Below are 72,089 nucleotides of genomic sequence, written 5' to 3' on the forward strand. Positions count from 1 at the left end.
GCCTTCCCAGAGCAGGGCCAGGTCACAAAGCAGTAAAAATGGCTGGTCTGTGTTAGTGCTCCCACTGTTGTGGAGCTACCCGCATGACAGCCCAACAGTGAACGAACTGTCTACAATTCTCAGTGTAGACGTGGTTCTAACCTGCAGTAATGCTGGAAAGGACCTGCTCAGGAGCTAGTGGACTGAAATTATGCTGATCACACTTAATTTATCATCACTTAGTGGATAAAACTGACCGTGGCCTTTTCTTCATTGTTAAGAAAAGGTGTGTTTTTACCTCAGGGTTACTAATGTGCACAAGCTGTCCTGAGGTAAAAACACAGCGGAGACCACATACTTCAGTTTTATTGTGAGGTAAATTAGGTGAGGACAACCCTAGGCAGAGGTGATCTCGCCTAGTTTACCTCACACTAAAACTAAAGTACCTTGTCTTCCCTGTGTTTTTACCTTGGAATAGCTCATTTGTATCAGTTATACCAAAATACCCACCACCATCACCGCACACACTCTTTTTTTTTTTTTACCAGTAAAGACAAGGCCTGTGTGACAGGACTGGACTCCTTTGGAACTTCTGTTGTCCGGTCTCTTTGCAGCTTTTGTGACATCACTGGAACCAAGACTTTGGTGAATCTAGTTATTTGTATGGGTCTAATGTGCTCTCTCCCCCTCGAAAGGCTCCAGCTTGGGAGACTTGGGTAGGGGCTTCAGTTTAGAACCACACCCATTTGGATGAAGGATTGCTTAATAAAGGTAATGTTGCATCATGTGGCTTAAGTGTGGGGGAGCTGATTAATGTAAAATAGCAAATCTGAAGTTGTGGAAATAGTAAAAAAAAAATAGAGCAGGGAACCCAAATGACCACTATAAGCTCAGTAAAATGGAGAGCATGAAATATGGAAGCCATACAAACATATATAAGGGTATTCGTATTAGTAGCAAGTGAAAAACATTTTTAATGCTGTCCAGACCTGAGCCTTTCTGTGTTGAAGCTGTTCTCCCCTGTGCGGACTGGTCCAGATAGGAAAGAAGTAGTGAACGTGAAACAAGTGAGAATAAAATGAACCAGAAGGCTTGCTTTCGTAGGCACCTAAAGGAACAACAGTAGAAAATCCCAGACTGCAATCTTGGGACTGTCTTGTTAACTCCAGCAGTTGTATTCATTAGAATTATGCCTATTGATTCTTCGACTCATTCATTGCTATAGCTACCAAACAGTGGTAACTTAGGTAACTGCCACTTTGAAACCTCTGCATTGGCTTTTCCAGTGAGAGTCCAGCTGAGTGAGGTGGCTGTCCAGAGACTGGAAGAATTCTGCATGCAGAGGGACAGAGGCAGGTAGAATGCGTCTGGGGTGCTATGTGAGCATGCTCAGAAGTGTCCCATAGTCCTTTATAGAGCAGCAGTCCAAGATCCCTTTACTACTGGCCTCTGAGGAGCCTTATCCCCTGCATAAGAGAGAGGGGATTTGGATTGTGGCTGCACCTCTGCCATTCCCAGCCCAGCCATGCCCCCTTGAGGTGTGGAGTGCTTCTTCCCCCTGATTCACCTCATAGATGTGCAAAAAGGCACCTTAGTTCATCCAGACCATGTGCTTGGCATTGCACGCTTGTTCCCTGCATAGTACACTTTCTAGTGTTTGGTTCAGTCTAGTTTTATATAGCCCAACCGAAGGGGCTTCCATCACTTTCCTCAGCCTCTTCCACAGTTCCCATTGTCACAAGATTTCCCGCTTACTAGAGGTTTAAGTCCCCACCCCCTTCTTCTATCCAAAATAATTCCTCTCCCTGCTTGGTGAATTTGCTCATCAAATACAGTAGTATACTGTATGTAGGTTGTTATCATGTCCCTGCCCTTTGTCATTTCTTAGCCACAATAGACTTGTGTAGGTCCTCTAGTCTTTCCATTTAATTCACTGTCTTCAGAGTCCTGTATCTTTTCTCTGGCTCTTCTCTAAACTCCCTTCAATTTGTCACTATCTTTTTGGTACCAAGAGCAGAAGGCAGCATTAATGGTATGCTTGCACGAGAGCCATGCAAAGAGAGGCTATTATTACCTTTCTGCTTTCCTGATGGGATCCCTCTGCATGTGTCCCAAAGTTACACTGGCCCTTTGTCCCGGCCATACAGGAAGAGAGAGAAGGTGTAATTTAATTAGGCTGCAACTTTGTTAACGCATCTAGAAACTACTCCTCAATAAATTGTACTGGACAGGTCTTCTCTTTCCTTAATCATTTAACACAGGTGTAGAAAATTATTTTTTGTCACGATCCAAATTTCTTGGTCAAGGTATAGTCCAGGTTCAGACTCCAGAGAAAATAATAAGAAAAAAAAACAATAATGACAATAATAAGTAAATAAGAAGATTTTGGGTCTGTTCAAAAGTGCCTGGCGGTCCGGATTTGGACCGCTATCCATCTATTGACTACCCCTGGTTTAGCCCTATTTGGGGAGAGCTCCATCAGTTCTGCCCAATCTAACACTGGCTCCCACCCATTGCTGCAATCCACTGCCCTCTGAATGTTGGTTAAGGAGAACCTGGGGAAAAGGGGGTTGTGTCCCTGATGTACCATATGTTAGGAACCCCAGCTTCCTTAGACATGCCTTCTGCCAAGTCCACTTCCAATTCCAGGGAACTGGGCCGTCTGTGGACAGTAGACTTGCTCTGAAAACCTGCCACCTGCTAAGTTGTGACATCTTGAACCTTATCTCCTGATCTGCCCTCATAAAGTTCCTGACCTGCTGTGGAGAAGGCAACTCCCCTCCCAATCTGGTGATGAGGGGAACATTCCTTCCCAGCCCCCGCCCTGCAATATGACTAGTGCAGTGCCCATAGCAGACCATAAAATAGGGTGACCAGACGTCCCGATTTTATCGGGACTGTCCCGATATTTCCTTGTTTGTCCTGCGTCCCGACCTGGACAAACAAGGAAATGCCCCGGAGCCTAGAGCCCGGAAGTGCTCGCACCCCCCCCCCGCTCCGACTCCGCCCCCTCCTCCCCCGATTGGCTCCCTCCCCGAATCCCCGCCTCTTCCCCGGGCTCACCATTCCCCCTCCCTCCGCAAGCGCTGGAGGGAGGCCCGGGAGACGCAGGGGAAGTGCGGGGCCGGGGTGAGTAACAGTCCGGCCTGGTCCCGAGCAGGCAGGACTCAGTCGGGTGGTTGGGAGAGGAGGGGGGCAGCCCGCGGGGCCAGGCAGCGGCTGTTGTTCTCCCCCCCCCCCGGGCAGCGGGACACGGGAGCAGCCGCTGCTGCAGCTCCCACTGCCGCGGGGGAGGAAGCGGCCATGGCGCTCCGCGGCTGCAGCTCTGGCGCCCCCGAACCCCCCGAGCCGGGGCCTGCTGCGGGGACCCAGCAGCGTGTACGCTGGGCCCAGCCCCTGGCCAGTCACGTCTGGGCTGCTGCCCAGCTGGTGCTATCCCGCGGCGGCCCCGGGGCGGAGGCATCGGCAGCCCAGCCCCGTTCGTTCCCCTGCGGGACCCGAGCGGGACGGGGGGGCTGGGGCCTGCTGCCCCCACTCCGGGGCCGCCGCGGAATAGCACCAGCCTGGCAGCAGCCCAGACGTGCCTGGCCAGGGGCTGGGCCCAGCGTACGCGCTGCTGGGTCCCTGCAGCAGGCCCCGGCTCGGGGGGTTCGGAGGTGCCGCAGCCACGGAGCGCCATGGCCGCTTCCTCCCCCGCAGCAGTGGGAGCTGCAGCAGCGGCTGCTCCCGAGTCCCGCTGCCCGGGGGTGAGAACAGCCACTGCCTGGCCCCGCGGGCCGCCCCCTCCTCTCCCAACCACCCAACTGAGTCCTGCTCGCGGCCAGGCCGGACTGTTACTCACCCCGGCCCCGCGCTTCCCCTGCGTCTCCCGGGCCTCCCTCCAGCGCTTGCAGAGGAAGGTTTTTTTTTTTTTTTTTTTGGCCACGCCCCCCCCTGCGTCACTCCCCCCTCCCCCCGCGTCCCGATATTTGCCTTGGGTGATCTGGTCACCCTACCATAAAACTTGATCCTATTCTGACCCCAAATGTGGGAGAGTGGGTACTGCTGCTCCAAGATGAAAGCGGGCACTGTTTGGTGAGAATGGGGTATAAAACTCCCTTCCCCAGGTGCCCCATGTGCGAGTGGCCAACCTGAGCCCCTTCTGGTCCACATCAGGTCAGGTGATATTTTCCCTCCCCCAATGCCCATCCCTCTTAACTGAAAGGAAGGTGGTATTTTAAAGGACCCTTTTTCTCTTCCCTGGCCAGACGGCCCCCACACATTCAACCAGTTCTTCCCCCCCACAAGGAACACATTTTGTTGCTATACCTCATTGCAAACTCACGTCTGATTTGCTATTATCATCAGGCCTCTCTTTCATTAGTGCTTCCTGGGTTTCTCCCTCACACTGAATTGAGTATCTGTGTTCCAGATTGTTTTCCCTGATGTATGAGCTCGCATCTTACCAGAGTGAATTGCGGGCTGCTGTTTTCTGCCATAGGTTCACTTGTGCTACTTCTGTTTCTGCTCCACTGTTTCCAGCTCCTGCTCATTTAGTGATATCTGCAGGTTTCATACATATACTATTTACGCCACTCTCCAGATCACCGGTGAAGTTGTTCACATGTAGCATGTTATTCTCACATGATAAGCATGTTTTTTCTTCCTCAATGGAACTCCATATCCTTACCCTCTGAATATTGCTGTCATCTTTATACCCACTCCTTCAAACAGAGCCCCAGGCCCATCAGCTGGAGCATGACAGGACCTATTAAGAGGCTGCTATAGTTTGAGATAAACGTCAGACTTCCCACATATGTCTGTTGAATTATAATGCTGTTGATTGCCATAGTTTACATACACACACTTTTAGAAAAGGTCACATCAGTATGGTAATGGCTTAAATGAGAATTGCTTTATTATTACAGTTATGTCTGTAACTGCAGCCAGCTGATTAGCCAGCCAGCTGTGGCCAGATACCTCTTGCAGATCCTGATAAATGCATCTTTAAAAGATTTTGGGATGAACTTTAGCTGTGCTTGTTTGTTGGTTCAGTTTGACTTGGATTACTTTTTAATACACTGATAGGGAGCATTTATCAATAACGCCACTAGGATGAATGCTTGTCATGCAGACCTTATCTGGTTGAGCACCAAATGGAAAGAAACTACCTTCGTGTTTCATTTGTCGGAGTGCCACAGTGTATGGGCTGTGGGAAATGCTCAAGAAATGGTGTCTTTTGATAGACTTTTATCTTTCCTTCTGTGCATATGTCAGCAACAAGATCCTACTGTGTATGAGACACTCGGCCTACTTTGATTCTGCTTTACTTGATTTTTATCAATTCTATCGTTAATGGATCAAAGTTTGAGCTATAAAGCAGCTTGTTCTGCTACCAAAAAGCAGCATTACTTTTTTTTCAAGTGACCAGCATTTTATATAAATTAATACATGTAATAAATAATAATGAATACCACTTTGAGAGACTATTTGATTGGAAAGATGCAGATGAGAGGATTTTTTCTGGCAATAGAAGCTCCAGTGAGATGACATTTCACTGCCATATAACTCCAATAAAAAGTTAGCATTTCCTGTTTTGGTTCGTTTCTGCTGAGTCAGCAATTCCTCTGGGATTTTTGTTTGGGGTTTTGAGATTATAATTTCAAGGAACTCCCCCTCCCCCAGCATCCCACCAATCTGTTAGGATTCCTCAACGTTTTGAAAAGGATGCATTTAGAAAAACATCAACTCCCTCCTATGAGCTGCTGAGCACTCTTAACTTTCATTGATGGGATGGGAATCCCAGACAGGCCAGCTCCAGTGGACATTATGATGATGATGTACTATTTGTAACTGTAACACGCAGAAGCCCCAGGCTAGGTACTGTACAAACACACAGGAAGGAACAGTCTCTCCTCCCAGATTGCCTACCGTCTAAAAAGGCAACAAACAAACAAACGGGATGGAGGGTGGGAAGGATACAGCTTATGACCAAGAAGTCAGGGTGAGGAGTGGCAGATATATTGTTCATTCCAAGGGACTTTTTTGGTGGGGGGGGAGACGGGGGAGTTGAAAAGTGGGGTAGAAAGGGGATGAGGTTGATGAGGTACAAAGGGGAGATAGGAGAATAGGCATTATGAGGAGGAAATGGGGGGCTGGGCACAAGGGCCAGGCATCTGGTTGGAACAGAGTTTGTAGTTCAAAGAAATCCCAGGGTAGATGGTCATTGTGGTATGTAGAGGCTGCTCCTCCCTTACACCTGGTGGTACTATGTTCTTTGTGTTACAGAACAAAAGCACAATGTGGGGTCAATCCTCGGCTTCATCTATGCCATGATTAGCAGTGAAAACATTAGCAGCCATGTGCTGTTGGTGTGATGTGGTAGCATTGGGCTAAGGTTTCTCAGCCAGTGTGGAGGGGCCTTGTGTGCTGCAGATAGGAAAGAGATTCCAGTGGAGGAGTTGCTGGTGAAAGGGAAGCAATGCAAATGTTCCAGCTGGACTGGAAAGTGGAAAGCTGCGTTTGTCATTCCTGTCCCCCGTGAACAGGACTTACTCACCCTGGGCCTGATTCTCTAGCACCCTGCACCTCATGCAGTCATTTACACCAGTGCAAAGTGGCTGTGAAATGCTGCCCAATCAGAATGGTGGCACTTGCGCTTACTGTGCATTGGGGTAAGTGACTGCACCAGAGGCAGGGCAATGGAGAACCAAGCCTAGAATAGCCTGCTTCTCTGCACCACTTGTTTATCTTCCAATGGGGGAACAACTGCCTTAAGATCCCCAGCGGAAGGGACAGGAATATATTTCAGCTGAGCCACCTACTGATATAATCCAAAATGGGGGAGATCTGAGCACTCTCTTTCTTTGGCTAATTATACATTGTTCAGCTTAATTGTCTGTCTCTAGAAACAGCCTTCAATTCAATTAGACGAAGACTTTTGTTGAAATGCTCTGTACTAAAAAAACTGGGGAAGAAAAAAGACATTAGACAATTCGGTTCTTACTTTTTTTTTTATCCAGCTGTACATAGTGGAGGAAGGTGCCCTTTATTAAAGGCCATTTTAAACAATATTCACTGACATATGTAATTTGCTTTGGATAAATTGTCCTTGGGCTTTGGGGGTCATTTATGTTCCTAAATATCTGTAACCGTTTTTGATTTGCAGGTAAATTTGTGGCAATCAGTCAAAGTTTCTGATAGTTCCCTGTACACTCAGTGCCTCGGCTTGCGTTTCATATATTTTCTATCTTAGAAACAGAACAGCACTGCTGAAGAGTAATACCACTGGGATATTATAAAGTCATGATTACCTAGTTCAGTTGCATTAATTAAAAAAAAAAGATTGAATTTAATGGTGGGCTAAGTGCTGCTGAAATCTACTATCTACACGATCTATTTGCACACACTCTCTTGCAGCTACTTTTAAAATTCTAGAGCCTGGGTTCCCTTAATTCCCATTGGAATCACTGGGAATTCCGGACTTTCAGCCAGCCCAAGAACAGACTGCAACGTCAGACTAGCTGGACTCTGCAAACTTGTTACCAGTTTGTAATGGGTGAGGAAAAACAAATCTGTGGGTTGTTTTGTTTTTGTTTTAAATCTCTGCAGAACTAAAGCCCTTCCTGAAAGGGATTAATTTGGTCTTTATCAGTGGAATGAACACAACATACAGGTGCCAAGTTATCAGTCCTTTAAATTTAGTAAACAAAATCCGGAATGAAATAAGAAAGGGGAAGCAGCACACAATAATCCACTCCCATGACTGTAAAAGGATTAAAATCTTGCTGTCCCCCGGCAGTTGACAACTTGTTTTGATGACACTGTGGTGACAAGCTGCCTCTGGAGTACAAGCACGTACCATAGATTGTATTATTTGTATTGTGATAGCTCCCAGAATCACCAGGCAGGACCAGGGCCCCATTGTGCTAGGAGTTTGTATCACCAGTCCTCTTAGCCTTGTGTCTGGTAGGAACAGTCCTTGCCCCAAAGTTGAGTCCTAATTGCCCTTTTAGCAATGAACATACAGCTGGATGGTGAAATTTTCAAGGTGGACAGTGGGGAAGCAAATTCCTCCCCAAGGCTTCCTTCACGGAGTTTCTTCCTTCCTTATTGGTGTGTAGGAAGAGTTGCCTCTCCCATGGCACAATCCACACAGGATTGCCCCAGGGGTGGTTCCTTTCCCCGGGGATGGGGTGGGAGGCCCTGGAGTGATTGCAGAATCCACTCCCTGTACTCACCCCACAGTGGCAGCTCCTGCGACTTCAGTCCCATAGGGGTGTCTGGGCTCAGCTCCCTGATTTGGGTATTGTGATCTCCGGGGTCATTGGGTGAATCAGTTAATCACCCTGTGCCTTTGTTTCCCATATGTAAAATGGAAATAATACTTCCTTTCTGCCATCCTCTGTCTGTCTTGGCTGCTTGGACAGTAAAGTCCTAAGAACAGGGACTGTGACTTACTATGTGTTTGTATAGTGTCTGGCACCATGGGCTCCAACCTCAGTTAGGGCTTTTAGGTGCTACTGTGCCACACTGAATTAATCTTGTGACTATAATTAATAACATGCTTTTCTGAACACTGTGGAGAGGGCCTAGCTGAGTAAATGAAAAGGAAGAACTTCAGGTGTCAGAAAGCAAATTAAATTGTCTGGTACAAATATACACAGTGGATTCTCTCTTCTGTCTACAAGGCAGAAACTCAAAAGCCTGCACCTTTAATTTTGCACCATAAATTTTTCTGATTATAATAACTATTTATTTGATCAATAATGACAGTCTAATTGTAAATTCATTTGCAATATACAATGGACTGGAGCTTTTGAACCTCCTTGTTGTGTCTGGCAACTACAGGGGATTAATTGCATGTTGTCATAATGGCAGAGCTGTCAAATTCAGCCGGAGTGCTAATAGCAGGATTATTATTTAACAGATCAGTCTCTGTGAGGTCGCGTTTTATTCTGCTTCACTTGGTGGGTTTAAAGTGTTTTTAAGAATTCAACACCTAAAACAAAAGTCATTGTGAGTTCAACATGGAATGCATTAGAGGTGCACTCTTCCACCCCAGCCCCGTCTGCAATTTGAAATAATTGTTTCCAAATTAATAGTGGAAGATGCTGAATGCATGAATCATTTTCACAATAAACAGCTAATGGATTTATAAACTCTTTGTGGTATCTTGCCTGATGCCAGTCCAAGACTGGTGATCAAAATTGGAACCCGCCTAGCATAGCTGAGTTGTGACCTGCACTGTGTGGTCTAGATGGAACCTTAACCCATATTGTGTAACTAGGAAAAAGTGCTGCATAGTCTAGCTCAATTCCTGTCTATGCTACACACTGGTGGAAGCAAGCTATAAATGGGTCATTGGACAACTGTTTTTGGGTCTCCTAAGCCAGCAGAGGCTTTATAGTGCTGCATAAATGGGCACAGACCCATTGACTTCAATGAAGTTTTGCACATTTAAAGCAGCTGAGAATTTGGTCCACAAGGTAGTGGAGAATCAGGTCCATGTCCATATGTACATGATGGATGTTTTGAAGATTCATTATTTACTGAATGGGGCTGATTCCACCACTTATACTCAATGGGCAGTCACTTGACTATGGATTGCAAGGATGGCCCTACACACTAACTGTCATAAATATCTACAAAATAAACATCATGACTCCAAACATTACAATAAAAGAGTTTTTATGCACCAGCTCAGAATTTATTATAATACAAACAAGTTTGTCAAACACAATATATTCTCTAGTTATGAAAATATCAATGTTTACAATTCAAATAGGTGATAGGTCTCATTATTATAATTGTATATACTCAGCGTTGTGTTTAAAAATGACTTTGTTCATAGCTGTGATTTTTCAAGGACATACGCCTGCAAGTAATTGTCAGACTCTCTCTTCACAGCTTTTTTTTTTTCTTTTTTTTCTAATTGTAGGTATTTGAAATATAAGTTAAATCAAGTAGGAAATCCCCTCTCTGCAACCAAGATACTTCTGTCTCCAGAATATTTTATTTTCCTAAACAGTGAGACAGCAAGTGCTTGGTTAAGTTTTTACTATAGGAAAATTAGGAGGTACAAAGAATACAGCAAGACATTGGCTAGTTAACAACAGTCATTGCAAGATGCTTCACAAAACCAAAAAAGGCAAGGATCATCAACAGCAGCTCTCATATGGTGGACTAAAAAGTCAAGGCTTTATTTCCCAAACTGTCCCCCCCCACAAAAAAGGCTTCAGAATGTTTATTATTAATAAGTTATGACCTAATCAAAACCCCATTGAAGCCAGTGGGAGGTTTTTTGTTGACTTCAATGGGGCTTTGAATCAAGCCCTTAAAGCCCCAAAATCATTGGAAATGAACTGGTTGATTAAATACCTATGAAAATAATACCATGTTATTTCAAAGACTGATATGAAAAAGGTAGTGAGGTTTTTTTTTAAAAGAAGATTACAGTAACCTGGTGGAATATCTTTAGTTCAGAAATGACATCTTCACACTAAGAGTTTTAAAATTTTAAATATGGCCATTTATTAAAATTAAAAATATAAGTAGGAAAAAAAAGAGAGATTACACTGCTAGTTTGCAGGACCAACATCATGTAAGAAAAGTTAACAAATCACACAATGTATATGGCAGATTATTCCATATACTGAATTGAAATATATGCATTTTTTTAAAAAACCTAAACATTCAGTTACTTATGTAAGGTTATTAATATATTAAGTAGAATAGTGAAATGTTCATATAAATACATTTTGTTTTCAATATTAGATACGTTCTCAAAAATGAACAGCTTACTCTATATAGGTATATTGCACTTTGACTTATTCACATGTAACTCAGACTAGCATTCTTCATAACAAATTTAAAATAAAAAAGAGATCAATACAGTGTCTTTCCCAAAATTAAATAGCTAGTACCTTTTTTAAAAAGGTAAACTTTGGTTAATATCAATTTACACAGAAGGAGAATAAAGAGAGAGCTTGGGGAATGGAGGGGGAAAGGACAAAGACTAATAAATAAATAAGTAAATCAGTAGTAAAGAAGCTAATAATTTTACCCTTATTTAGTTGTCGATAATGGCACATTTAGAGGCCTAGCGTTTCCTTATGCTTTATTATTGCAATTACTGTTTTGCATACATCATGTTTTGTCAAGATTACTGTGAAAAGATCACAAGGTAGGTTTTAGTACTGAGCAACCTGGACTCACACTGAAGTCAGTGGAGCTGAGGATCTGACCATAAGGGACCCAATTCTACAAATCCTTACTTGCTTGAGTAGTCTCATTCTTTCCCAAATAAGCCCTACTCCCATGTAAGTAAAGATCTGTCGGACCAGATAGATTGGACTTCATCCTTTACTGCTTTGTACCTTGTGTGCTCAAAAACTTGTCTCTCTCACCAACAGATGTTGGTCCAATAAAATATGTGACCTCACCCACCTGATCTCTCATGTGCCTTGTGCTGTCATTTATGCCTGTGCACAGTGCATTCTTATTTGGTTGCTGTATACATCCACTTTGCACTCACTTTACACAGGAGTAAATGGCTACACGAGGAGCAAGGCAGTGGGGAATCATGCCCTTGGGACTCATGGGTACTCAGCATTTCTTAAAACATAGTAAGACCTCAAAGTATGGCAGACTGTTCAATATCTACAGATTTTTATTGAGCCTCGTTCTAGGAGGTGCTGAGTGCCCTCTATTCCCCCTCTAGGAGGATCTCAGGATGTCACAGCATTGGGTCTTTTGTGAGCTTCCTGCTCACAATGAGGCACATACACTGACACCTTGCAAACCCTGAGCTTCTCTCTTTTTTGCAGTTATCAGTTGAGAAGCCCCTATGCTCACTGACAAAGCTGTGCCCGTGTTTACCAGGCAAGGAAACATAATCTTACACTCTTTATTAAGGCCTGTGTTAAGTGCTCCACAAGTAATTTACGTGTTATGATGCATGCTTCGTGAGACCACATACCAACAACAAAGAGGGATAATAGCAAATGAAATGCCTCTCAGTAGCCTGATGTAGCTATCTTCTTCCTGTGTCTTCTACCACTGTTGCTGATATGCTTCTTATGGGTGTGGAGGAAGAGAATTTAAATATTTATCCTAGTTAAAGTACCTTAAAATTCACTGTCCAGGTATTTTGGGTAGTCTTTGTTTTTACTGTTGTGGAGTCTTTAATATGTTGAATCCACACACAGATTTTTGACTATTAAACGAAACAACTAAATGGTAAATCTGTGATAGCATAGCCCAAACAGGTTCTAATATTTAATTTTTGTATGTATAATTTCTAAAGACCCAGTCATGTGGGGTGCTGAGTAGTTTCATTGGCTCCAAAGGGAGTTGTGGTGTCCATATTTCTCATTAAACGCATAGCCAGACTCACTAAGTCTCCTAGCATGTCAGGGAGACTCCCATTTATAACCAAAAATTCCAGCTCCTGATTTCATGGTGTTATCTCCTGCAGTGTGGGAGCGGGACGTTGGGGCTGGCAATCCAGCAGTGCAAGGGCCGTGTGTGTGTGTGTGTGTGCAACATCACAAGAGGAGGACCCCATCTACATGTTAGGGCTAGAGAGCCAACGGGTAGGAGCTGGGACTCCAGGAGCCAGGTCAGCCCCAGGAGACAGGAGTTGACACTCTGGGGTAACTGCAGAGCAGGCTCACACACCTGAGGGCCTCCCAACCCAAATCTCTCTGAAATTAATTTCAAAACGTTGGTCAGTGTACATGCAGCACCTCACAGAATTGGGCCCCATGGGATCGCTGTACCTTGCAGGATTGGGCCCCAAACTTATGAGCCTTTGGAGAGTCTAATTAAAGTCACTGGAGAAATATTCTACTTTTGTTCTTGGCTGAAGATACCTCTTTCCCCCTCCCTTCCAACCCCTCCCCTCTGGCCTCGGTCTTAGATAAAACAACTTAAAGCATATAAATATTGGCAGATAGCAGGATTGCTTTTCATGCCAAGGCTATAACAGGTGAAATATCCATCCTTGAGCCTTGAGTTGAAGCCTGGAGTTCAAGTGAGCCTGGAAGGGCGTGTCACAGTTCAAATGTCTTACAGAATGCTCACTGCAGAAAGTCCTCAATAGCAGGGACTGCATGTAGCGATATTTCATGTTAGAAATGACATATCGTTTTAGGCAAGCGCACGCAATGCAAATGATACCTTCCACAGTACATAAAGCATTCACTTTGTCAATAGTGAAGACAACTAGATGGTCACAGAAGTTCTTTTATGGTTGCAATTAAACACCTTCGGCGTGGCTTTTCCCCCAACAACTGTACTGCACCAATGCTTGCACGTGGACACATGATAGCAATTGAACATAAAGATTTGTACTCCAAAGCATATTCAAAATGCTATGTAACAGGAAAGAGGCATTTTGCCTTCTTATTCCGACTCCCAAAATGAAGTACTCCCATTCTCTGCTAACAGTCTGATCTACCTTTAGTCTGTCAGGGAAATGAAATCAGCTGACCACTTTTAAAAATAGCCACGTCAGCAGTTTACATTCTGGAGATGTAACCGCTTGAAAAGAAGATGCATCCAGAGACACTAACAATCTTCCTTTCATGGTGATATTTTTATAGGTTTTCCATTTTTATCATACTGGTAAACAAGCATTTTGATGCAGTGAGAATTGGCAGGGGAAATCCAAGGGCTGCTAGTTATTGAAAAGTTATGGTTTGTATAGAACTGAACTGGTTGTTTCTGGCACCTAAAGAAAGCCTTTAGTGTCGCAGCTGCCATTGTGCGAAATCTCTTGCTAATGAAACAGTAGAGGAAGAAATTAATTGCAGTGTTCAACAGTGCTAGCATATTGGCAATATCCGACACGATATGTACCAACCAAGTGTTGTTTAAAGGTGATACATAGAGGTGATACAGTATCATGATTATTCTTGGTGCCCAAAGTATGGCAAAAATAGAAGTTATAGTAAACAAAATGGCTGTCGTTTTCCCTGTGGAATATCCTCTCAGTCGGAAATTGCATTTTCGTCTGAGCTTGTACACAATGATTGAATTCAGAATGAAGAAAATGGAACATGGTACCAAGTAAACAGTAAAACAGTGGATCCAGATAAGGACATGATGTATAGATGTGCTTATGTAGTCTTCAATCCAAATATTGGGCCACCAGTAATAGGGGATGCTGGTCAAAAAGCAGGTGATATAAACACACACAATGACTTTTCGAGTACGAGCTGGATAGGAAACTGTGTGATATTTAAGCGGATGACATACTGCTATGTACCTATCAATTGTTAATGGCACGGTAATCCAAATGGACGTATGTATGGAAGAAAATTCCAATACCTCAATTATTTTGTCAAGTATCTGAGGCATCTGCTTATTCAAGATGAAGTCCTCCAGCAAAAAGTCAACAAAGACAATAAAAAAAAGTACCAGTATGTCAGCAGCAGCTAGTGCTAAAAGATAGTTGTACGAGGACTTCTGCCTGCGAACCACCAGCTGCGATAGGATAATGACTGTCAGGATGTTTGCTGTGGAGACAGAAAAGTTCAGTTAGTTTCATGGGAGGTAGATTTAACCTTATTTCAATGTTTGATTGAGCTGGAGCTACATTTCAGGCATGCTGTAGCAGAACTATCTTCATTAAAGTTCAAGAAATCAAAGAGTGAACTCCTATGTTGGCTGTGCCTAATTCAATCTAGTCAGTCTGTCAATTCAGTCCAGCCCTGTACCACTGTGTTTAGCCAGGTTTAGCTGTTCTGTTTAGAAGAGGCAGTGACTGTTGTTTGGAGTTGGTCAAAATATTCTGTTCAAAATTTTTTTTGATGGAAAAATGTATCTGTCCCGCCCCCCCCGCCCCCCCCCCCCGTTTTTTTTCCTTCAAAAATATATATTTTGGTGTGGAAAATATTCATTTTTTCCCCCAAAAAAATTGTTGTGTTTTTCTTTTTACTAAAAAAACCCTTTTTTGGTTTGGTTTCCAGTTTGTTCCCCTCCCCACTTTTGTTTTTCATTTTCTTTTCCCCAGCCTTTTCCTTTCCCTTTTTAGTGACAGAAAGGAAAAAAAGAAGGTATAAAAAGGACTCTGTTACAGCTCACTTGATTCCCCTGAGAGAGAGAGAGAGAGAGAGAGAGAGAGTGTTTGAAACCTAGGGAAAAGGATTGGAAATCAAACTGCCCTTGATAGGTCATCTTAATTTGACCATTTCGGGGCTCAATCCTGTGAAGTGCTGAGTGTCTCCTGAGAAATGAGTGCCTTCAATTCTCACTTGAGCAGGGTGAGGCACTCAGAACCATGCCTGAGGCTCTCAGCACTTCACAGGCCTTTTCTATCATGACAGTTTTGCTAGCTCTTCATTCAGGATCCATATCAACCTTAATGCCACCAGATTCATCTGCTCCCCAAACAGTTCCTTGCTTAACCAGAGATACTCCTTAAGAATACATCTCTGACTGTGAGGCCTTGTATCTGTTGCTGCTACTGGAGTATTCCTGAGCCATTAAAGGGAAAAATGCAGTTCAAATTAAACCTTTATACTTGAGTAAAACTCTTTGAATTATGTATGATTTTACTCAACACCACTGAAGAAATCCTGTACACTTCCTCTTTGGCTCAGACAGGATTTTGCCTGCAGCCCCATGGCCACTGTCCAGTATGCCCATCACACAACCTATGCCTAAAAGAAGGGTTACATGCTGTTTAAATAGCACAGCAATAAGTTGCCAACATATCACAGAGCTTACATTACATTAGGTCCAATCGTGCAGTCTTGTCTCAGGCAAAACTCCTATTGCTACCATTGGCAGTTTCATCAGAGGTATGCTAGATTGGTCCCATCCAAAGATTGATTAAATCGGCTAGAGTGGCCACAGTAGTGCTTTAAACAAAGATGGAGATTTGGTTTACTGACAGTATGGCTTGCCAAATATTTGTGTTTGACATTTTCATAAATGCTGTAATTACCTCTCCCTCTTCTACAGATTGCTCTCCCAAGGCAAATCAAGAGAAATTATGAGGATTTCTTGAAATCAGAAAGAGCAGAAATTATGTAAGTAAAAGTAATGATGCCCTTGTACGTGTGTCCTAAAACTGAAATGAGAATGCATATTATTTAACTATCACTTGGCAATTACGACAACTCTTGACTTTAGAAGGCCTCCCAAGCCTGCTTTCTCAAAGCAGGTTTTTAGCTAGTGGAGAAAAGGGTCACACAAATGAATGACAGGAGTAACCACCATCAACATCTCAATTCTGGAATTAACCAAAATTCAAGAGAATGATTAAAATCACATCCTGGAACAAAGCAAACTCTTGTAGAATGGCTAAACCAAACAGTACGTGATCAAGGTGCCAGAACCATATATATGAAACATAAAGTAGAATCTTGCCCAGAATATTATTTTAAGACTCTCTTTCAAATTAGTTTTTCTGTCATTAAGGACTATACCAGGCCTGACTCTCCTTCTGTTACACTAATCTTACATGGGTGTAACTCCATTGATTTAAATTTAGAGCAGCATCAGGGGGCTGTGGTAGGCAGAGTGCTCCATTGCTTTGTTTTTCAAGAAAACCTTGGTCTCTCAATAGGATCTGCTATATGGCAATCAGATATAGAATGAACAACATACAGTAACAAAAATCCTGGACTCAGAAAACTTAATGTGACTGAGAAATTACTGTTTCATGGCCTGACATCTTGTCACTTGAATATACCCAGTGTATCCATCTCCTTTGCAGGAGCATAGCTGGGGGGTTCAAGGGAAGCAGCCGCTTCACCTCAGCACATTTTTCAAAAGCGGCGCCTGCCAGGCTGGCGCTGGGCTCCTGCAGGCAAGGGGTGGGGCGGGCAGCACGGCCGGACTCCGGAGGAGCCATTTGGGGGGGGGGGGGGCGGCGGGCGCGGCCGGAGGAGCGAAGGGGCCGGCTCGTCGGCCATCGCGCCCCACGCTCAGCACGGCCCCAACATCACCGCGGCTGCCTCTAAGGCGGCTCGGGGCTCGGCGGCTGAGCGCTCTGCAGCTGGCGAGATCCCCTCTCCCCAGCAGCTTCCTGCTTCCCTCGGCCCGGGCAGCCCAGCATTAGCAAGGGGTGGGGTATTGCTAATGCTGGGCTGCCCAGGCCGAGGGAAACAGGAAGCTGCTGGGGAGAGGGGATCTGCCCACCAGCTGTGGAGCGCTCAGCCGCGGAGCCCTGAGCCGCCGCTGGAGGCGGCTGCAGCGATGTTGGGGCTGCACTGAGCGTGGGGCACGATGGCCGAGGAGTCAGCCCCTTAGCTCCTCCGGCCGCGCCCGTCGCCCTCCCCAATGGCTCTTCCTGAGTCCGGCCGTGCTGCCCGCCCCCCCCTGCCTGCAGGAGTCCAGCGGCAGCCCGGCAGGCACCGCTTTTGAAAAAAAAATGCTGGGCTGCCTGGGCCGAGGGAAGCAGGAAGCTGTGAGGGGATCTCGCCAGCTGCTGCCCGCCCCACTGCTCCGCTCCCCTCAGCCCCCGGGAGAAGCGAGCAGCGCCTGCCCGCCACCCCTTCCCCGCGTCCGGCCCGCCCCGGACCGAGCCCCTCCGAGGGGGGGGGCACAGCATGGCCGCAGCAACCAAGTGGGGGGGGGGGGAGCGCAGCGCAGCACGGCTGGAGGAGCCAGCCAAGGGAAGGGGGTGCGGAGCAGCCGGAGGAGGAGCCAAGGGGGGGGCGCCTTTTTTATGTTTGCTCCCCCTGCACTTAAAACCTAGCTACGCCACTGCTCCTTTGAGATTACTGTAAACTTGAGTCACCCGTACCCTGCTGCAGTGAGGGAGGCTGTGTCTGTGAGGCAATTTGCCCCGTCAGAGGTTCTGGTTGGAATTTCATAAGAGCTTCAACAATGAAGCTAGATATGCACATCTTCCAGGTTCTCTGGCCATGCTCCCTCCCCATCTGTTCCTCCTGCCTGCTTTGTGGGAGGTGTTGATTAGTTCTAGGCCCCCACAGTTGAATGGATTTACGGGCAGCTTCTGCCTCTCTGCTCCTCCATCACCAAGGCCAGCAGTAACAGTGTATACCAAGGTGCCAGCTAGCTTTGCCCTCTGAGCTGGATTAGAAAATTGATCTGACAAAGTACAGGGAAGCGCTATCCAATTTTTCTGCAAGGGTTACAGTATCTTGTATTGGAAAAACTTTCCTTGGAATCACATTAGTGGTTTTGCTGGCTGGGTGATATGAAATACAATAATATCATTTACTTAGTGAGAACAGATATAAACACCATTACTGAGGTTCAGCAGAAAACTGCCAGCATGATAATGCCTCAGCAGAGAGTTCAGGAATAGCCTTCACTGCTCTGTAAAGTATGGAGAGAGGCATCGGAGACTTCATGAGACTGATTCATGTGTAGTCACTTTGTCCATCTCCCTGGCAATGTAGAATTCTTCTCTGTGGTATTCCTGAGCCCTCTCCAGGACTAGTGCTTAGTGAAACCGGGGAGAATGCTGTTCAGCCAGTGGACCATACCATAATGACAATAATATATTGCCCTCTGCAATTGTCATGGTGGTTCCCAGATATCTGCTCTTTTTGCTGTATCCTGACAGGTCACTTTTATGCATTCTAGTGGTGGTAAAGATAAAAAATGTCCTCCACCACCATAGCATGTGCAGAGACTCGATTGCTGGGTCTGTTAGGTGTAGTGAGCACATAGGTGAATTCAGGTTGGCTTTACTTGGACACTGTGGTGCATGTTTCTTGCTGGACATTTTTTGGCCACTTGTGGATAAGATCATTCATAGAATATTAGCATTGGAAGAGACCTCGGGAGGTCATCTAGTCCAATCCCCTGCTCAAAGCAGGACTAACACCAACTAAATCATCCCAGCCAGGGCTTTCTCAAGCCAGGCCTTAAAAACCTCTAAGGATGGCGATTCCACCACCTCCTTAGGTAACCCATTCCAGTGCTTCACCACCCTCCTAGTGAAATAGTGTTTCCAGTGATTTGGAATTGTGGGGAAATAGAGCAGGGGGGCCTTCTTTTTAATAGCCAGAGCTGTGAATCTGAAGGCCCCAAAATAAACCCTCCAACAGAGATCTGTTATGCTAACTACCCTTACACAAAGCAGTACAGGCCAGGGCCTGAACTAGACTAGACTGCACAATTCCCTGCCAAACTCGGTCAAGGGTCATGACCAGAGGAGGCGGGGGGCAAGGAGGGAAAGAATAGAAGAAAAGCCCGAGCAGCAGCACTAATGAAATATGTTCATGACTAATGAAATATAATAACCACTTGTGTGAAGCAATAGGCAACTTTAGCTAAATGCAATTTCTTAACTCATGCAGCTTCTCTTTTGGGTGATCTGTGACCCACTCCGTGATTCCAGCTATCTGCAAAAATAGCCAATCATAGATCCTCTTTAGGCGTCCCATGGAAACCCCCCCCCCAATCTTTAACCAAAAGACCCCGGAAAATAACATGTGTCTTGAGAAATGTACCCAAACTGGTGCCAAGTACCACCCCTGGGGAAAACCACCAAGCGCCCCTCTACCCAAATAAACACCCACTTCTTGGAAAAATGAGGAAGGTACCTGGGGGGGGGGGAACTGACCCCGACCCTAATTTCTTAACTCGCGGTTTGGGAAGGGACTGACCCCAACCCTAATTTCTTAACTCGCGGTTTGGGGAGGGACTGACCCCAACCCTAATTTCTTAACTCGTGGTTTGGGGAGGGACTGACTCCAACCCTAGTTTCTTAACTCATGACGTATTGTTTGTACTTTGCTTGCGGTTTAATGAAATAAAAACCCGCCTGCGAGCGGGCCTCAGGGTGTCAGTCTTTGGACTGCACCCCAGTGCACTGGTATGTATGTCAATAAACTGGCCTCAGGCTTGAGTCTTTGACTAAAATCATTGCGTGGGTGTCTTTGACCACAACAGAATGGATTGGTCACTGCTGTGGGAGCTGATTAGGGGGTGACAAATGTGAGTTTAGGCTGGCATTGCTCACTGCAGTGCAGGACTTTGGCTTTCCTAACATCTATCAGAGACCCAAGGATGGAGGCTGCAAGAGATGAGACTAGTGGGTTGGCGCGGAGCAACTGTTCAATGTATCCCCTTCAATCGAGGGGATCTATCTGCCTCTTGCCCTAACAATATATTATCTGGGGGTCTCTAATATCCAGGTAGCAAAAGTGTCCAGGAGAGCTTTGTTCCTTCTTGCATGGCTGTTCCTTCCACCGCAGTTATCCAAACTGGAATAATGCAGTGCACTCAATAGGGAGCTGCACACAAACATCATTCAGAAACCTCAGCTAGGGCAGTACATGGCTGCCTGCTTACTCAGCCGGGCTTTATGCAAGGAGACAATTTCATCTGCCCTCCAAAGTCTGCTTGACTTTGTGTGTTTCAGTGTGCAATTCAGAGCATTGGCATTGACCTCTATAGCCCTATGTGTTTGGGGTTCTAGGCATCTAAGAGAGATCGTCTGTCAGGGAAACGCCTGAAGTGAGAGATGGTCGTTGGTTGCCTTTACTTCTGGTGTTAAATCCCAGTGGACTTTACAGCAAGGGATTGTCTACATGAACACTTAGTTTGCTGCAAGCTGGGTGTAAATCTACCCCACACTAGCCTGCTGATCACTAAATGTCTGTGAGAACCCTGCTGCTGCACACTAACAGTTCCCTTATGCATTTTAATCTACTCCTGTTCCACACCCCAGCTTGCCGTCAACTAAATATTAGTGTAAACAAGCTCCAAGTAAAAACTCTTCCAAGCTCTGCTTATCATGTCAAAGATGATCCTTTCTTACAGTGTTTCCTATAAAGCCTGAGCACATCAGGTTTAGGAATTTCAGCAACAAACATTGCGTTCAGCCCCTGTGGGGGTGCAAAAGGGGGTAGGGTCTGGGCCCATGGAGTTCAGTGCACAAGGATTGTGCAATGCAAAGCAAGCACCACTGGGACCTTGACAGATATGGAGGGAGTAGAGGGGTGCCCATCTGGTCAGGTGCACAAGCAGTTAGATTCTGTACCCTCGGAGAAGATTGTGCAGTGCTCATCCTCTCTCCCACTTCCCCAGGATTCTGGGTGATGAGGGTGTTTGTCAGGCACCTGGCCTCCTGGAGCGCTTTCTGTACCTTCCTCAAGTGTTGTCTGTGCCTGAAAGGCACAATATATCCTTTAGTTTCCTTGCTTTTCTGGATTATAGTCATACCTCAAATATTATCTGTCTTTATGGGGGAATTATAGAAATACTTCAATTGCCTATTATCACAGCTTGTGAGCTTAAAGAATAGCAGTTGAGTGTCTCTAAGCAGGAAACAGAAACACTCGTTACTTTTGAGGAATATATTCTGTACATAACAAACAGACTCTGCATGCAGTGAAATCTCCTTTATATTTTAAGTGGATAGCAGGGTTATGACACTGTGTGGTTTGGTAGTTCAGTATCATAAACTAGCTAAATAAAGTTACTATGGCTGTTGCTTACTGGGTGACAAACAATCCATAAGGTCATATAAGGATAGGGTTGCCAGGTGTCCGGTTTTTGACTGGAATGCCCAGCCGAAAAGGGACCCCAAGTGCTGGCTCTACAGCTCCTATTGGCTAGGAACCGCGGCCAATGGGAGCTGCAGGGGCGGCGCCTGCAGAAGGGGCAGTGTCCAGAGCCGCCTGGCCACACCTCCACGTAGGAGCCGGAGGGAGGACATGCTGCTGCTTCTGGGAGCTGCCTGAGATAAGCGCCGTCCAGACCCGTGACCCCTCCCGTGCCCCAACCCCTTGGTCCCAGCCCAGAGCACCTTCCTACACCCAAACCCCCTCATCCCCAGTCCCACTCCAGAGTCTGCACCCCCAGCTGAGCCCTCACACCCCCCCATACCCCAACCCCTTGCCTCAGCCCAGAGCCCCGCCCCTGCACTCCGAACCCCTAATTTCTGGCCCACCCCAGAACCCACACCCCCAGCCCAGAGCCCTCACCCCTCTCGCATCCCAACCTACTGCTTCAGCCCGGAGCCTCCTCCCGCACTCTGAACTCCTCATTTCTGGCTCCACCCCAGAGCCCACACCCCCAGCCCACACCCCTTCCTGTATCCCAACCCCTTGAGTCACCCCAGTGAAAATGAGCGAGCGAGTGACGATGGGGAGAGTGAGCGACAGAGGGAGGGGGGATGGAGTGAGCAGGGGGCGGGGCCTTGGAGAAGGAGTGGGGCAAGGGTGTTCGGTATTGTGTGAGTAGAAAGTTGGCAACCCTATATAAGGGATGCCTTTCACCGAATAAGATTGTCGCTAAAGAGAGAGAGAGAGAGAGAGTGTGCTTGTGTGTAAAATTATTCTGTAGGTCAAATATTACACCTTCCTGCATTTCACATTAATTGTTATACAATTTTAATTGTAATCTCATTTTTTTAACTTTTCAAATAATGATTTCCTTTCACTATATTGACAGGCCCTTTATATATGAAAAGAAATCCTGAATATTTAAATTCAAAGTACTAGAAAATATACAACGAGGAACAATGATGCTTGATAGAGCTAGATGATGTATTGTAAAACAGTAGACAACATTAAAAACTAGACATTTACCGTTCTCAGTAGTTAAATGTTAGTGTGATTGCCAGTACAGAATCAAATGGCAACATTTACCACATCTAAGATTACCATCGTTTTTATCTTCTACTTTGTAAGGACAGTGGTTTTCAACCTGTGGTCTGCAGACCCCCTGGGGGTCTACAGACTATGTCTAAGATTTCCAAAGGGATCTGCACTTCCATTCAAAATTCTTTGTGGTCCGCAAATGAAAAAAGGTTGAAAACCACTGGTGTGGAGATCTCGGTGGTGACTGTGTTGTAACCATTGCCAAGGGGTGACTTTTGCTACTGACTATAAAGGAGAAGCCATTTTGAAAAATAAATATTGTGGTAAACATTCATTTATTAATAGTGCCTGCTGTAGAAGGCTAGAATTTTTGTTTAATTTATATGCCCAAGAACAACTTAGATCGCATTTATCAAAAACGAAGATAAGGTGGCCCCAATATTTTCTACAAATTCAGTGCTACAGTGTAAATGATGATCTGTCCTAATGCAATATGGGCCAAATTCAGTGAAAGTACGCCTGCTTAGGGGAGCAAAATTCGCCCGTGACCATATGGTGGATTGTGGTCAAGAGCTTTGTTAAACAGTGCAGGGCTTGCCAGGTGACTCACTCATGTGATACCTTAAGGCTGCAACTGATACAGCACATCTTCCTTCCATTTCCTCAGAGGATACCTGTGAGAAGTGATTTAAAAGGCTGATTTATTTATTGTCATATTGTCTGGGAACCAAAGAATGGGACGTGCTCACCCACGCATCCCTGCGGGGAAAGACGAGTCAAGTGAAACCATTTCTCTGTGTGTCTCATCTCTCACCAGGCACAATGGTAAAGCGTGTCATTCTGCAGCGCAAGCAGTAGTGGGAGATGGCAAAGTCCAGAGCAGAACTGCAAGGGACGGTGTGAAGAGGGTCCATGTTGAAGGAGAAGCAGGGCAGCACAAAGGCTATGGTATAATTGTATGTGGAAGGGCTCCTCAAGAAAAAGCTCTAATGTGACTCATCCTTAAAAATCCTGGGTTCGTTGACTGACCATCCCCTCAAACTGGAGGATGAAAATGAAACTGGAAATAGAAAAGACTTACTAGGCTGCCTGGGAAAAATACTACCTTATTATTCAGCTGTTCAGGTCACTCAAAACTCCACTATATGTAGGTGAAACTGAATTAGTGACTGCAGACATGCACTTAAAAAATTCTGGGTGCGCTGATTGATCAATGCCTCAGACTTGAGTCTGACAATGAAAACTGGCCTTCCGCCTCCTTTTCCTGGTACATGGTACTGATTAGCCATTGCACCTTGCTCTGGTGAAGAGCACTATGTATTCTGTACCCTTCCCAAAGTGTAGTACTGGGTGTTACTGGCTAGTCAGAACCAGAGAGAGATTTTAACAAAATAGATGGTTTTGTGAGCAAATGATCCATTTCTTCAGCTCTTCAAGGGCATTTACAAGGTAACTCTGTTGAGGGCCACTGGCCAGTATTCATTTTCAGCCTAGTCAGCCAGTCAGCGCACCCAGGGTTTTTAAGTGCAGGTCTATACGGTAACTTGTCTGGCAGACAGTGAGTAATTCATTTCACTTGCACAGCATGGGCCTTTGGGTTTTCCTAGGCTGCTGGACTAGGATTTTTGTAGCCTGACTGATGGAGCAGACCTAATGGTACAACTCTAGGACTAATGCACTATACTGAAGGAAAGTGTGTGTGATATAATACAGGCCTCATTTTCCTCGCACTTACCACATCCTAATTCTCATCAGTGTCAGGCGTTTTAGGCCCCTGTGTTAACGCACCTGATCTACTGTGGGATGGATTGTGGCTTTTTATGCCGTGGCCCTAAGTAGGGGGCAGTGGGGAGCAGCACCGTAAGCCTGTACTCAGGCAGGCACAATCTCTCCAAGGCTGCTCTTTGTGCATGCAGGGTGAACGTTCTGCTCCATCCGTGCCTCCTCCCTGAGCACACAGAGCTGTCCACAGAGCACAGGAAGTGCAAGGAATGCATAGGAGCCACTGAGAATCTAGGCCCGTGTGTGTACGTCCGTACCTCTATAGATGTGTACATATATACAGTGTGAGTGCATCTTTTTATGTGTATGTTATAATAGACAGCATGGGCAGTGGATATAATAGGCAACACCTGGGCTGTGGTGCCCCCCTCCCCCACTCCCGCCTTCTCCCCTCTTTGCTCTGACCCTGACCTGAGGCTCCCAGAACTTGCTGCTGCTGCCTGGGGTGAATCTTCCTCCTCTCCTCTCCTCTCCTCCACCCCATCCCCCTGCCCCCTTAGAGGTCCCCACAGCTGCCGGCCGCGTCTCTCCTCATTCCCCACTCCCCGTGGTGTGCGTGTGAGAGACAGAGAGAGAGAAAGAGAGAGAGAGAATGCGAGTGGGGAGTCAGTGGCAGACATGAGGAGGCAAGTGGAGGTGATCCATGAGTAAGGGCAGGTCTACACTACAGCTGGGATCGACGCTCTGAGATCGATCCACCGGCAGTCGATTTAGCGGGTCTGTACTCTACCCCCGACGAGAAGAGTAAGGTAAGTCGACAGGAGAGTTTCTCCCGTCGCCCCCCCATGGTGTAGACCCGTGGTAACTCGACCTCAGGTACGTCGACTCCCGCTACATTATTCATGTAGCTGGCGTTGCATAGTAGGGTAGGTCGACTTACTGCAGTAGTGTAGACATAGCCTAACTTTACACAGTGAAAAAGCTTTGCAGAGATCACTGAAACTGTTAAAGAGCCATTGAAGTGGTAATGAAGCCCTTTAACAGGTATTTGCCAATGCCCAGGAAGCCTTTGGCCACATTCAGCTGGCTTTTATATTGTAGGAAAATGTGTTATAGGGGTTAAAAACAGTTTCCAAATGACGATTCTTCCGTTATTCTCTGTACCCAGAAGAAGTAACTGCTAACCTGGCTCAAGGAAGAGCTGACATAGCCAGTGAGTCTATTTCTCGATCTAGTCATTTTATTCAAATCCAGTTTAAGTAAACGAATCTGGCAGGGAATTCTGTATAAGAAAGGTGATTAAACTACCGCCTAAATGCAGGCTGTCACTGACAAGCACTTTTTCAAACTGAGAGATTAGGCTTCAGGTTAGCGCAGGTAGCCTGGCTTTTCGTCTCTCTCTATACAGCATACACCGAACTCCCTGCCACGCAGAGAAGAATCTATCGGGCAGTTGAGCCTGTTCAGTTCCCTTGGGGAATGTTATTAGTGCTTTAAGGTGAAAAGCGGAGAGGGTGTCACGGGGGGGGCGGGAGGGGAGGGGGAACAGCAGCAGGGTGAGCCAGCTGCACAGCAGGTGGTGGAGGGGGTCTTGTGGCAGGAGAGGAAAGGGTCTGGTGGGGGCGGGGTGAGGAGGCAAGCAGCAAATGGGCAGGGGAGGAGGTGAGCAGAGGGAGGGATCTCGGGGGGGTGTGTGAAAAGGTGAGTGGCAAGTCAGCGGTGGGTGGGGTCTGGGGCAGAGCAGAGGTGGAGTGTGGGTGGGGCTGTGGGCGGAAGAGGCAGGACAAGGAGCTTGCCTCCTCCAGGGGACGTTTCACCCACTGCCCACGATAGACAGGGAGATAAAACACTACACCTAAGTCTCCAATCTCCTTCCCCCACCTACTGGTAGTATTGTGAAGAAGGCTGCACTGCAACAACACGGGTACTGGTCCTACAAGATCCTATGTGCCCTCCGCTCCCACTGAAGGCTGATTCGCTTCTCACTTACATCAGTTTTATGCTACTGCAGCTCCATCGATTTCAATGGAGTTACTCCTGATTTACACTGGAGTAAGTGACAGGAGAATCAGGCCCAATGACTTCAGTAGCAATTGAGGGCACATTAGTACTCAGGGAGGTGCTCAGCACCTCAGAGGATCAGGCCCATTATTACAGTTGACCACACTGAAAAAGCTCAAAGCAGGTTGCAGAAACACTTTTGGGTATTGGGGAGGGCAGAGGTTAAGAATATTTATTTTTAAATCTGTAACAATAAGCACCTTTTTCATTATGCACCTCACCAATACCTCGCAAATTATATTTGTGTCCATTATTTTAATGAGCTGGGTTTTAATGTATCTTAAAAGCAAGCACACAAAAGTGGAAGGAAATGAGCCTCATAGGTGTACTGTCCTCAAGCATTTTTATGGTCTCCTGATCAAAACTGAAATAGAATGGATGGTGATACACCACTTCTTCAATTATAACTGCAATGCAGAAGTGCTTTGGGGGAGAATGGCAGGGAGCACTTTAAGGCATGTAAACAAGTGTGTGTGTGTGGGGGGGGGGGGATAAAAAATTCCCAAACTCAGCTTCTCAAGATCTGGGCTGCTGTCTTCCTACCAGAGTGGTATGGTTCCCTAATGGATACCTGTATTAAATGAAGACAAAGAATGCTTAACAAAATAGTGCCAAGAATATGCAAGGGTTTTAGTTTTTGGTTCAAAATATTTGGACAAGTCACTCTGGGCAAAGGCAGACCTAAATTTTCAAAAGTGATTCTAGATTCCTCAAATTTTGGCTGCCCAATTTGAGGTGACTTAAAGGGGCCTGGTTTTCAATGGTGGATTCTCGGTGCTAGTCTGAATATCAAGCTGCCCTTAAGGTGTCTCAAGCTGAGCAGTCAAAATTGAGACACAAAATCATTAGACTCTTTTGAAAATTTACGCCACAATGCTTATACAAATATGAACAGTGCAAGATGGAAATTAAGGGCGGAGATGGTGCAGAATTTCATTGTGGGCCATATTCTAAAGTCCTTACTAAGTAATAACAGAGAGGATTTAGCTCTGTATTAACTTAAGTCCTGTTCCTGTAGAGAGATCCACAAGTACAGGCCTTTTGGGCTTCCTATCATGTCACCCAATTCAGTGGGAGTCCACGCTTTCAGATCTCGGGGCCAGCTTTGCTCACACTATAATGGGTCTTCTGCCTGAAGGAGTGAGTTAAAAACTTGTCTACATGGTGGGGTAATGTGCTATATGGGGGTATAATTTCTACAGTGCACTAACCTATTGCACATTAAAGGTTCTCTAGTGCATTTTAAAGCAGCATTGTGTTAAAGTGAACGAGGGAACCTTTAGTGTCCACACAGACCAATTATTGCACAACACAACAGTGCACTTTAGAAATCACACCCCCATACAGTGCATTTCCCCACAGTGTAGACAAGCCCTTAGTAAGGCCCTCAGGATTTGGCTGTGTTTTAGCAATGGAGGGTATATTGACACGAGAGATTTTTGGCTTGCGATAGCTAACACATTTGTATGTGCTAGTCTGGGTACTCCACAGTCATTTGTACTAAAACAAACGTTTGTGGAGTCTCACCACTTGCAAGTACAAACAAGTTAGCCCCCTCAAATTAATTGGCAATCAATTAATTAATTTGAGTGGAACTCAAGTTTTTTTAACAAATCTCCACCCCTCTAAAGGAAACATACCCTTAGTTACCAGACTGAGTTGTCTTTTACCAAGGAGGGAGAAGAAGTTAAACAGGTGTTATCTGGGGTGTGTTAGGAAGGCCCCATGCAGTACTGAACAATTCTGGTGAAGCAAACTATAAATAACACTTTATTTTAGAGGCCCCTGCTTGATGCTAACATAGATGTGTGACTCCTTTGGGTCTCCCTAAATATTGCTAGTCCCAGGCTTGCAGCATGGCTTCTGCTTTGTTCTCTACTGTCTCCTCTGAACAGTCCCACCTGCCCTATAAACAGAGTAGGACGTAGCCAGATGGGATTAATGAAAATGATATGGTGCTGTCCTAAAGATGCTCTATCTACAGTCCCCTCCATCCAGGTCACCATTAGAGAGGCAGACACAGCACACCCTGAATTTGGACATCTGACTGTTTTATTCATGTACTAATTCAGGGGAAGGAGACTGGGATAGAGTGCAGGGGCACTGCAGGGTCCCCAGGAGACAAGGGGTTAACTCCAGCTTCACTTTCCCCTTCTCTTGCGGGAGAAAATGACTGTGGGTAGGGAGGGGCTTTGTACCAGGTGCTGAATGCAGGGTGAGCTCCAGGTTGGGGAATCTTCCTGTTCTGTTTCTTTTGCATAGGGTAAGTTGTTTTGATTTATGTTGTGAAGGACATGCTCCTGCTGACTTAGTTCTGCTGAGTCACGCCCCCTATTTTCTGGAGGCGAGCAGAAAGAAAAGAGGAGAGGGAGCATTAAAAAGCAGAGCGGTAGATGGGTGGGGGAAGGAGGAGAGGATAGCAGGACTGTGTGATAAGGATACCTAATGTTTTTCAAAGATCCTCGGCTCCTAGAACAGCTCCTGGGGGCTCTGCAAATATTTGCCTGCTCAACATGAAAATTGACTCTGCTCTACATTTTGTACCACTGTCATTTCCAGGAAAAACCTCTGCTCGAATGTTTCTTCCCAGATAAACGAATTTTAGTAATTTCCCCTCCACACGTCTTTGTATTTTGCAGCCTGCTAAGCTTTCCATGTATTGCACCTTGTCTCAGCACGAACACCACTGCTTCCCACTCAGTCCTTGACCTGGCAAAAAAACACACAATACCCCTTGTTTTCATATGTCCAGAAATTTGCAGTTGTGTTCTGTACTGTACATCTGATTCACAATGATGTCCCCTTCTGAAATAACATGGATGCTGCCTTTCATTCCAGTGACCTTGTATTCCAACTGGGGACAGTTTAGCAGACACTTCCCCAGACATATTGACCAGACTAAAGGTCTCTAATACACACTCCTTCCTGTCACCCTTTTTTGTGCAGGATGATTGCTACGGATCTATTTTTTTCTCAGCATCCATCATTCTTTAAAAAACAGACAATCATTTTGCCATTGAAAGTAACTCATTTCAAGCGCTTATGCAGCAGTTCTGTCCGTCTCTATGCACTCGCCCTACCTAATGGAGTATAACATCTCTCAGCATCTCTTTGTTGGCTAAGCTACTGGATCAGTCACTTATTCTTACTGTCTTAGTCTCATACCAGTCAGAAGTGCTGCCCAATCAACTCTCTGCCCCTGCTTAAACAGGGTACCATACACACGCTTTGGGCCCCATCCAGTGCTCATTAAAGTCAATGGAAAGATTCCCGTTGACTAAAATGGGTGCTGGAGAATTTAGTGCCCATTTATTGTGTGAACTCCATTTAATGAACAATGGTTGAACGGAGTTCTTTCTTCCAGTTTGGAACACAGCATAGATCCATTCCCGCATTTGCAAATCTTCCTGTAGTATTACTGTCTTGCAGTTACGTTGATATGATTCCTGTCTTGCCCACATACTGAGGGTCTAACTGATCACCATATTTGGGATTGGGAAGGTATTTTCCACAGGGTCAGATTGGCAGAGACCCTAGGGTTTTTTTGCCTTCCTCTGCAGTATGGGGCATGGGTCACTTGCAGATTTAAACTAGTGTAAACGGTGAATTCTCTGTAACTTGCGATCTTTAAACCAGGATTTGAGGACTTCAGTAACTCAGCCAGAGGTTAGGGGCCTAGGTGGGCTCAGGCTTTGGTTCCCCTCCTGGGGTTGTGCAGTGATTTTTGTTGACAGAAGAGGGTCATGGTGCAGTGAAGTTTGAGAACCCTTAGACTAGATTGGGGTCGGCAACCTTTCAGAAGTGGTGTGCCGAGTCTTCATTTAGTCACTCGAATTGAAGGTTTCACGTGCCAGTAATACATTTTAATGTTTTTAGAAGGTCTCTTTCTATAAGTCTATAACTATAATATATAATTATAACTTTCTATAATATATAACTAAACTATTGTTGTATGTAAAGTAAATAAGGTTTTTAAAATGTTTAAGAAGCGTCATTTAAAATTAAATTAAAATGTAGAGCCCCCCGGACCGGTGGTGAGGACCCGGGCAGTGTGAGTGCCACCGAAAATCCGCTCATGTGCTGCCTTCGGCACGCGTGCCATAGGTTGCCTACCCCTGGACTAGATGATCACGATGGTCCCTTCTCACCTTAAAATCTATGAGTCTATAACAGAGGTGGGCAAACTATGGACCGCGGGCCACATCTGGCCCGTGGGACCATCCTGCCCAGCCTTTGAGCTCCCAGCTGGGGAAGCTAAGCCCGGCCCCTCCCCCACTGCTCTCCCTCCCCCACAGCCTCAGCTCGCTGTGCCACCAGCGCTCTGAGCGGCGGGGCTGCAAGCTCCTGCCGGGCGCACAGCTGCCAGTCATGGTGCTCTGAGCGGCATGGTAAGGGGGTGGGGAGTGGGGGGGTTGGATAAGGGACAGGGGGGCAGTCAGGGGACAGGGAGCAGGGGGTGGTTGGATAGGCGTGAGAGTCCTGGGAGGCCTGTCAGGGGGCTGGGGTGTGGATAGGGGTCGGGACAGTTAGGGGACAGGAAGCAGGGTGGGGTTGGATAGAGGGTGTGGTCCCGGGAGGTAGTTAGGGGCAGAGGGTCCCGGGAGGGGGTGGTCAGGGGACAAGGAGCAGGGGGGGTTGGATGGGTTGGAGGTTCTGAGGGAGGCAGTCAAGGGGTGTGAAGTGGAAGGGGGCGGATAGGGGGCGGGGACCAGGCTGTTTGGGGAGGCACAGCCTTCCCTACCCAGCCCTCATACAGTTTCAGAACCCTGATGTGGCCCTCAGGCCAAAAAGTTTGCCCACCCCTGGTCTATAAGATACAAAAGGATCCAATGCACTTTACTCAGTTGCCTGGAAACAGGAATACTATGTGTTGATTGCTGAATAACATGCAGTGGAGTTTGCATGTCCCTCATACTTCTAGTGGCCAGCAAACAGTTCTCATTGGCTGTTCTCTGAGATTTTCTGTGTCTGAAGAGGATTTAATTTACCAGATGCAGAGAATCCAGAATGGATGGGGCAAATTTGTCCTCATGGTTCAAATGCACTTTTTAAGGACTATGCTAAACATACATCTACCACTGCCCACTTCAGTATTTGCTGTGTATTCCTTGTGAATGACACTGACAAAACTACAGCCTCCTTGTATGCCCCCCACCCCACGCCATTGGCACTAGGCTGCCTATCATGCTAACTGTGTTGCACCCTTTAGCATTTAGGTAGGTAAAAAAACTACACCTGTCCAAGTCTCCTCTTTCCATTCCAGAAGTGTATTGCAAGGAAGGCTACACTTTAAAGACATTGAGCTTGATCCCTCCAGGTGCTAGGTGCCTCAACTCCCATTGAAATAATTGGGCCTGATTTGCCTCTCATTATACTAGTTAAGATCCCTCCCTTCCTCTTTTTTTTTTTTTTTTACACCACATCATAAGATTTCTTGTGCTCATCTTCAAGACCCTGGACAGCTCTTCCCTTTGTGATGTGTCCACCCCTCCTACACCATTCGTTCCCTTCTCTACTTGGCCAATGCCAGTAGCCTTGACTGCAAGCAGACTTCAAACGGTTGCAGCAACCCAGACGTTCTCTGACAAATAGGTCTTGCTGCCTCCTGCATGAAGTCCATGTTTCGCTTACGGACACAAAAACATCTTTATCCTGAGACTAAAGGTCAGAATCTATCAAACCTGGGTACTACTTGTATTGCTATACGGGTCAGAAATCCGGACCGGCTTACAGGCAAACTTGCAGCAGCTCAAGGCATTCCATATGCACTGTCAGCCTTGACAGACTACCCGACCTCTCCTCCCAAATCCTGAGCATAAAGTGGTTTGACTTTGTGCAAAATGTCACAATCTCACAAAGATCTGGCCTTCCTTCACTCAGTCATTATATTCAAAAGCAGCGTTGCATGTTCTTTGGCCAGGTTGCCAGGATGGGCCAACACACCCCAGCACACCATGCTCTCAAACTCTCCATCAACACACACACGGGTACATGCCCTGACCATACTTGGCGCTGCCCCAGAGATTCGTGGATTTGCAGGATTGAGCCCTATCTGGGAACTTCACTACACAACCCCTCATGTAATACCATCAACTGTGGTCACTGAGGCCGGTGCAATGGCCTTAGGAGACTATGATGATGAACAGCCTTGACAGACTACCCGACCTCTCCTCCCACAATCATCTCTGTGCCCTCTTTCATGCAGCCCCCCCATCTGCATAGATTACCCTCATTGAACTGACCTGTCAGGCTGTTACCCTCTCCTCCTTCAAATTCCTCCTAGAAATCAGCCAACCAATAATGGATAGGCTATTGGGTGGTGGCCGCAGCTGATTTGCATGCATTTAATTTTTTTAATGTATTGTAACCTTTTCCCCAATCCTTCAGCTGTTGCTTGTTTTATTAGATTATAGGTGCTTCCAGACAGGGATACTGGTTGCTCTCTGTGCATGGACATTGGGCTTAGTGCATTGTGTGTATCGGAAGGATGAATAATAATGCCATACCACTTCAGTATGTCACTCTAAAAATGTGGAACATCCTTAGCTCCCCATGGCTCTTATGCACCAAAGTCAAAGCATCTCACTACAGGTTCCCCATTTTGGAATTGCTCCATCTGCAAAGCATGTCCAAAGCCATTTCCTGAGGTTAAAAAGGCCCCATTTTGCAGTTTAATCCATGTATATTGTTGGAGCAGTGAACCCAAAAAGCATGTAGAGCTGGAGAAATGAATGTGCAGACTTTGTTTCTGAAAGCAGCCAGTCCAGGATGGCAGTTTCCATGGGAGTCTGTATAACCCTGCTCTTTGTCCCAGGAAGCTGTAACACTGCTGGACAGGTCCTTTGAAGGTACCTTTAACAGAAGTGCTCTACTAAAGCACTTGTTAGAGGAGGTAACTGAAACTTAGCACAGTCTATCCCTAGTAGCTACAGTGTAAGCAATGGTACATTCTGGAGCTCAGTGGTGTTATTGGATATCTTGCACATAACAGGGCCAAATTTTGCTCACGTTCTCAGTGTAAACAAGAGTAGCAATTGCAGCATGCGCTCCAAAAGTACACTCTACCACTGGATAAGGGGAAAGCTTACACATAGATAAGGGGAAAGCTGTTGCTGCTGCCTTCTCCATTCTAGTTGTGGTACTGTATACAATCAATTGGAACAGGTGATTGCATCTAACCCTACCATGCTGCTGCTGTACTCTCCAATGAAGCAGAAATTGGAGTAATCGCCAAACATCCTCAAGAGATAGTGCTGCATTTGTGCCTGACTCTCTTAGCAGTGTTTTGGTGGCATTTGAGGGCAAGTGTCTTTAGTTGCAGCTGTCTTGTCTAGCTCTCTTACTAGAGAAGAGACTAGTTTGGAGGCTTGGTTGTTCTTTGTTTCTTCACCCATCAGCCCTAATTTTGACTGATTCAAAGCAATTCTTCCCTCTCCTTTCTGCCCCATACACCTAACGCCTCTTCTCTACTGATGTTTTCTAGCTTCCCCCCACCCCCCCTGAGGCTCTCACACCAAATCAAGAAAAAATTCCATTAGCCCCACCCCTGCAGCCCTCACTAAACCCACCAGCCCACCAAAGAGAAACTCTAGAAACCATCCCCTTACCCACAGAAAACACTAACCATGGCAACAACATTGTAGGGGGATTGTCCCTTTAAACCACTGCACTTTCTAGCCATTGAACTACTGAAATACCTACATTTCCAGCAGCCTTTGTGCACTCTGCTCCTACCAGACACACATTTTCTTTTTTTCTGCATTGAGAGGCTGGATTCTGCAGATCAAGGGCCTGATTCTGTAGCCTTGCTCCTGTCACACAGGCTAATTACTCACGTGAGAAGATGTTACCTAGTACGAATGAGGGTCTGTAGCATCTATCCCCAAGTGAATATCCCGCAAAAGTATATTGCAGGAAGCATAACTTAACCTTTGGCCATCCATGTTTAGACAGGTTTCCTCTTCCCTCAGGGCTCATCTATGCCTCTAGGGCACAAATCTGCATTTGGGTGGTGTGGAACCACCCTGCATTGGGTGGCTCTCCGGCATACAGGAGCAGCACATCTGTTGCCATACCTCTTTATGGGGGTGCAGCATAGCTCATTCCTCCTAGTGTGCCAGTTACTCTCCACAGGCCTATCGGAGGGAGTGACAGTATGGTGAGGTCATATCCCTGTTCTCCCTCCCTCTTTGGAGCTCTCCGCGCCCCTAGAAGGATAGGGAGGGAGCAATCCCTGTGCTGTCCTGACAGCAGGGGCAGCAATTATGCCTGGGCCATACGAGTGAGGGGATAGGGCTTCCTGCACCTTTAATGCACGCTGCGTGCATTCACGTTGCACAATGCAGCTTCCGCGCAAAGCCGTTGAGCTGAAGAAATTTCCTTTTTACAGTAGGACAAAAAATCCAAACAATAATAAAATGATTTTATCACACCTTTAAAAACAGCGGCAAAGAGTTAACCTTTTGCATTTCAACGAGGTATTGCACAGACACTATGTCTGTGTGTGAGGCCAGGACCTAGATCTTGCTCTCTTTCAAGTTCTCAGAATTACAAAAAAACAAACTAGCTCAAACCAGGGAACCTCGGGGTCTTTATCATTTAGACAAGGAAACTCAAATACCCCTACAATATTTTGTAAAAGCAGCAGTGCAATACCAGAATGAAATCCATGAATTTCTTATGCACTCAGCATGCCGTATATGTACAGTTCTCTTGGATGTTAATGCCAGTATTATCTTCAGATAACATACATTGAATAAGGTAAGCCAAATGTATCCCTGATACAACTCCTCTGAACTCACTGGAGTTACATTAGGCATCATTTTGGCTCATAGTATCAAGCAGTTTTTTGGTGTGTTTTTTTTAACTATTATCAGTGCCATTTTTCCTAATCAAATGGATGTATGTTCCAGGAAATATTCACATCACCCTTGCTAATTTGTGTCATGCAGCAACTCTAACTGTACATTCCTGGGTGGATCATGGTAGGTTCGTAATTAGAATGTATTGTACATCTGCAGTTGTGTAAGTATAGGCAGAACATTCATTAATGGACTTCCTAGTGTCTGCATGAAGGATCTTCCCAATTTCAGGTAGATGTAGCACCTCATTGCTTCCTAATAACCTACTACTCGTATATTCTTAAGGTGGTCTTGGTCACTTCCTATTGGACAGGTGTCAGTATCAGACTCCACGATGGCATCATTGTTGACTGCCATGGCCCAGAGGCCAAGCATGGAAACTGTACCTTTTCTCCCCACCCGGTGGAGTCCCTTCAAGTCAGGGCTGAGGCACAGCGTGGCTGCACAGTGGAGGGGCTTGCCTGTGCTTTACATGCTTTGTGGCTAAATACAGGACTTAACTTTCCAGTTCTCTATGATTTGCCAGGCATCAAAATTTAATTATAGATGAGGAAAAAAAGGCACAGTGAATATCAATTCATGTGCTGGGTACCAATTTCATATGTACTGTAGCCACTGTTCAGACCCAGGGCTCTCACTGTCTGATTCAAAAAAATGTATGAACTAATGGCTTGAAGAATAATTTTCTAAACAAAAGTAGCTAAGGTGAAAAAAAGTATTTAAAAATCCGTTAACATCTTATCAGTGCTGCTTGCCATTTACAAGATGTTTTAAATATACCCGGGTATGTATATAACTATATATTGCATTATCAAAAATATTGATTCATCTTGACAAAAAAAAAGTTCTAACATTTCCCTCTATTCTTGCTTGTCAAGAGGAATCATTATTAAAGATATTTTTAAACAGTAATTTTTAAACCATGGGTTTTTTCTGGATGTAGTGCTGGGTTGGCAGTCCTGGATACTGAAGCCCTTTGTTTAGCCATAGAACTGGTATAGCACGGACTGTCTTCCCTACCAAGATGTCTGAGTGTTGACCTGACGTGACCACTTCTAGGAGTGAGAAAGTTCAGTCTCCACAGCTTACTCAGTGCTTGTCCTGTGCTGGGACAAACATACCAATCTGAATCCATTGTGGCAGAGGTGGGTTTTGTGCTGTCTAATGGCAGTGCAAGCTCCAGGCATACTGACACTCTAGAGGCAGACTGTTCTACCTTTCCTGGTTAAACCAAGGAGCCCTTGTTTTCTGGCTAGCCAGCCTCTGGTCTATATTCTTGGCATGAGCTTTTGATGCTCCCAACTGCACTCATAGGAAATCAGTGGAGTACTGCCATTGACTTCAGTGGGTGAGGGATCAGATTCCTGGAGCAGTGGGTCATGTGGGCCTGACTAGATTCTTCAACTAGCTGCCCAGGCTACAGGGATGGGCTCCTGGAGCATGCTGGTTTTCTAGCTGACCAGATACTTTCTGCACTGGAATTCTGTGGAGTCACAGTTCCTTGCTCACGTGCAGAATCTGAGATACCTTAATCCTAAAGCTACCCTTGTCCACTGGGAGCTGGTTTGAGGTAAGCCAGCAGCAATCTGACAATAACAATTTTTAATTAATCCTCACATGGGCAGGCAACATACAGATACACGACTTCATGTCCCAACGTCAATCCCCTGAACCCTCCAGTCCTCAATACCATTTTACTTGAAATAGCCAAATTAATTATTTTGGAAACTTGATTAAGAACTGAGACGATGTACATCAGGTTCTGAACCAGAGAGCACTTGGACAGGTGCATTATAAGCAACTGGAACTGTTTGCTAACCCCTCCTTCTCTCCCCCCCCCTTAAAGAGAAGAAGACAGACCCTTCATTAAAGAGAAGAGAAAAAACATTACCTATACGTGTAAAATACATGTCCTAATAAGTATATCATAAGAAATGTCTCATGTTAATCCACATAGTTTAATAAAACAAGCTTCCCAGGTATTTAAAAATTAAAAGTTCCACACTCATCACATATTACAACATTTAACTTTAATTAGAAATTCACCACCTCTTTTTTTAAAGATAATGCCTGGAGTTTTTCTAAAGTTTTAGCAACAATGTTAGGAAGAGACTGTTATTTGTTTAGACAGAGAGAAGGTTTGCCTAATGATGTAAAACAAGCAACTAACCAGAAATACCATCCAAAAGCAGAATTATTGTCTTGTAGATTTGGATCTGTAGAGATTCCTGTCCTTAATATAAATGTATTCACAGCAGAACCATGCCTTGCTCCTCTACACACACATTTATCTGTGAGACTATGTACCGTTTTACTGTACCAATGAAAGTGAGCCAATAAGAAAGTACTCCTGTATTGCAAACAACCAAAGTCTCTGAACATCAGAATTTTCTTGGAGCTCTGTGCAGTAGTTGGACCTTGGATATGTCATTAAAAAAAAGGATCTCAGTGAACATACACTGCAAACAGGACTTGATTTTGGATGAGTCTTTTTCTAACCGTTGACCTATAACTATATGCACGTGCAACACCCGCCCCCCTCTCCCACAACTGTCCTCCAGCGTAAGTGGCTCCAAGACTGTTTGCTTTTTATTCTAAAATGATTTGGAGACAGAATAATTCCGCTCCATCCCTCGGAATCTTTCCTTAAAGACTAAAAACTTTCTCCACTTGCTGGCTGAGTTCAGCTGTCAGGACAAGTCGATTGCTCCTAAACAAACGGTCACGGCTCTGCTTTTAAAATATACCGAGGCAAACCTCATCTCTTAAGGGCGATCCTCTGGGGCCAGGCAGAGCCTGTGGGGGTGCCGCTGGAGAGCCGGGCAGAGGGTGGCACTCACCTGGCAGCCCGAGGCAGAGCAGCAAGCTGTAGTAGATGACAGGTACATATCCCAAGCCACAGCCATACTTGTGGTGAGCCAGGAGGGAGCCGTTGTGGACGTGGATGTGGTTGTACTCCATTGAGTTGTCCTTCTCCTGCTGCTGTTCCGTCAGCACATGGAGGGGCAGCGATGCTCAGCCTCCTCTCGCCCAGCATCAGCGACTGTGTGTCTTCCGCGCCCCCGCGGGCTCCCCCGCCCTCCCGCACCTGCTGCGCCCGGGATTGTCATCGGGAGCAAGCGCGCCCGGCCGCCTGCAGCACATGGTGCGCACACATGGCTGCTCCCAGCAATGCAGCGAGCGGGGGGGCGCCGGCCGGCACTGCTGCAAGGCTGCTGCTCGCCAGCCCGGGCTCACCGCGGGGTTCACGTGCACAGCGCCGGGGGTGCATTGCAAGTGCCGCTTGGCGCCTGCCTCCCCCTCCCTTGTCTGTGCGGCCCCGGGCCGGGACTGGGCGTGCACCAGGCTCCCCCGCTTCAAACAAAAGCGAACAATAGCCCCCGCTCGTTGCTCTCGCACCGGGAGCCGCGTGCCTGCAGCTCGGCAGCGGGTGGCCGGCCGGGGCAGGGGGCTGGCGGCGGGTCCTGGGCGTGTAGCGGGAGGCATGGCTCAGCCTGCAGGGAGGGTGTCGCTGGAGTGCCCGAGTCCGACCGCTGCTTTCCCCGTCAGGGCAGGCTGGTGAAACAGCGCCGCTTTCCCTCAGGGAGCCCCTCCATAGCCGGGGAGACCCGCTCCAGACACTGGCCCTGCTGCGGGTTAATGGGTTTTTTTGTCATCAGGCAGCGTCCTGGTGGGTTTACATTAAACCCGCACAAAGGCGTTGTATCATCCCAGTGTAGCGGAGCCTCCCCGGGACCCAGCGCTAGTGACCAAGGACCAGCTGTCTTACGGGAGTTAGGCGCCTGAATACTTGGAGGAGCTGATCCAGCAGCCATTGAAGTCATTGGACCTTTACAAACTCGATTAAACTGGTGCGATTATTTGCACTATGGTTTGAAGGCCACCAGATTGGGTCAGTTGTTGGGCCCAGAAGCAGGGTCCTAGAGTGAGAATATTCTGCCACTCATCCTGGAGAGTTCTTCTCCAAAAGCCAACAGTATGTGAAAGAGACCCCAGCTTGGCCTTCCTAGTGAAAGGGGAACAGATTGCCATAGGAGGGGACATGAAAGGGGGAGGCTTTTGTTTTCAAACTTGCCAAACAAGTCAATTACATTTAAAGAAGGGGGGGGGGGGAGGGAGCAAACAGGATTGACTACTGCTCTGCCTGTCTGTTAAGTCGCAACCCTGAGTTATGAATTGAAACAGGCCCTGGATGAGGTGATAAATGCAAAAAATCAGGGTTTACTCCTGTAAAATGGAAACACCAACTCAATATTAATTATAGTGTCCGCACTGTCCCCACACTGCTGGAATATGGGCTACATAGGTTGGCAGGGATGGAATAAGTAATTTACTCCTATGAGTTAGGGATGTGCCACAATACACATGTGGAAGAGCAAAGTGGAGCTCATCCCAAGCACTTAAAAAATTAACTGAACCAATCCCCTTATGTTGTGTGCTCAGTTGATACCGCACTTGGCTTTCTCTATATACACGACAATGAATAGTACATGTTATGTTTAATTAGGAAAGCATTTAGCCATATTTTTAATATATAAGCTAGGTGGAGTTCAATGCATTGTGGAAAAGCTAGGTATGGCTATATGTGAGTAGGTCAGATGATGGTATACTGGGGCATTTATGGAGATAGAGGTTAAGTAAGATGTTTACCTGATTGTAAGGCATTCTTTCTTCATGCAAAGAATGAGGCCTTGATCCACCAAAGCATTTAGGGCTCAATCTACTGCCCATCAAAGTCAATGGAAAGAATTCCATAGATTTCAACGGGCATTGGATCAGGCCTAAGAACATGCTCAGTATTAAGCATGTGAATATTCCTGTTGAAGTCGATAGGACTACTCCGATGGATAAAATTAAGCCTGTGCTTTGAGGGTTCTGGGCCTGAAAGACCATTCAGAAGCATTGCTTGTCCTACATGCTGAGCATCTTACAGGATCAGATTGTAACTGTGTAAACAAAAGCTGTGTTTTGGTGATTGCCCCAGTGTGGCAGCTAACATTTTCATACTGAATTCTAAAGCATACCTAATGTAGGCTTATACCATGGCTAAATGAATGAAATAGTATTGTTATTAGTAGGTGCACAGAAGTATGCCTGGTGGTTTACAGAACCAAAGATACAGTCTGCCCAAAAGACCCGATAATGTAGATTTAGATATAAGATAGTGAAGGAAATAAACTATAGTTGGGGAGAGGAGGGGTAGGGCAATAGTAAGATCTTGTGGTTATTTAATAAAGACATGCATATCATGATGGTTCCATCTGTTTTTTTAAAATGTGCTTTAATTTACTTCTGCTTGATAGCACAAACAGCAAGGGGCAATTGCCCTGGTCCTAACTCACTTACGCATGTGAGTTACTTTACAGCTGTGACTAGTTTTAGTAATTTCAATGGGATTGCTCATGTGTGTATATATACTCATGTGCTTAAGTCTTTAATGGACTGGGACCCCTCTGACTACACACCCACACAATTCTGTCAAGTGTCACAAATTAAACAAACTGGAAAAAACAGAGGGACTCTTTCCCCCAATATACTCTTTCAGCTTGTGTCATCCTAAATGTAATTTTAAATGAAAGTAGGGTAACATTTTCCAGTATGATTTTTAAATTGTGTCCCTTTAAAAAGGGACCTTTGGAAATGGCTTGCCCAAATGCCATCAAAAGTACACACAAAAAATAGTGTAATGTATGAGGACATAAAATCCACAGCCTTGTTGATACATCTCTGCCTTGTTTTTCCACATCTTGCATTTGAATTTTTTTATAGTCTAATTTTCTTCTTGCGCTACAGCAATAGGACTAATGAGGAGAGCTATCTCTCATTAGGTGCAGAAAGAGAAGAGGTGGTTCCTGGAATCTTCCCTGTAGGAATAATACATCAAAAGGGACTGAAAAGTATGACTCACCATTTCAAATATAATCTAGGTTTATCTGCAAAGAAACATACAAAAGGAGATGACAAAGGCGCAGTGTCTTGGCAATGCTGCAGTGATAGAGTCATAGAGCCTGACTCCTATGTGTTGACACTTATCTGACTCCATTGACTTTTAATTTACAAGTGTGAGATCCATAGAATCAAGAGGCTGAGAAAACTTGTGTGTCCTTCTGTTTCCTATTGCTCATTTCCATTCTTTTGTCTAGCCTACTTTTAAATGTTCTAAATAATGGGGATTCCCTTGAGAGACTATACTGATGCTTGCATTAGTTTCTTTGGAACTAATGCAGTCCCAGTGCACAAGCCTAATAGATGGCTGTGTTCTAGGGAGAGCTGTGGGAGGACAGAAGAGGAAATAATCATCTGCTATCCCTACACCTCTCCCGTGGCTGCTGCTACAGCCTTAAAGCTGTAATAGAGTCTGTATGGGCGGAGTAATCAGAATATCTGCATCGCGTCAGTTCCACTGGCCTTTCACCGGCCTACCCTTCCCCATCTACAAATGTGCTCCAAATGCTATGGGACAGGAAGTCCCTGGACTGTTCACATGGCTCCCTCTATGGGTTCCCAGAATCCTGCCCCTTCCTCAGAGAGGTGCCCTGATACTACAGTGTTGAGTGTAGTATAAAAATCTATATGGAATTCCTCACCAGCTCATAGCAGTGCAGCAGCCATCAGGTCCATCAACAGCCTGAATTTGCGCACAGAATTGTTTCCTCTGACTCAGTGCTTGGCCACTGTTGCTGTGCTCTGTTCATTGCCCCATTCCACCATAGAGGCAGCTGCGTTTTATGGTGGGCAAAGAGCACCCTAGATATAATGGGACAGGCTCTCAACTGGTGTAAATTGAGACCACTCCACTGAAGTCAAGTACAGAACATTAAATGCTTTGGGATATATCAGGATGAAAGGCCCTGCCTAAGTGTAAAGTTTATTCTTACCTTCACTGTGTACAAGAGCAATCTGAGATTTTTGTTTTCAAACCTACTTTTTGGCACAAACTAAAGGAGGGTTGTTACCTCACCTTGACACTGCTTTATTTGTCTTAGTCTTACAGATGCCTCATAGCACAATCTGGAGATGAACATATGTCCTCATGATACACATTGGCAATACTCGAAAACAACCATGTGTCTCTCTGTGATGGAGGATGTTTATTTATTCCCTTACAAGTTCACAGTCTTTGTTTCCAAAGGTACAGCATCTGAGTGGATCAGAAAGCCTACGATCAGAGGAGCCTTTATCAGTATTGCATCCCTTCATTTCAGGCTATATTCCAATGCCTTTGGAGTTGATCTCATAGTGCTTGCTGCATCTAGAATCATACAATTATTGCTTATAAACAGCCACGTGCTCAGACATTGAATGACATTTATTGATCTTTCCCAAAGGACGGTTTGTTCTTTATATGACATGTTAAATAAGAGATGGATGGACTTAGCTTTTAAAATTCCAAAGCCACTGGAGATTTGTGAGGTTTCAGTTTTTCAAAAGAACTGAGCCTTACCCTTCAGTTGACAACCACCAGTCTTGGGTGGGAGTGAAGATTTCAATAACAATTTAGTCACACGTTCCTTCAGCCAATCAGGATGTAGAGTGAAAACAATGACGGCATCAAGAGGAAAGAGCAACTGAGTCTTTGAAGCTAGCAAGAGCTAAACAGGCAGTGGCATGAGTAAGGAGATTGTAAGGGAGGGGGTGTGACTGGAAGACTAATCCTCTGGATAGATGTGAGAGGCAGAGAGCAGGAGGAAGAATCTGACAGATGAAGACAGATCTTGTGGCAAAGAGAAAAGGAGGCTAGCAATTGTGAGAGGCAGGTGGCCTGGAGGTAGGAGAACAGGAATACAGTCTGATGGAAAAACAACTGCCTACCAACATAAAAGGGCAGCCAGAGGGATCCAGCTCAGATGAGCTGCACAGAAGATGACAGCTGCAAATCTGACCTTTCTTAGATTATATTTTCCTTCCTTTTATCAGACTGTTGGATATCATCTCTCTGCAGTGAAACCTGTACACTCTTGTTAGGCAGTCTCTCATTTGAAGAGGCCTTCCCCCTCAGTTACCCCCAAACCACAGAGTGCATTTCTACTTCACCTGTATGAAAAGGCCACCTATGTCACGCAGATTTCTCTTGGTCCTTTATGGCAGGTTTTACCAGCTAGGAAAAAGGGGCTTTCCTTGTGTTCCTGTAAAAATCATTCACAAGAAGACAGGGTTTTAAAAGTTCTTTACTGAAGCTCCTGTTAAGGCCTCTGAATGGTCAAGTTCCATGTTTAAAGAGAGCAGAGGCAAGATTTAATTCTTTTTAATGTGTGAAACTGGGGCCATGCTACTGGCTGGCTATGAGGGAAGGCTGCTGACACAGAGGCCTGTTTGTCATGGCTCTCCCAGCTTGTGCAGTGCGTGTTCACAATTGGACCAAGAATGGTTCATGTGGCTCAGACTAGGTTTTGGGGGTTATGTTGTTGTTGTTATTGTTGCCTTCTCTTTGGAAACATTATGCAGATTATAACGTTGCAACTTACACTAACTGAAGATCTAGCTCAAAGCTTTTAAATGCATTTTTTTGGTTAAAATTTAATGGTTGATTCTTTTCTGATTCCTTATTTCTGACCTATCGTCTTGGTTCCAATTGAAAAAATGGCTTGTACTTCATTTGAGAAGCATTTCAAGAACACTTTCCATGGGAACCGAAAACAGATGTGATAAACCTCCAAACATGAGATTTAGCCTAACATCTGTTGTTTAATGAAATGTTACAAAACAAGTGTGTGAGTGTGTGTGGGAGTGTAATCCTGTTTTGTTTGTGTTATCCGAAAGGTGACACACCTGACTTTCTGAATATTATTTTTCAGGAGACACTGAAAATGTGCAGTAAAAATGCGTGCTGGGATAAACAAACCTGACCCTGCCAATTACCACTGGGAGTAGGTTTGTGAGGTTCTTGTAACATGTTAGCACATCCGGGTACTCTGTGTAAGGGGATTATAGTTTACAACAGAAGTGAGAGATTTCTGGGGGAGGGAGGGGAAGAGATGCAATTATGAAGGGAATACTGTAGTGTAAGGTCCTGATCCAGCAAAACACTTAAGCATAGTGCTTAACTTTAAGCACATGAATTGCCCTACTGAAGTAAATGAGACTGCCCACGTGCTTAAAACTAAGCAGATTTAATTGCCTTGCTGGACTTCGGCCTACGTAAATTATTAGGGTTAAAATGAAACTGTACACCAAATATTTCAAATGATCTGGATTAAATTCTTCCCTGTGTATGTTTCATTCACACCAAAATGAATGGAAACACCATCAGTTTCCATTCACAGAGATATTTTGTAATTCTTCTCTCAGGATTTTTTGTCTAATAATAAAATATTTGTCTGATTTTAAAAAAAATTTAAAGAGGATATGTGTTGTACAATACAGCCAAAAAGTGAAACCACCTAGAAACTACGATTGGCTGGAAAACAAGAGTTCTGTTTTGCAAACAATTTTGAGGTTGCAAAATTAGTTTTCATGGGGAGAGGAAGAGCATGTCTAGTGGTTAGGACACTCACCTGCAATGTGGGAGACCCAAATGCAAGTCCCTCCTCTGCCTAATTGAGAGTGCGGACTTGAACCTACATCCCAGGTGAGTGCCTTAACTAGCAGGCTATATAATCAGTCTTTCTCTTACTCAATTCTCCTACTGGAGCTGTTCCACTTTGTAGGACTAATTAAATCTTATTTAGGCCAGAGAGAGAGGTTTGTTGAAACAAATATGTTTCCACGAAAAGTTTTGGTTTTGATGAATCAGCATTTTCCACTGACAAAATTCATGACCAACTCTACTTCTATAAATAAAAATGAAACTGTGACAAGTTTAATTTCATTGTCTGAAATACGTGAAATTCAACTAGTGAACATCAAGATTTTTTCTCTTCTAATAAATTTAGTAATTTATTATAAATATCAATAAGGATATTTGTTCTTAAGAAATATTTGATTTTTAATTTGACAATATCCTTTGAGGACTACAGTGCAAAACCTCGATATTGCTCACAGGTTAGTAAGTTATTTTTAATAACCTGCCTTTTAAATGAAGTAGTTTCATAGGCTAACTTTCTCCAGAGAAGGCAGTGGAATGCAATCTGATAAGTTAAAACCTTCAATCTCTTGTCTATACTTTAATGTAAAAGAAACTTAAAATCAAAAGCTAGCAATTAACAACATAGCAAAATGTACATGTAACTTCATGCTAACCAACCATTTCAATCCCCACCTCAGCACCAATTTACAAAGTTACATATTTTATTTTTGATGTAGGGTTTTTCATGCTAACAAAATGATCAGTCTTTTTATTTAAAGTCCTGTTTGTGTGTCAGAAAATATGATGAATTTAAATAATTGTGTGTGTGTGTGTGTGTGTGGGAGGGGGGTTAGCTCTCCTCTTCACTTTAGGATGATGTAAAATCCTGCCCTTTCTCTACTTGTTGATTTCTTTGCATTACTGCGAGGTGATCAGTAAAGAAGTAAGTGAAATCAATGTGCCCCATGAATGGTTTCTGTATGAAGGTAGTGGTCATCTACTGGCAATGACACTTCTACAGAGAGGGTCTTGTCAGCAGCTGTGACTCTGCCATTTGGGTGTTTGTCTCTAACATGCGCAGATATGTCCTTAGAAGCTGCAAAAGCTTGAGTGCTGTAGGCAGCTTCTCCACCAAGTGTGTGAATCATTTAGTTCTGGGGGCATACTGGAATTGAAAGTATGTATCCCAGTAATAGCTTAATTTTCAGTATGCAGGGCCAGATTCTCCGCTGGTGTAAAATGGCATAGCTCTATTGAAATCAATGGACTATGCTGATTTTGGGTCTGATGTTGCACACATTTAAATCAATACTAAAGCCCCGATTGACTTAAATGGGCACAGAATAAGACCCTTATACCAGCTGAAGATCTGGCCTGGAGAGAATAAGATCCTTTTTCCATTTAAAATAAGGTGTTACGCTCCATGTTAATTAACTTAATAAAAGGCCCTGACTGCCCAGTTACTTTTGTGGTCTTTAATACACTTAGCTAGAATTAAATGGTTACCATAATACAACAAAAATCTGGAGCAAAATACCTATAAATTCCTTCTCTCTCTCCTCACTTCTCAGCATACACAATCAAGAAATCTTTTAGAGGATGGGTACTTTAACCTAATAAAAATACAGAGTCCATCTGGCTCTCCCCCTCCCCACCCCTGGTTGTCTACAGTTTTATGGAAGAAAAGTCTGACTCTTGATCCTTAAGCACATTCCCAATATGGATCCACCGTTTCTTTTTTGGTAGCTGTTGACAGAAAAAGTGGTGCTTGCTCGAAACACAATGGGGGTGATTCTGATTTCATTTGAAACCGTTTCACATTGGTGCAGTTCCACTGAGTTTGCTGATATTACTCCTGATTTACGCGTGAGAACAGACTCAGGCCCAATTTAGCCAGAATTTCTCTGTATTATACAAGGATTGCAACAGGAAACCAACAACAGGGGAATTTGGTGCAATCAGAAACCAAATAATGCAGACTCTGTGTATCCCCAGCTAGTCATTTTCAGGTAGTACTAAACATCTGTCTAAGTATCCATTGCAGGCAGAACAAGCAGTTGCCTAGGGGAAGTGCAGCAAGACTAGTAATGTATATAAGCCATGAGACCAGAAATATTTTTGATTGAATTCAGGTCATTTTACACACAGCTATGGTCTGATCGCCTTATGTTTATTCCAGAGGTCATCTATCTCTGTCTTCAGCAGGAGAAAAGGATAAACCAAGTTGGAAATCAGAAGGAGAGGGTAAAAAAAAGTTAAAATTGAATTTGTCAATATCGCCAGGAAAATGGTGCAATGTCAGAGTAGCTCTGACCATATACAACAGCCAAACAACGACCCATGTCTCCAGACAGGGCCGGCTCCAGGTACCAGCAGAGGAAGGAATGTTCGGGTCTTCGGCGACAATTCGGCGGTGGGTCCCTCAGTCCCTCTCTTCCTCTTTGAGCTGCCGCCGAAGTGCCGCCGAAGAGGAAGAGAGGGAGCGAAGGACCCGTCGCCGAATTGCCGCCGAAGAAAGAAGCGATGCGATCTAGCTGCCGCTGAAGTGCTGCCGATTGGCTTTATTTTTTTTTTCCCGCTTCGCCACTTGGGGTGGCAATAAAGCTGGAGTCGGCCCTGTCTCCAGAAAATAGTAGAGCTGCATTCTGCCTGTCTTACTCATAGTAGAAATCTCATTGGCTTCAATGGATGAGTGAGGAGAGCAGGATTTGCCACTTAAGCAACTGCAGATAATTTTGTTGCAGGCATCTCACATTTTATTTTCACCCAATTACTTCAGTCAAGTCTGTAAAATCCCTGCAGTTTTGAATGAAGAATTATTTACTCTTTCCTAGAGGCTGACAACTGTTCCTCCTACAGTCAGCTATTGCCTTACAGGAAAGAATTGGTTTCCCTGTTGGTCATACTGTGATTGTCTAGGGATGCATATATCTAAGGTAGATTTTGATGCCAACATTCTTTTAAAAAGGGTCTCATGGTTTGTCTGACTTGTATAAGTCCACAAGGGCACTTGATGATATATGGAGTGTGGTAAGATTACATGACAAAAGTGGTTGCTCTTGATAATATTGGTGCATTGGGCACAGTGTAGACAAGGATGTATGGCAGTGATTTTCCTACCTTGAACTTGAAAGAAAAAGTCATGATTTAATTTTACGTCATCACCCGGAGGCTCTTTATTTCTTGCTTTTGCTCTTTATTGCTCCCACAACACCATGGTAAAAACATACACTAAACTGCAGCCTTCAGTAATACAGTCTGTGGATTTTCCAGATGCAAGGTCATACCGTGTTCAGTAGTGGTCCCTGCAGACCTTCAGCACTGCTTTAAAAGCCGGGGACTGCTACTGACTCTTCTCTCCTCCACTACTGCTCTTCACTACCTGACAAATAATAATAGGATTTAGCACTCAAGTTACTGATCCATATTCTTAACCTTAACTCACATTTAGCTGGTTTTAGCCTAGGAATACTAGAACGCTTCCACTGATACACAATTTTTCTTCCAGATACCTGACAGAGGCCAACATTTTCAAGAGTGTCCGCTGGTTTTGGGTGCCTCAATGTCAGCATGTTGTACCTGATTTTCATAAGTAATGAGCACCCACAAATGCAGTGGAAATCAGTAGCTGCTGCAAGTGATCAGTGTGTCTAACATCAGGCCTGAAGTTAATAGAGATCCTTGCTCTGAGTCCTGAAGGTTAACAAGCACGGGCTTTTTTGGACCAATGTGGAACTAAATTCCAGAGGCGATGGTGTCCAAGCACCCTCAGCTATCTAATTAAGGGACTTTTGTTGAGAAAGTACCAGCTGATGACAATTTGAGGTAGGGGTGGGTGGGTTCCTAAGGCAGCCAGGAATACAAAAGTTCCCCTGGGTTCTAATGTTTTTATGGCAATGTACCTTTTTCAAACAGGGGGAAGCAGGTATTTCCCCAAGGTGTTTCCCTGAAGTTGCCAGCATATCCTCCATTTTACTCAGATTGAGCTTCTGCAAATTTTCCTCATCCAAGTCACCATCTTGGCATGGCAATGGGAAAGCAGAGGTACAACATGGTTCAGTTGTGAGGAAAAGAAATCAGAGTTATGAGTGGCTTCTACCTATTGATGATGCTGCAGACTAGACAATATCTCCCTGTCTCCCCCAGCTGCCTCACATAAATATTGAATAACAAGGGTGACACTATAGAAATCTGAAAATTACAAAAGGCCAGATCTAGAGCTTAAAGTTATTGGGAGGCTTTACATTGACGTCCATGGGTATTGCATCCGGGGCTCGGGGAATATGGGCAAAAACTGAGTTCTCTGAGGAGAGAAGGATCTGTTAAGCTATAGCATCTTCTAACCTTTAAAAGAGTGAATGAAAATATTTTGGGGGCTCTTCTTCTCTTGTATGATATTGATGGTGAATATGAAAGTGAGCCTTGTATTAGCTGCTGCAATATGTCACCATCTGCAGGATTCTGTTTTGTTTGTAACAATGGGGTATAAGTCATGATAGATGGAATTGTGCACTTGTTTTCTTTTAGGTTTGAGGGAGCTGCTAGTTGATGGATTTCAAAGCCATTTGCTTTTATAATTTTGTGCCTAATTGTTTTATCGCTGTAATTGTGTATTGTCAGTTTTCAGGATTTAATCTAACTTGGGCATTCACTGGCAGTTAGGTCACTGCAGATTCTGTGCACTCTGAGAGTGACTTTCTGGTAAATTGCAATCAAGTCTTCAGGGAAGCAGTCAGAAAAGACAGAGACTAGGGGAAGGTTATTTTCATCAGCATGTTCCACTTCAAATGTAGCTTTAAACCTGCGTTGGAAAAATCACACCCCAATCTCAAAAAAGCTGGTAGAATGTATCATTTTATCTAGCTGATCATTTGAAACTGCTAGGCATCTGACTAATGAAATGAGCTGTACATGAGTCAAGTCACCTATCCTGTTCTACAAATGCAATTTTTGCATTGATTAGCATCAGTTTAATAGTGTGTATTATACTTGCTTTTTGAAAACTCTTTATTTGATTCAGGAGGGCCTGTGGAACGGTGCATGTGGGTCGGCACCATACCAGTATCCAGTTTCTGTAAATATTGATTTCTCTTTAAAGAGGTTGACTCTAACTTGTTTTTAATTAGCAATGGCAGATGTTCAGCTGGAAGAACGTCTTAAGAATCATTATTCTAATAATGTCCTATTAGCTTTTAAATCTTCCTCTTCATGTAAATCTGTAATTAGTGTGTTCTGTCTGTCAGCCATATTCTACTACAAATTTGAGCTGTGAACATATAAACCAGGGAGTGCTAAAAGCTGCGGATGTTCTAAAATGAATCTTATGTCTCTGCTCTTCCTGTAACTGTACTGTAAGGATGACAATGCAGCTCTACTATGTTGTTCTGCTGCATGATCCCCCATCTCCTCTGAGCCCACTGAAGACCTTCTCCAGGGGGTGATGGGGCTGTATGTTCGGAGGGGCCACAGTGGTGGCAGGGAGGGACTAGAAAAGTTAAGCAACACAGATACAGAGCAATATTCAAACGCAAAAAGGGATTCAGGTTGATTGTGGTGTTCCTCATGGAGCAGTCTGAAATGAACAGCCACAATAGGAGGGTCAGTGGTAACTTGGCTGCCCCAAAGTCATTTTGTTGGGTCGGGAGGGTCATTCCCTCTGGCCTTTATGACTGGAGTGAGCCTTTTGTGACGCAACAGGAAGCGGGGCGGATTTGACCTGGGAATGTTGCAGGGAAGTTAAATTGGGGATGGGGGACTTCCCTTGAAGGAAGATACCTGAACTGTAACCTGAGCCGCGGGGGAGGGAGAGGAGGTTTGGGAGAAGTGACACCTTCTGGCCAGGAGACTGGACAAAGAAGAGGAGGAGCTGGGGGGAGGGGTAAGAGAGCTGCTGGAGGGGTTTTGGTTTTCAGTTTTGTGCTGGGTGGTGGAACGCAGGGAACCTCAAGGCTGGGGTCTAAGCTCCCTGCCCCCCAGAAGGACTTGAGTGAGAGGTCCTGGTTTCACCTACAAGCTCTGTTTTAGACTGCGTTCCTATTGTTCAATAAACCTTCCGTTTTACTGGCTGGCTGAGAGTCACGGTGAATCCCAGGAAGAGGGGTGCAGGGCCCTGACTCCCCCACACCTTTAAAGTATGCTTCTTGTGGATCTCTGGCTTTTTCCAGGGAGGCTGTCATCCCACAAAAGAGATAGATGATGTGATGGACACAGCAGTTAGATACACGTGATGGGTATCCCAGGAGGGTATTTTTTCTGTTGGAGGGATGGTGAGGTCTCATGTTCCCAGCCATCTTGGTTGAACCTCCTCTTTTTTGTTGTTGTTTTATTGTACTTATATTAAAACTATGATTTCCCTCCTAAATCCTTGTTTATCTGCTTGATAAATATATTCAGTGGTGGATTCCCAGAGTAAGGGGCTGACTCAACACTGAATTATTCCGGTTTGACACCAGTGCAACTTCATGGACTTCCATGGACTCTCACTGGTGTCAAACTGGCAGTGTTTGACCCAGGCCCATGGTGAATATTTGTTTTTTAATTCAAATTGTTTTGTTGTGTCATCCATTTAACTCATTTCTTTAAAAAAAACACTGTTTCATACTGCCTTCTGGTGGCAGATTCACTTTTACAGATAATAATAGTTTGCATACTGTATCTAGTGCATTTTATCCATAGATCTCAAAGGAGAGATAAGTATCATTATTTGGGGAGACAGAGACCTATTATTTGCCCCAAGTCTATCAAGTGACGTATAGGTCTGGTGCTGGCCCTCTGCAGAGAAGTGAATTTCCCCTAGTGAGTCAGGGTATGTCTATACTGCAATGCTGGAGTGTCATTACAGCTCATGTAGATGTACTGAGCTGGCTTTAATCTAGCTAGCTCGAGTACTGGAGCAGTGAAGCATTGGCAGCATTGGCTCCAGTGTGGGCTAGCCACCTGAGCAATTACTCAGGGTTCTAGGTGGCCTTGTGCAGCCTGCGCTGAAGCCCATGCCAGTGAAGCTTCGCTGCTCTGGTACCCAAGCTTGCTTTAATCTAGCTAGCTGCAGTCACACCCCCTGGTTGCAATGTAGACATAGCCTCCGTGTCTGAGTCAAGAGTAAAACACAGGTTCCCTGCTCCCACCCCAGTTAACAGGAAAGCAGTCGCCCTTTCTACACTTTAAAGATCTTCTACCACGTTTAGCTGAATGGTCGGCCGTAGCGATCGTTTGCCATTGGGCCTGTTCCTTTGCAGCTGCAAAGGCTTGATGGGCTGAAAGTCCAACCTCGGAACAGACTTGTTGCACCATGTAATAGGGGGTCTGCCTCTGGGCCGCCTCCAGCCCTTGGTTGGTGGGATTTTATTCTGGATGTTACAAGCCACCTGGAGAACGGCATTCACTGGAATGTCTTGTGGCATTTTGGTGACGTCCAAAAAGCGTGAGACGCTGGCTGTGGACAATGGCCCTAGTAGTCTGTAGACTGGAGCAATCATAAACATCTGCATTATGAATGAAATCGTCCTGCTTTATGCCTAATATAGGACATTGGCATTTTGTGTGGAAAGCCTCCAGCTTTGCCCAATCTGAGCAGAATAGTGTCCACATTTTGCAACCATACAGAAGTACAGAGAGGATACTGCTCGAATAGAGTTGAACTTGGTGGCCATGCTGAGAAGATGTTGATTCCATATTCATTGTAAACGACCCCTGGCAGACACTCCAATACCAATCTGGCGAAGAACCTCCATATGAGAGTTGGAGGAACTGGTGAGTATAGAACCCAAATAGCAAAAGCTGGAGACTGCTTCAACGGTTTCATTATTCAAAAAGATTGGAGTCTCGGGTGGACCTGATCCTAGGTTTTGCAGCTTTGTCTTTGACCACAAAACATGGAGGCCGACCTCGGCTCATGACTCCATTTGCTGGAGTGCCTCGCAAAACTGTCGGGGCTCTGTACTAGAAGAACTGTCCCTCCAGAGTCTGACCTGTACCTCATTGTGATGGAGTGGTGTTACATCTGAAGTAGGGGATTGCTTGTTGGAGCTTGCCGTCAGCGATGAAGGCTGGTCTGAAATAGTGCATTGGTCATTATGCGAGGTGGGCAGGTCCAAGAATCTGAAAATGATGGCTAACACAAATGACAAAGACACAGGGCAGCAGCTGTGCCTAGCTACTGGAGGTGAAGGAAGTTGCTAAGAAAGACTCAACAGCTTGGGTCGCACAGCACTGGTAGACCAGGAAAAGGTTCGCATTACTGCACCTCTGTCTCATCCCAGCGGGACGAAGTATTCTTTGGGACAACCATTCGCTCTTGCTTTTGATCAACATGAATAACAGTGCTCAGCACCAGGAGTTAAAGCCCCTGCCCTACTCTCAGCTGCCGATGTCCTGCCAGTGCCGTCTTCCCTGGCACAAATGTGATGGGTTCATACCAAAGCCTCCCTGGGGACAGGCGTCCTCTGATGTCGTGCGTCTGCAGTATATCGTGACAATGTATTCAGTCCTAGCTGGGATCTCTGCCAATCCATCAAAATTGCAACCTGGAATGTTGCACCTCTTTACAGTCGTGATAATCAGGTCACTGTCTCACACAAAATGGACAGTCTTGGCATATTAATCACCAGCCTAATGGAAGCCAGGCTGATAGATCACGGGTGCCATGAGGTTGAAAATTCATTATTCTACAATTTAAAGATGCTTTTCAATATTTTATTTTTGAGATAATGCAGGTGACCCAATTCCCATTTTTTTCACAATACAAAATGTCATCAAATATAAGGGCACTTGTGATCATGTCTGTGTAGTTAATATTTCACTAGAGAATGTCATGTTGTTTAACTTCTTTGGTATTCAGGCTTAAACATACACACATGGAAATGAAATTACCAGTTCTAAAAGCTTACTCTATAACTCTCTAAAGAGCCAGAGCTGGAGTTGGGTAAATCTGAAGTTTTCTTTGTAAAAGCCTTATATCTAGCCTGGTAGTTTCTTAACTTCCCATGACTCCTGATTCACAAGGATTTTCTGCCTTGCTGTCTTCCCATCATAGTGCTTCATTTAAAAAAATTTTTTTTGCTGAGGAGATAATTTATACTTATTGGGTTCATCTCAACAAATAAAAAAGGGTCTATTCTTGATGTGCCCAATAATCTCTTCCACAGACCACTCTGAGTTTTAATGGTCCCTCCACATACATCTTGGAATGTTAATCACAGGGAATTTATGGGCCTGATTCTCTCTCGTTTTACACTGGAGTAAATCAGGAGTAGCTCCATTGAAATCAATTGGCCAGATACTCAGCTGCTATAAATTGGCATCCCTCCAGTGTCATCAATAAAGCAATGCCTATTTACAACAGCTGAAGGTCCAATGGATTTACTTATACCAGCTTTTACACTGGTGTAAGAGAAGAATCTGTGATTTGTGAGTCTGTGATTTGTCCCTCTTTTGCAGGAAGATGACAGTTAGTACTTTTTGAATCTAAAATACATGTTGATGGTGATACTCTATAAATGCCCAGAATAATATAGAATCATAGAAACGTAGGGCTGGAACAGACCTCAGTAGGTCTCTAATTCAGTCTCCTGCACTGAACCAGGGCAAGTATACCTAGACCATCCCAGACAGGTGTTTGTCTCACCTGTTCTTAAAAGCATCCAGTGATGGGGATTCCACAATCTCCATAAGAAGCCTAATCCAGTGCTCAACAATCTTTACAGTTCAGAAAGTTTTTCCTAATATCCAACCTAAATCTCCCTTGTTGCAGAGTGACCCAATTACTTCTTGTCCTCCAGTGGACATGGAGAATAATCAATCATCACCCTCTTTGTAACAACCCTTAACATATTTGAAGACTGTTATCAGGTCCCCACTCAGCCGCCTTTTCTCCAAAGTAAATGTGCCCAGTTTTTTTAGCCTTTCTTCATAGGTCATGTTTTCTAAATGTTATGTCATTTTTGTTTCTCTCTTCTCGACTTTATCCAATTTCCCCACATCCTTAATGTGTGCTGCCCAGAACTGGACACAGTACTCAGTTGAGGCCTCACCAGTGCTAGTAGAGAGGGACAGTTACTTCCTATGACTTACAGATGACAGTTCTGTTAATATGTGCTTGAATGATATTAGCCTTTTTTGCAACTGCATCACATTATTGCCTCATATTCAGTTTCTGATGCACTATAACCTCCAGATCGTTTTCAGCGGTACTACTGCCTAGACAGTTATTCTCCATTTTGTAGTTGAGCATTTGATTTTTAATTCATAAGGAAAGTACTTTGGACTTGTTTGTACTCAATTTCATCTTGTTCATTTTAGACCAATTATCCAATTTGTCCAGGTGGTTTTGAATTCTAATCCTGTCCTCCCAAGTGTTAGTAGCGACCCCTCCTAGCTTGGAGTCATCCACAAATCTTATAAGCACATTTTCCACTCCATTATCCAAGTCACTGATGAAGATATTGAATAGTACCAGACCCAGGACAGATCCTTGCAGGAGCCCACTAGATACGGTCCCCCCAGTTTGATACTGGCCCATTGATAACTATCTTTGAGTTCAGTCTTTCAACATGTTGTGCACCCACCTTATAGTAAATTCATCTAGACCACATTTCCCTAGTTTTTCTTATGAGAATGTCACATAGGATTGTGTCAAAAGCCTCAGCAAAATCAAGGCACATCATGTCTACAGCTTCCCCTATCCATTAGGCCAGTAACCCTGTCAAAGAAGGAAATTAGTTGGTTTGGCATGATTTGTTCTTGACAAATTAATGCTGATTTTTACTTATAACCTCGTTATCCAGATGCTTACAAATTAATTCTTTAATAATTTGTTCCATTATCTTTCCAGGTATTGAAGTTAGGCTGCCTGGTTTATAAATCCCCAAGTCCTCTTAGTCCCTTTTGTAAAGATGGATACTATGTTTGCTCTTTTCCAGTCCACTGGGATTTTACCCTTCCTCCTGGAGTTCTCACAGATAATTATTAATGGGTCCAAGATTGCATCAGCTAAATACCTTAGGATGAATTTCATCAGACCCTGTTGACTTGAATACATCTAACATCAAAATAGTCTTTAACCTGTTCTTTCCCTATTTTGGCTTGTGTTCTTCCCCCTTGTTGTTAATATTAATGATGTTGAGTATCTAATCACAATTTACCTCTTTAGTGAAAACTGAAGTAAAAGAGGCATTAAACATTCCAGCCTTCTTGATGTTGTCTCCTTACCTGCTAAGTAGAAGAGCTACATTTTCCTTCATCTTTCTCTTGCTTCTAATGTATTTATAAAACCTCTTCTTATTCCATTTTATGGCTTGCTAGGTTTAACTGATTTTGTCCCTACATGCTTGTGCTATTCGTTTGTACTCCTCCTTGGCAATTTGTTCATGTTTCCACTTTTTAGAGGATTCCCTTTTGATTTTTCAGATCATTAAAGAACTCTTGGTGGAGCCATATTGGCCTCTTACTTTTATTTGTATCTTTCCTTCACATCAGGATAGTTTGATATCTCTGCTTTATAATAAATGTGCCCAATTTTATTAATTTAATCTCAGACTCTATCCTCCCCTCCCCCGCAGAATAGCAGCATGTAGTGCTATTGTTAGACTGGCCCATTGTTGTCCCTCAGTATTTTAAGAGAATAAATTATTAAGATTTTTCTCAGTTACTTTTCATTTTTCCGTGTTTAACTTCATTCTTTAAGTCAAGCTGTGCTTGAAGCATATCCTGTCTGATGTGACTAAGCTGTTGACTCATTTCTTTTATGGCTCTAATAAAACAAGATCTAATGAATAGCAGTTGGAAATCAACCACCACCTGCACCTGCAAAATCCAGATTGTTCTTTCCTAAGGTCTGGTTTCTTGTATATAGCGTGAATAGACTTTAAAATATCCAATGAGCATGCCTCAGTTGTAGTTGAAATTGTATTTTCTTCTGTGCTAGAGATTTTCTGCTTAGCCTTGGTATTGCACCCAAACTCTTCAGTTCAGAAAATGTTACATAGCATCCTTCTGAAATCTGTCTCAGTAAACATTAACGCTGGTAATTGCATTGAAAGATCTAATGTGGACAATTAGCCTTGTATCGAACACCAGGGATTTGCTTTGACTCTAGTGGGGATTTCATTTCAACCTACTTTTATAATAAAATGATGGCAAAAGTAGGTTGAAATGCTAATCCCTAAAGTTATGAAATCCCCACTAGGTTGTTTCTCTTTCGCCATAGTCATCAGCTGTGGGTCCAGATTCTTTTCTGAGATCCAACCTAATTGCACCACTGAAGTGGTATAAAAGGACTGCAAATTGGCAGCAGAGAATTTCCCTTGCATAAGGGAACTCCCTGCTGGTGAATCTGAGCTGGGTTTAGCCCCTGCAACTGTGTCTGCCTCCTTCCCAGGTATACAGCACATATCAGATAAAATATGGGGTGTAACAGAGATCTGTTCCACTATAACGATCCATTAAGGACAGCAGTTGACAGCTCTGAGCATCATTAGGACTGAGGATCAGGCAGATGGAATTGGCTCCCTGGCACACCCCACCCTCCTGTGCGCCAAGGAAAGCCCCATAATTAGGTCTGAATATAGCCTTTACACTGGCAAAATAGCCATTGAAATCCAGTGGGATTTTTGCCCGCAGAAAGACTAGAAAGCTAGGCCCTCGGTTGTTTGTGAACTAATGCTTTTTTCGCCCGTCCCTTTAAGGAACAGATCCCAGCAGCCATTTAATTGGTGGTATGCTGTTTTGTTGCGGGAGTCAGGATAGAGGTGAGTAAAGGAACGTTCCACACCTTTGCTGCTTGTTGGAGTGGCAAAACATTACAGGGATCCCGTGGCCAACAAGGGGCGACATCTGCTTCCCAGGAGAGTCAGCTGTTGGAAAGGATATGGGATTGAGTTAGATTGGGGGGTTTAGCCCTACGGGATTTGCAGTTGCAGGGTGGCTAATGCTTGTGATTTTATCGTCAGTCTCACAATATTCGGTGTTTTTCTTAAAGCCTCAGAGCTGGAGTTTTAAAATTACAGGAGATTCTCAGCTTTGGCTTTAAAAAACGGTTTCTCGCTCTTATGGCTGCTGCTATTAGTTAGAAAACGTGACCCGAGTTCACCCTAAAAGCTCAGAAACCAGAAGGCAAAGGAAAAAATCCCAACATTTATTATTTTTAAAAATCTCATGATTTTTAAGGCAATCTCATGACATTTTGGAGTCTGGCTCATGATTTTTGAATAGTTGAGCTTGGCAGTACTGCCTCTGAGGGAGTTAAATCAGACTGGACCTTAAAAACGCAGAGCTAAATTTTGACCTCATTTCCACTTGTATAAAGCTGAAGTTTCTCTGCTGAAGCCAATAAAGTTATTCCAGATTCACCCTCGTGTAAATGATGTCAGAATCTGGCCCCCGCTCCCTACTTAAAATTGATGAGGTTGAGATGAGGTAGAAGAGTATTCGTGATATAAGTGGGCAAATGAGCTTTGCATACATCTCCCTTTGCTTTAGCTTTCCCGTATCATGTCCTGACACAAGCAGTAACTTCTTCTGACCATGCATTTCACTCTGTTATGTGTGGTCAGCATTACATAGGACTCTAGACATAAGCGCCAGTTCAGCAAAGCACGTAAGCATGTATTTAAGTGCGTTGCTGAATCTGGGTCTCATTGAGAACTTCTCTTCCAAGTGTTTCTTCTCTGGACTGCCCAGTTTTCAATTGTCTCAAACTGAAATATAACTATAGCTCTTTTCGGATAATAGCAATAATAACCGAAGATAGACCGTTAATGGTACAACAGACAAACAATTCCATATAACCCGTTTCCCTATCCTTTGTCTGTCTTGCCTAATTTGATTGTAAACTATTTAGGGCAGGCCCTGATCTTGGTGGATCCCTGGCATTACTGTAATAAACTTGCTTATTATCAATAATGATAAATAAATAGGTAAGCTAGCAGTACCACTATGTATTGTTTTACCCAGTAGTCCAGGCTTTCAGGAAGTTTGATGCAAGAGGAAGCTCTACCTATGCTCAGCTGATTTTGAAAATGATCCTGATCTCTAACTGCATTATTTCATGTCAAGCTGTATTTATGAGATGCATTAAAGCATAGAAATGCCTTAAAGAAAAACAAGCTCATTAAAGTAGTGTGAAACAGAGCGGTGCACTTTCTTCAGGCATATACAATTAAAAATTCTTTACTGCAAGATTTAGGGCCTAATTCTGCATTCTTTGTACATCCAAAGCACCCTTTGACTTCCATGGATGTGCAGAGAATGCAGGATCAGGGCCCTCTATTGGTTTTCTGAAAGACATTCTAGTCAGGATTGTACAGTTGAAACAGAGCTTCTCTCCTGAAGGTGAATAGCTATAGAGCTGAATCCTCAGTCCTTGAGTGAAATTCTGTTGAAAACATAAGGACAACTTCATAGCTTAATACTTGGGAATTTTACTCTTACAGAGTCTGTGTATCTTGAAGAAATATGCAACTTACAGTGCAGGTCAGTGAGGAGATTTATACACAAGCTACAAAGCAAGCATAGGCTTTTAATAAGTGGCTAAGTGGTTTTAAACAATAAAAAATTAAAACAGTCACTCAATTAAATGCATGCAGGTGCTCTGAAATGAACCACTGTGGCTAACTTTACAGTTTAATTGATGATGAGGCTTGGAATTATTTGATCATTCTTTATTTCATGCCTCTCTGTCAGTAATATCATTTTTATTGCTGAGGGTTTTTTTTTTTTTAAAGGTATAAATTTTTGCAGTAGTGAGACATTTTTCAAAAATGGGAACCCTTCAGAAACTGATTATTATTTATTCATAATAAATTGGGCCAAATACTGAGGTTCTTTCACAGTTTTTAGTAAGGGCCAGATTTTTACATGTATTTAGGCACCTAAAGATGCAGCTAGGCACCTGGTAGGTTTTTCAAAAGTGCCTAGGTGGCTAACTCCACTAAATACCTTTACTGATCTGGCCCTTAGTCCATGTACAGGAAAAACTCCCATTCACTCAACAATTGCACTCCCTGGGCGGTTTTGAGGGACCCCTAGAGAGTAGCATGGCTCATATATTTTATTCAAAACCTTTTTTTGACAACAAATGGCCCTTTCCCTGTTTTTTTTTTTTTTTTTTTTTTTTTTAAATTTTCTGGAACCAGAAACCAGAAATTTCACTTTTAATTTTTTCCCCTTTTTTTCCTTTTTGCCACTGACCACAGTTGAATAAATGCTGCCTAGGGTTATTTTACTCTTTCATTTTTCTTTTTTCTTTTTCCATTTATCAACTCTGTAACTTTTCCAAGTCCTTCTCCTTGGAAAAATTAAAGAGTAGCTAAAAGAAAAATGGAGAAACAAAACAAGCCTGGACGTAGTTCATTTTATTGCTCTTGGTTGCAGAGGGGAGGGAAGTGAGAGGAAAACAAAAAAAAATTGAAATTTTGAAAATTCAAACATTTTCAAAAACATGTTTTGAAAAAAGAATCTATACCATGAAAAATTGTTCCCTTTTGAACCTTGTGAAGTGGAACCAACTTCAAAGTCTGGACTTTTTTGTGATTTTTAATTCCCCCCCCCATTTTAAATCCTCTTTACTAGAGACCCACACTAACTTCCATAATGATCAGCAGAGCAGTCCAGCTGCAAAGGGAAGTACCTGCTACATCTCCTCTGGGCTATAGAGCTCTGGGATTAATTGTGCCTGCTTTCCTGAGTTTCTCTGGGTTAGTGCAGCTCTGTACCACCCCAGTATGGTCTGGCCTTAAAAACTTCGGACATCAACCTATTCTACCTAGGAAATGCTTTCCACACCTCACCTCATGCAGGCTGCCTAAGGTATTTGTGTTGAGTTCAAAGCATAAAGTACCCCAAAATGTATTGAACATAAAATCCCAGGGATTAGAGAGCATCCAGTAGGCCTCATGATAGAGCCAAAGCTAGATAAAAATAGGGCAACGTTTATGAGAAGTAAACTGAGGGTAACATCTCTCTAGTCATTGAATGTTACCCTCAGTTTGCTGCTGGCCTATTCAGTTCACAGCTAAGGTGTCATTTTGACCAGAGTTACATTATTTTTCTTTTGGTACACATTGTATTATATCTCCTGTAGTTATGAATACACCATGCAATAGTAGATTGAAGATTCACAAATTGAAGTAGCAGTTATGGTTGCTGGAAAGCCAGCAGAGTGCAACTAATGGCTCCCCTGGAAAGGTGAAGAATAGTTTACCTCATTAAAGTAAACTAATTAAAGCTGTACTCAAATCTCATCCTTAGAGCTGCACATTGATACCTAGTAATAAGACCATTAAGTACACGTAAATCAATAGGAAATACCAGGCCCATTTCTAATAAATGTAACAGTGTGAGCTTTATACTCTACCTCAGGTTTCCAGTAGTGGATATATATTAACCATTTATTGGAAAATGTTTTTCTATTGGACCTGAACTTTAATGCTAGTGCACAGTGGTGTGAAGTTAGGAAGGAGACACACAATTCTGGACAAGCCTTTAGTCTTCTAGTGACATAATCTGTGAACTGATTGCCTACAGAAGAGAAACTCTGTCTTTGCTTCTGTTTTATGCTATCCCACTAAAAATAGGCTGGACTTTTTCGCTGAACTAAGTTATTTCTAGGGCCCTGTTCTCTTCTTGATTATTGCATACTCATTCTCATTAGCATGGAACAGAGTTACTGTACAGGTGCATATTGAGGACAGAAGAGACTCCAAAATCTCCTCTTTCTCACCACACTTTCTTTCCCCAGGCCCAGTACACTCACAGTGATGCTTCAACAAATTCCCCGCTCAAGATGTAGCTGTGTTCTAGGAAGAAAATTCCTGCATTACACCTTGCTTATGTCTTTCTCCTCTGCATCTTTGCCCTAGTTTTTCCCTTTCTGCCCTCAATATCTAAGCAAATGTGAAAGGGATGGGAAGGAAGGTATAAAAGGGAGACACTTTCATGCAGAAGGGATTGGTACACAAGTGGCCTCCAGCATTTACACTCTACTTTATTGCTGTTGTCTAAGCAGATACAGTTCATGTTGCAGCCCAGTCCTTATATTTACCTTGTGCCCAAGGTGCTATATCTGGGGAAAAGGAAGAGTATCAAATGCAAGATTTTGTTGTCTTGACCACAAAAGATCTAAAAGATCCTAGGCAGAGAACAGCAAGTGCAGCAGGTTTGTGTCTCAGCTCTGACTAAATGTCTACACACTGGTGACCTGGTGTGAAATAAAACAAGAGGGACAGGTAGTGAGGAGCTAGAGATTAGAGTGAGACAAAATGTATTTGGGTCTGAATCTATATAGAGAGGGTTTGTCAGGTTGCAGACATATGATAAAGGGCCAAATTCACCCTTGAAAGGTGAATGACTCCATAGGTTTGAGTGCAGTTGCACCTACCTATACCAGTCTTTGACCAAGGGCTTGTCTTCACTATGGGGGTAAGTTGACCTAGATTATGCTACTCTAGCTACATGAATAACATAGCTAGAGTCGACGTAGCTTAGGTCGACTTACCCCGGTGTCTTCACTGCACTGCATCGATGGGAGACGTTCTCTGGTCGACTTACTTTAATCCTCTTGGGGAGCGGGAGTACCGGGGTCAATCAGAGAGCACTCTGCCATCGATTTAGCGGGTCTTCACTAGACCCACTAAACTGATCCCTGCTGCAAACCAGCAGTGAAAACCAGCCAAGTCTTTAACTATCTATGAGGCTATGTCTACACTACCGTGGTAAGTCGACCTAAGTTATGCAACTCCAGCTACGTTATTCACATAGCTGGAGTCGACGTAGCTTAAGTTGGTTTACTGTGGTGTCTACATCGCGCTGGGCCAACAGGAGACACTCTCCCGTTGACTTACCTTACTCTTCTTATTCTGGGTGGAGTACCAGGGTGGATAGGAGAATGCTCTGCCATTGATTTAACGGGTCTTCACTAGACCTACTAAATCGACTCCTGCTGCATTGATCGCCAAAGCGTCGATCTAGTGGTAGTTTAGACATAGCCTAAGTGACTACACTGCTTTGGTTCTAAGGGACAGGGTTTGTGGATTCAGAACCCACCACTTATCTAAGGATGTAAAGGGATGCTATGAACCAGGAAACAGTTGTTCATTATTCAGCAATGATAACACTACTGATAACTCACCAGTCTGTCCAAGTATAAGTGAACAAAAGAGGTTGTGAATATTAGCAATGCCAATCAGCTGCTTAGTTTTGTGAGAATACCAGTGAATACTTTTTGGCAGATTGAGCTGAGCTCTAGTCAGAGCAAATGTGTAGCAATCAAAAAAAGAGCAGCTTGAGAAGCTCTTGCATTCCCCAAAGTGTCATTTTTAAAACTGCTGCTGATTTAACTGACTTCTGTAGCCATGGCACTGCTTAGCAAGTGCACATTACAATGTTCAAAAACTCAGTGTTAGCTAGGAAGAGGAGAAGCAGTCAGAGAGGAGAGTTTGCAACAAGAAACACCAGTGCCAACTCCAAAATCCTACAGTGAGGCTCATGTGCAGTACTCTAGTCATCAAGGGCCAAACCATTAGCCAGGCAGCCAGCTCTAGGAGCTAAGATGGGTGCTTGGCAGCTGCATGAAGATGGAAGAGGGGAGTCCTCTCACTCCTTAGGCTATGGAACAACTGCAGAGCTAGTCCATGGAGGCTGTAGCACTTCGGTAATTCCTAACTGGTATATGTTCCCTTGGGGACTGTTACCAGATGGCTTAGGTTACAGCAGCCCCAGGGCCTTTCTAAGCTACGACAGGGGTGGTGCAAATCAGCCCAGAGAATCGGAGAGCCATAACCAGATCTCAGCACAGGAGAATATCAGGGTCCATGGGCTTATGTAGGACTGAAGTAGTGCATAGGCCTAGTGTTAATTTTGTACAAAGGAGAATGTCACCCTCAATTTACTCTGCAAAGATTAATTAACCCTCACAAAACTCCTGTAAGATCGGTAATTATACACACAGATAAGTTAAGCCAAAGCCTAGCATGGTGGCTGAGTAAGGAACTTAGTTCTGATGCCCAGTCCCCTGCTATAACCACTAGACTACACTCCCAGGAGACCTGTGCACACAGATAATTCTTTTGTTAACCCTTCTCATACAAACAGCTTTTAAAAATAATAAAGACACTGCAGAAGAGACCAAGTAAATCTGTATTGAATGGAGCCCTGAGGATGTATGTTTGAGGAATCCTATGGAAATAATTCTTTATACCAGCTAGGGCCTGATCCTCCAAGGAGCTGGGCATCTGCTCTAAAGGGGAGGGATAACTCAGTGGTTTGAGCATTGGCCTGCTAAACCCCGGATTGTGAGTTCAATCTTTGAGGGGGCCATTTAGGGAACTGGGGTAAAAATCTGTCTGGGGATTAGTGCTGCTTTGAGCAGGGGGTTGGACTAGATGATCTCCTGAGGTCCCTGCCAACCCTGATATTCTATGATAAGGTGAAGTCAGTGGGAATAGAGGATGCTTATCACGTTACAGATTTACTGAGGGCCAGACAATGGAATTTCTATCCCAGGGGAAATTCTGACATTTAAAAATTTGTTTTAGTCCTCAACTGGGACAAAAAGTTGAAATTTTGAATGGAATGGAAATTGTGAACAAAACCTTGATTCAGAAACATTAACGCACCCTGAATGAAATGTTTCATTTAGATAATGTAAAAACATAATATAACGTATAAAAAAGTGAAAACTCAATGAGAAAGTTGAAATGAAATACCCCATTTCAATTTAAAATTGTTCCAAAATTTTTCCATTGATAATTTTCTCAAAATCAACATGTTCTTGTGAAACATATTTATTTTGACCAAACAGCATTTTTCAGTGGAAACCAGTTCTGTTGAAAAGTTTTTGACAAGCTCTAGTAGGGATGCTTCTAGGAGTAGGTTCTGTCTGAGCAACCTATAGCATCATAATCGCAACTAAATGGCACAATCTGATTCAAATTTTGCAAACCTGACAGGATTAAGAGGTTATATATCAGTGCCTCCAATTTTATAGGGTAGTAAAAGCTTTTACAAAATATAGTTCAAGGTATTTTCTCTAGGGTTTTCAAATTTGAAGAGTTGTATATTAAGTTGAAGAAGATTTGCTGAATTTATTTTGAAGAAAATGTACCAGGAAAAATGAGCAAAGCATTTAAGATACAATAAGAGAGGTGGCAATTTACTTTGCCTTCATACAAACAAAGCTTAACTGTAGAAACAATAACAACAAACCAGGAACCAGTAAGTAAGAGAAGATGTCATGAACTGTATCAAAGATAAATAGGAAGCTTTTACAAGGTATGCTTTAAAGGAATATTTGTCAAATGACAGATGATGAAAAGTTAAGGCAAATAAAGTGAGCATCCCAGAGTGCACAAAATGTAAGCCAACATTGTTTCACAAGTACATACACTCTAGTTAAATAACCATAAGAAATGATCAGCTATCAGATGATGAGAGAGTAGACTTTGAAGAGGGTAAAAGCTGAATTATCCTCAAATGATTATAGACCACAGGGTGGACTTAAAGCCAAGTCTAGGCTTCCAAGCACAGGGGCATTGGATTGGAAAGTGTGCCTTTAAATGGCTTATTTTGGTGGTGAATCATACCAACATTCCACTTATGGGAATTTTAGTTCTAATTTCCATGTTCAACATAGAATAAATCCTACAAAATCCTTTAAAAATGAAGGAATGGTTAGAAGCTTATTCTTGCAGCAGCACAGAAGCAATTTCCACCGCTAAAAAGGGGGTCAACGTTAAAAGGGCGTATCCTGCTTAAGTCAATGGGAGTTTTTCCATTTATTTCTGTGGTAGCAGAATCAAGCCCAAGGGACTAGATGTTCAGCTGGTGTAAACCGAGGTCAGTGGAGCTTCAGTCAGTGGAGCTAGAGCAATTTGCACTGGCTGAGGATCAAGCTCAAGAGTTTTAAATGGCTTACTGCAAAAGAAATGCCTCAACGCTTCTGTGGCATGAAAAGTTAGATACCATGCTATTATACAAACTTAGAAAGAACACGGTCTAGTCTGGATATTGCCACTTGTGGTGCCTTAGACATTCCACATCCTCAGCTTTCGAAGCACCTGCAAAAGCATGGATGCCAGGACAATGGACATATTCTAAAGGTCAAATTCAGAAGCGCCGTGTAAAGGGCTGGGGTAATTTTCCTATCAGTAACTGGGTAAAAGGGAGTCTAAATTAGTGTTGTCACAGGCAGAAGAGTCAGATAGCCCATGTTACATTAACACAGACTTCCCTTGACCCTATGTCTCTGTTTGTTAAAATAAGGAAAATCAATATTCATTTGAAAGTGATGGACATACCAGTACTAAAGGTCCCTAGATGCTGCCAGTTGACTGGAAAGAGCTTTCTTAAAAGAAAGCTAAGAATATGAGCTACCAAAGAAGGAGAAAATATTCTAGTGGCTTGTTCAGTTAGATCAGAGCAAGATTCCAAATCTTTCTCTCCTCTATCTCTATGATTAATTATATGTCTTCTCTAGTTAACCAGAGTAACAAAGAGACATTATGTTTAATTCCGGTGAGCACAAGTGCAAGGTGAAATGATCTCTGTGTACTTATTGAGTCTAATAGTTTACATCTCATTGAATCCAATCACTTTAGCAATTTATCACATTAAAATTGCATTAAACTGATTGTATCCAGCTGTGCTAATTTATCACCAAAAGGGACCCTACAGTTGCGTCTTTTGGTTTAGTTTTAAATACCAAGAGTGAAAGTTGAGGGTAATATTTTGCATGTTACCTCTGGAGTATATAGAACAAACTACCTTGGACTAACTAACTTGATTTGTTCAATGCACTATTAGCCAGTGCTATTTGGAAGCTGTGAAACCCAAAGGAATCAGTAGTCTTGATTCTCCCCTTGTTTTCACTGAGTATATGTGATAACTCCCCTGAATTCAGTTGTTACTCCTGATTTTCAGCAGGATAAGTGAGGTCAGAATGAGGCCCATTATGTATAAATACATACATACATAAATAATTCTGTATAAATAAATAAATAGTTATTTATTGTTGTTGCCAGGTAGATAAGTAGGTAGATAAAATGTCAGATGTACCATGTCACTGTTGTATGACATATTGGGGAAATGGATTGATATACACAGTACCAGGGTATTTTGAAATTGAAAACCTCACACTGACCAATTGCAACCAGAAAAGAAGAAAACAAAGTATCCGGTTTCAAAGAAATTAAGAAATTGCAAACTGGTTAAAGATTAAATGTACAGCAAGAGTAAGGGACAGAACTGATTTAAGCATCGATGAGAAACGGAAGTTAGTAAAAATAAGATTTTATGTACAGTAAAGTTACAATTCACCTGATCCCTAAGTATTCTTTTCACTAGATCTTGTTTTTAGAGATGTCACGCACACAGACCTGTTAGAGGTCCCCTCTGCCTGGACACTCACCAGGCTATTCTTTAAGCCTCCAGAGTCTGAGCACAGTCCAGGCACGGTTGCTGCCTGGGATCTTTAGGAACACTCTCAGGGTGCAGAGCCTTTGTCTGGCATCTCCTCCTGAGAGCTGGGACCCACAGTCAAACTGCCTAGCCTCTGGAACAAGTGCTGAACCCTCAAGCTCAAGCAGAACTCCAGCCATGTGGGCACTCTGGGTTTATAGTTCAACTCTTCAGGGGCATGTGACGGTGAAAGCAAACAGACCCACCAATAGACTTTGAGCAGGGTTCTAAACTCAATAGCGTTTTACTTAGCATGAGAGATACGCAGCTCTAGACAAAATAGTAAACACACCTCTATATATTTTCCTGCCTCAGTTTCCTCACCACGCTGGAGAGTTCTTTGAGCATGAGAAGAGTCCCCTTGGGTGTCCAGGGTCCTTCCCCTGCTGCTCATGACATCTTTTCAGAATCATGGAGCCTCTCTACATCAGCTAGAGGTTTAACAACTGACTGTTGTCCCTCATTTGGCAGTAATTCCACATCTATATGGAGGCATTCCATAGTACAACAATTTCATAACAACTTCATAACATCAGACAGAACTCATAAGTTGTATATAAGCAGATTCTCCAAATTGTCACAAGAGGCAACACAAAACATTTATTCTCTCTTTCTCATCCTTTATGTAAAAGTCCCATACAATGTAGTTGGCATGAAAACAATGAGGTTCTACAGAAATTACTCAGAAACCTATAGAATTTAATAGAGAATTATATCCCAGCTATAGAATTCTATTAGTTGGTTTTAAAATTCTATAGAGAGGTGATCACTCTTCATTAAATCCTCTTGAACTTTTCATAAGAGACAGAACAAGTGCATAACTCCCCTGGTGCCAAGGTGAGTTTCATACAATCACAGAAATGTAGGGCTGGTAGGCATTTCAAGGGGTCATCTAGTCCAGCCGTTGCACACTGAAACAGGATTAGCATACCTAGGCATGTGGCGGGGGTGTGTGTGTCGAAGATTAGAGGCCTAAGCATCCTCTATGGCAATGTAAAGGATACCCTATATCTGCCTTCTCTGTTTAGATTGTAAACTCTTTAGGCCAGAGACTGTCTACTGGTTTGTGTTTGTACAACAGCTAGCACAATGGGGCCTCATTAATGGTTGGCACCTAGGCACTGCTGTAATGAATATAATTAGTAATAATAAATATAAATCAGAGTGGAGCTGAGCTGCACAATTCAGATCCAAGCTGCTCCAAAATACAAAGATGATTTAGATGTCTTGTTCCATTTCAGGCCCATCTCTTTCTTAAACATACAGCCCATATTACTCAGGGCTTGTCTACACATACAGTGCAGCAGCAGCACCACTGTAGCACTTAGTGAAGACGCTACCTATGCCGATGAAGAGTTTCTCCCATCAGTGTAGGTACTCCACCCCCCTGAGAGGCAGTAGCTATGTTGATGCAAGAAGCCCTCCTGTCAACATAGCGCTGTCTACACCTGGTGCTAGGTGGGTATAACCGCCTTGCTCAGGGTATGGATTTTTCACACCCCTGAGTGAGACAGTTATACCGACATAAGTCTGTAGTGTAGACCACGCCTCAGGAAGAAGAAATGCATTTCAAAAGAGACGAATTTGCTCAAACAGCTGCAATCTGCAAGTTTCAGCTCCAAAGGAAAAAATTGGATCAAGAAGATAGTATCAGGAAGCCCTGGAATAAAGCTTACAGGTCTGAAGACAGGCAGGACTTAAGAGAAATGTTTTAATTTGAAATGTACTTTTCAATCCCTTTTGTCTTGATTTACATCTGCTTGTCAATTAATATCATAAAGTCTGTTGGTCCAATTCTCCATTTTCTCTCTGCTCTGCAGTTGTCTTACTGCTTCTGCATGCCACGCACATTCTGCTGAATAGTGTGCAATTTTTTTTAAATAGCTTGGGGGCAACTGGTTTGAGATTACAAGTATCTTGTAAATTGGTTGTCATTATTTAAACACCAAAATGGCATTTTGCCTCAGGGCTGGAACAAATAAATATGTTTTTGCTTGAGAATGTTCTTACTAATAATTTGAAAAGCCCTCATCTTACTGTGCGTGTCTCATTAGACCTAGTCCAGTGGAACAGCATGGGGATTATATGGATGATAGCTCAATCTTTAACAAAGATTTTGCTGTTGTTTTTCTTAGGGCTGCCAGTGGCTGTGAATGGATTGGTTTTGTGTTGGTCCGGGCTTGATAAAATAAAAAGAGAGACAATAGGAATTAAACACCTAGGAGTTATTAAAATGATACTTTGGGGGTTATATGAAAGAGACATTGAAATATATATTGTATTTTTAAGAGAATTTTTTTTTCAGGGGGATGAATTAGATTTAGTCATCACCAATTCAGGTACTGGAAATATTTTAAGTCAGTGCAGTTGCACTCACTTACACCCTGTCTGCATTTGGCCACTGAGAGTAACTATGAAACACCCAACATTGGACCACTTCCCCTAGAACTCTGCTCACATTTGGATTACTGCTCATATCTCAGTGAGATCAGAAATCTTTAAGCTATCAGGGTTTTGTTTTTTCTAAAGTATAATCAGATGAAACCCTTCGAGACCTGTGTTCTTTATGGGAATTTGGAATTCCACCTTTCAGGTTTTCTGAACCTTAGTTTAGCCAGATATTGGCCCAGATCCTGGCTGGACTGCAGAAAGAACATTTGTTGAAGCCCCGCAGGTTTAGCAGAGGTGGTTTTGAACTACCATTAAGCTCCCCTAGTTCTAGTGCTTGTGAGCTCTAGATTCATCCTATAAGGGCAACTTGGCCATAACCCCTTTCCTTGGACACTCCCCCATGTTGGCAATCAAGAGCATTACACTGATGGTATGGGCATCACATACTACCCAATGATCTTATACCCGAGAAGAGAGAAGCCTTGAATGGTAAGATCCACCCTGCCATTTTTAAGTCTGCCTTGCACCAGGGGAAACATCACAAAACAGGCTTAATGTTCCAGAGAATGCAGCCCATGATGGGACAGGGACCTATATATGGGACAGGGACCATGTTTAAATTGGTGTTTGTACAGTGCCTTGCACAGTGGTCTATGAGTAGGGCTCCTAGACCCTACAGTAATACAAATAATAAATAAAGGTTTTCAGAAACCATCATGTAGATAATGCTGCTTTGACTCTAATCTTATTTTTATTTTATGCACAAATAAACACAATTAATTTAGTGGTCATCCTCCAAAGGTATCCCCCATAGTGAAATAATGAAACATGCTTGAAATTATCCCCAAAAATTACATTCTCTTGCAGAGGAGTTAAAAAAAGCTGCCATGTCTGAGCTAGAGGGAAAATCCAATTTCCAGGGCTGAGAAAATACATTTTTAAAAAATCAGTCTTATTTATTAAACATGAAAAAGTTAATGGGTACAACAAAAACCCCACAAGATCTGAGGGAGGATTGACAAGATTTTCAGCTCCTTTGAATTCCTTTCCCTGAGTGGTTTTACCAATCATTGCCTCACAATAGGGTAGTGTGGAGGAAAACATTGTTATTGAAGGAAGCATGTAAGCACATGCTTGAGTCCCACTGACTTAGAGTTAGGCATGTGTTTGGGGGCTATCCTGAATCACGACCTTCAAATGCAGGATGGGATTTTCAGAAATGCCCAGGGCTGGCCTAACCTGGCTCCCCCTGAAGGCTAAAATTTCAATTGCTTCAATGGGAGCAGAATTAGGTCAGTGCTGTGTACTTTGGAAAACCCTACCCTCAGAGTATTATTAAAATAAGTCAGTGAAAATATTGAGAATAGAACTCAAAGCCTCCCGGTTGTTGGTCATTGCTCATGCCTCTAGGGAGAAGCCTGTTCTGTAACTCAGAATAGGATTAAATCAAAATGTACAGTGCATCATGCAATTCAGAACCTTTCAGAAAACATTTGTCTAAGCCTGAAACTTTCTTTTGTCGCAGGAGATTCCACGTTCCCGATCAAACCAGTGGTGTTCAAGGTACAATCAAACAAGGCCAACTCCCGCCAGTTGAATGCAGCAAAAAGATAATTGTTTACTTGTTATTTATTCTGACTCTCAAAGTATAAAGTGTTCTGTTTTATGGTCTTGTTTATAGCACTCTGTAGTTGTAGATTTAGCAAATGACCCAAAAGACTAACCCTGCAGCTGAGCTTCGAGATGCACGGTGTCCGAGCAGCAGTACTATAGTGTAGGGGGGGAAGGATAGAAACGATAAAGAAGAACAACAAAGAATCTGGTGGCACCTTAAAGACTAACAGATTTATTTGGGCATAAGCTTTCGTGAGTAAAAACCTCACTTCTTCGGATGCATAGAGTGAAAGTTACAGATGCAGGCATTATATACAGACACATGGAGAGCAGGGAGTTACTTCACAAGTGGCGAACCAGTGTTGACAAGACCAATTCAATCAGGGTGGATGTAGTCCACTCCCAATAATAGATGAGGAGGTGTCAATTCCAGGAGAGGAAAAGCTGCTTCTGTAATGAGCCAGCCACTCCCAATCCCTATTCAAGCCCAGATTAATGGTGTTGAATTTGCAAATGAATTTTAGTTCTGCTGTTTCTCTTTGAAGTCTGTTTCTGAAGTTTTTTTGTTCAATGATAGTGACTTTTAAATCTGTGATAGAATGACCAGGGAGATTGAAGTGTTCACTTACTGGCTTGTGTATGTTACCATTCCTGATGTCCGATTTGTGTCCATTTATTCTTTTGCGGAGGGACTGACCGGTTTGGCCAATGTACATGGCAGAGGGGCATTGCTGGCACATGATGGCATATATGACATTAGTGGATGTGCAGGTGAATGAGCCCCTGATGGTGTGGCTGATGTGGTTGGGTCCTCTGATGCTGTTGCCAGAGTAGATATGGGGACAGAGTAGGCAACGAGGTTTGCTACAGGGATAGGTTCCTGGGTTGGTGTTTCTGTGGTGTGGTGTGTAGTTGCTGGTGAGTATTTGCTTCAGGTTGGGGGGTTGTCTGTAAGCAAGGACTGGCCTGCCTCCCAAGGTCTGTGAGAGT

General features: G+C 43.8%; 1 protein-coding gene across 1 annotated transcript; it reads right to left on the reverse strand.

Moving 5' to 3' along the window:
* Positions 1 to 13,505: 13,505 nt before the first annotated feature.
* On the reverse strand, positions 13,506 to 38,104 carry GPR139 (G protein-coupled receptor 139). The gene is made up of 2 exons (XM_054042540.1): positions 37,984 to 38,104; positions 13,506 to 14,480 (listed from the first exon to the last, which is right to left on the reverse strand). Exons 1-2 carry the CDS (start codon positions 38,102 to 38,104, stop codon positions 13,546 to 13,548), a joined length of 1,056 nt encoding a protein of 351 aa, XP_053898515.1. The 3' UTR covers positions 13,506 to 13,545.
* Positions 38,105 to 72,089: the final 33,985 nt, after the last annotated feature.

This window comes from Malaclemys terrapin, chromosome 10 (assembly GCF_027887155.1).
Source record: "Malaclemys terrapin pileata isolate rMalTer1 chromosome 10, rMalTer1.hap1, whole genome shotgun sequence".
NCBI classification, from domain to species: domain Eukaryota; kingdom Metazoa; phylum Chordata; order Testudines; family Emydidae; genus Malaclemys; species Malaclemys terrapin.

Excerpts from the sequence above, each read along its gene's own strand:
- GPR139 (XM_054042540.1), bottom strand. The coding sequence starts at position 38,104 with ATGGAGTACAACCACATCCACGTCCACAACGGCTCCCTCCTGGCTCAC. Across the intron at positions 14,481-37,983 it reads GCTCTGCCTCGGGCTGCCAG|CAAACATCCTGACAGTCATT; the intron begins GTGAGTGCCACC and ends CTGTCTCCACAG.